Source organism: Aplidium turbinatum, chromosome 14 (assembly GCF_918807975.1).
Source record: "Aplidium turbinatum chromosome 14, kaAplTurb1.1, whole genome shotgun sequence".
Classification (NCBI taxonomy): Eukaryota; Metazoa; Chordata; class Ascidiacea; order Aplousobranchia; family Polyclinidae; genus Aplidium; species Aplidium turbinatum.
In genome coordinates this window covers 6,650,559-6,722,647 of record NC_137485.1, presented here as the reverse complement: position 1 = coordinate 6,722,647, position 72,089 = coordinate 6,650,559, and the positions used below count along the sequence as shown (strand labels likewise).

At 37.6% G+C, this 72,089-nt stretch overlaps 3 protein-coding genes and 1 pseudogene across 3 annotated transcripts; 2 read left to right on the top strand and 2 right to left on the bottom strand.

Annotated features, from left to right (window-relative positions):
- Window positions 1–2,053: 2,053 nt before the first annotated feature.
- LOC145783217 (uncharacterized) lies at window positions 2,054–7,807 on the top strand. Its single transcript, XM_082595022.1, has 8 exons — window positions 2,054–2,138; window positions 2,248–2,351; window positions 2,576–2,689; window positions 2,843–2,956; window positions 3,077–3,239; window positions 4,503–4,701; window positions 5,531–5,669; window positions 6,113–7,807. The coding sequence occupies exons 2-8, from the start codon at window positions 2,261–2,263 to the stop codon at window positions 7,729–7,731; spliced, it is 2,439 nt and encodes an 812-aa protein (XP_082451148.1). The 5' UTR covers window positions 2,054–2,138; window positions 2,248–2,260; the 3' UTR covers window positions 7,732–7,807.
- Window positions 7,808–9,202: 1,395 nt separating this feature from the next.
- Window positions 9,203–9,293, top strand: LOC145783736 (U6 spliceosomal RNA; annotated as a pseudogene).
- Window positions 9,294–31,663: 22,370 nt separating this feature from the next.
- On the bottom strand, window positions 31,664–39,172 carry LOC145783216 (uncharacterized). The gene is made up of 7 exons (XM_082595021.1): window positions 38,966–39,172; window positions 37,970–38,098; window positions 37,192–37,290; window positions 36,771–36,909; window positions 35,721–35,919; window positions 34,974–35,115; window positions 31,664–34,422 (listed from the first exon to the last, which is right to left on the bottom strand). The coding sequence occupies exons 1-7, from the start codon at window positions 39,078–39,080 to the stop codon at window positions 32,729–32,731; spliced, it is 2,517 nt and encodes an 838-aa protein (XP_082451147.1). The 5' UTR covers window positions 39,081–39,172; the 3' UTR covers window positions 31,664–32,728.
- Window positions 39,173–45,058: 5,886 nt separating this feature from the next.
- LOC145782851 (collagen alpha-1(XII) chain-like) lies at window positions 45,059–49,389 on the bottom strand. The gene is made up of 7 exons (XM_082594614.1): window positions 49,287–49,389; window positions 48,827–49,015; window positions 48,409–48,612; window positions 47,813–47,924; window positions 47,062–47,216; window positions 46,293–46,459; window positions 45,059–45,230 (listed from the first exon to the last, which is right to left on the bottom strand). Exons 1-7 carry the CDS (start codon window positions 49,387–49,389, stop codon window positions 45,060–45,062), a joined length of 1,101 nt encoding a protein of 366 aa, XP_082450740.1. The 3' UTR covers window position 45,059.
- Window positions 49,390–72,089: the final 22,700 nt, after the last annotated feature.

The following is a 72,089-nucleotide window of genomic DNA, read 5'->3' as shown; positions in this document are numbered from 1 at the left end:
CAAATTGTTGATCAAGCTCACACTTTCTACGAAATGTTTGTGTGTTCCACTAAACCTCATTAAAGACTACTCGTTAACAGAATCTACATCGGTTAAGCATTCACACATGACGTTTTGCCTGTATAAGTGCAATATGCTTGTAGAGTCATGTAACAAGTTTCAGGAAAAAACAGCATGATTGACTGTATTGGCGAGCATCATACTTTCAAGTCTTTTTCAAGAAGTGGTGTTGTTGTATTGTTTTTAAAAATGTGACAATGCATTTTTCAAAATGTTTAAAGTTTGTTTCCAAAATCTCCTTCTATGTAAGTTAACGCAAATATTTTTTACAAGATGCAAAACTTAGCAGTTCTACCCCAATTAATCCACACTCCACGTTCTTAACTTCTCAGAAAATTAACCTTTTACATATAATACTTATTGGATCATACATGGCTACCTAAAGATACGGCCTGATTTGTCACATTTTGCAGAAATTTCCAGATTTTTCTAACTTTGAGCGAATGTATAAATTTTTCTAAAAATTGTGTTTTTACGCTTTATTTACTGTTTTTCCCAGGTGACACAATAGGTTTTAACATCCTCAGATGTTGAAAAACAAAGAAAATTTGATTTCGAAGATTTTAGTCAAACTGTTAATTTTTCAGTAACAGTCTGATTCAACGTTTTTTAATTTACTTTTTCTCATTTGCTACTGCTTCCCCAAGGCAGCAAAAAGCTTTTATATCATTAGGAGACAGCAAAAAGTAAAAAAAATTTCAGAAAACGTCAGTTGAACACCAGCAGTAGCTGTAATCAAAATCTGCAAAATGTGACAAATCAGGCCGCATCTCCAGGTGGCCATGGATCATATTAGCAGTTAAGTTTAGTTTTCCCAAAATGAATTATCAATAAATAGTGTCAAGATTTTTTGGTTACGACAGACTTTTTTACAATAGAAATCAGTACATATTTTTAAAAATATTTCAATTCCAATTCCATGAGTTTTCTGGTACCACCAAGTATCACCGTACATGTAGGTTGGCGTAGATCACATGTTTTTCCAAATATAAAATTAATCCATACATAACAATTATATTCTTACAGGATCAGACTTCCATACCTCATGGACTTTCCCTATTTTCCTATAACGGAATTTTACACGTATAAGTGTATGAATGTAAACCTTGCCCGTATGCTCGTTTCTGCTTTTGTTTTATATAAAAAATTAATCGCTTTATAGGAAATAAAATATTTATACATACATATAGTCACAGGGCATCGATATTTTTAATGTTACGACAGAAGTGCTCAGCAAAAGAGCACACATAGATAAAGTGAGGTAAATTGCTAAAATTGTTATCACAAAGACTTATATCACCAAAAAATACTTTCAGGTAGTATTTATTCAAATAGAAATGGTTTGAGCAATAATCGGTCATTGCCTGGGATCATTATTAACCAAAACATCACATTAATTAAAATACCAAAATATTTCAAAATTCATTCGTTACAAATATAGCTCTTGTATCACAGCTGTAGTACGAATAAAAAAAATTAAATAAAAAAACGATTGCAAGAAGTATCAAGGCTATCTAGAAGTACTAACATAAAACATTGGTAATAAAGTAGATTGTGATGTCACTTAACCTCTGTTCCGTTTCTCGGTGTTATTGACAATGAAAAGTTACGTAAGAAGCCTTCATTTAGGATACATCCGAACGACTAAACATAACAAGTAAATACGTACGGTAGAAAGTTTCAAATCGATGTTTTTCACATTCAACTGCTAAGAAAATCGAGGGTGGGCTACAGGGGTTACTATATAATTTATTACAAATTTAATGAAACGTTCTGCACAATGCATTTCTTAAGTAAAATTTGCAGCTTATCAAAAGAATAAATAAATCCCTACGATGTCGCTGCAGCTCATCAGCGCGAGCAGTTTATGACGTCATGACTTTTTGGATAATTCCCGCTTTGACATTTTTTCGAAAAAAAAGGCAACTTAGTTGGCAGCGACGACGCGATTTCGGGTATAAAACCAGAAGAAACTCAACACTCTTCATTATTTGTCAAGTGCAAAGAAACAGTCGCTTGAACTGTTAAACGATTACAAGACTTGTCTTCTTTGAAAGGTCTGGGATTATCAACAAAAGGTAATCACTTAAATAAAAGTCCAAGTTATTTTGTTAAACGCAATTTTTTTTTTCAAATTAAAACACAATTTGACAAAATCCGTTTTAATAATGAATTTAAACTTTTCAGATATTGCATCATCATGAAGTCACTAATTGCGATTCTGTGTCTGTTTGTGGCATTCGTCAGAGCGCAAGAGTGCATGGAACCAACCGGCGGAACCATAGATCAATGTAAGTGAACTAGAAAAGGCTGCTTGAACAAATCAATTTCCATATCTTTTTTTCAAAATATGAAAACTAACATAAAGTAAAAATTGATTACTGAAAAAAGTTACTTGCGAAAGGGAAATATTACCTTTTCAAGATAACCGTATCTTCATTTTCTATTATTGCTATTTTGTACTGAATTTTTCATAAGTTCTGACGTTTTTATAAACATTTTTTTGTAATTTTAGCCATCCAAACACCATGCAGACACTTCTGTACTGGAGAGCTCATCGCCTTTGAGAACTGCACTGAAGTACCCTATTGCTTCCGCAGAGGAAATGAATGCATACTCAAGAAATTGCGTAAGATGCATGTTTATAAACTTTCAAACTCAAACAAACAAGAATGTAATACTTGAATGATTGAAACAAAACAAATTGATTTTAAAATGAAATTAACTTTTTAAACTTTTAACTTTGTTTTATTTTTTAATGTTGTTTTATGATTCTTTGCAGCTAAAAAAGAAGATAACGCAGAGAACCAGATTTCTTTGCTTCTAAAGTACACAGACGCAGTTCCAACAGAGCTTGAAACTTCAAAAGTCAAGGAAAGATTTTTCCGGCCTGGCGGTAAGATGTCATTGAATATATCCATCATGAAGACGTAATGACCTATACATAAATGTTGAAAAGTACGACTGGGTTATTGGCATTTCAGAAACATTTATTTAATATCCCTAAATGTTGCAGGTCCATCTCAACAATTCCCTCCACTAGGAGCCCCAGTTATTCCAACTGGTCCATATGTACCTCCACAAATTCCTTATTGCCCACAGTTTCCACAAATCTGTCCGGTACATTACCAATCCCAATACAGTTTAGAGGCTCCAGTAAATATTCCATATTGCCAAAGGTAAGTTGCGTTTTTAAGCTGACGTTTTAACATTTGCTCTTGTGAAACATTGTAATGAAAGTATTAATAAGAGTTTTAACTCTTTTGTGCCCAGCATCATTTTAAAATGATGCTCGTTAATGCGTAGCACAAAGCTTTGTTTTGTAGCAAAACATTTGTAAATTTATTAATTCCCTTTAAAATACCTGTCACCCGCAGGGAAATATCATGTTTGCGGTGGGGATCTAGAAAATATTTTGTAGGAGACACCAAAAGTTCAACAACGCAAAAATTAGAAGTGAAATGATGAACATTGTAAACATTGAGATTGAAAAAAAGTGAAAAGATTAGCAGGTGTCTGGGGGGGGTTTCTCCAAACAAATTTTGGCAACTTTCACCTTGTTTTTGTCTATTTTTGCGCATGCCGTTCTCCAATATTCTGTCTTTTCGACTAAATATTGCACATTGTATTTGACTAAATTCGTTTAAATAAAAATTAGATTTCTGTAAAAGTTAGAGCAATAAGGTTTGGTTTAAAATTGAAGTTAAGCTTCTGATCATGGCTACAGACGTTCTGCCTACTCTTGTTTAATATCATACAGCCTTTCAAAGAAATTTCGAATGTCCGTCCGTGGTGTCCACATACAATTGTGTAGCTTACCTGCCACATAGCAGATAGCACACGCAAAGCACATTGCATTTTATCCTTTCAGTAACATTGGAATAAGTTAATTTAATTGTTGACTACTTGGGTGAGCAATGTGTTTTACTTCGAAATATTGCATAATTTCATCAGTTGTTGAGGCGCAAAAATCCGCATCCCTTACATCTACTGCACTGCACACACAATTTCTATGTCGCTAGTTGAGCAAATGAAACGTGATTGAGCGAGCGAAACGAGCGAGAAAATACGGCAAAGCGGAGAAAATCTTCATGTTTTTTCTCTGTTTTAAGGAAGGGGGGTGTAATTAAGTGCTTTTTTAAAAATCAAATTGCAAAAAACGGTGATCGCGAAGAAAGTTAAAAAGTAGTTCACTTTCTTACATTTTTTATACTCAAAGATTTAAAGATCTATTAAGGTCACCGACTATCGATCACAATCACCAAAAATTTTGTTATATAAAGTTTCCGCAATAATTATTTGTCAACAAACAGTAAATTAAGACCTAAAATTGCACGACTTTCTGTTTAGAGATATTAAATTTTACAGAGCACAAAGTGTGCTTCAGACCATATTAAATCAATCACTTTTTTTGTTTAATACAACAAACATTTTTTGTTAAGAATCGCATGCTCTCGTTCCGACCCCTTCCTTGATTCCAACCCCGATGGATGCCTCGCCCAACCAGGTTGTTTCTTTGACTACGAACTTCACCAATACCGAAACATCTTGGGACAAGCTATCCTTCCTGGTGTACCAGTATGTCACTTGGCTGTAAGGAATCGTGTTTTTCAAAGAGAAGCCCAAGAATACTCTCAAAATGTAAGCTTTCTTTATTTTCTTGTATCTTCATTATTAGAATGCAAACTTGGCTTCTCTTAAAGGATAAAAATTTCTAAGGGTTCAGATTTTTCACCTCGTGCAGTAGATAAATGAAAACATGGGAAGAAAAAGATTCTATAGATCAATAAATGGTACACATCTTATTCTATTGAAATCAATTGGCTTGGTAGTTTACATTTTTTTGACAAGAAGTTCAATGAATAGACTATACTGTATATGCTATAACACATATCTTGCTATTTTAAAAATGTGTGCATATTACTGCACGAAAGACAACCAAAATTTATATACATTGTTGCCAGAGACGTTGAGAAGATAATTTAGGCCCGGTACTAATGAGATGCTGGTGGGATGGCGCAACGGATAAGGCGTTGGCTTTCCAATTATGCAAACCTGGTTCGACTCCCGGCTCGCCTCTACCCAGGGTGTAATAAATTGGGTGGGCATAGTTGCTGAAGTAAAGGCGGCCGAGAGAAAGGAACTGGCCACCCTACTCTCCTTATTGCCGAAGGCTTAGTATATTGATAACCTTATCTTCTCATTCCCTAAATCTCAGTACCTGAGTATGGGACCTTTACTTTACTTACTAATGAGATTATCTGGCCCCATTTCAAGACAATTATAAAAAAGCGCACTAAATCCAAAAGACACGCGGTAGTTTCCGTAAAGCCCCGGCTTCTTGGAAAGGTATGGAGATGGAGCCTCAAAAATCATGCCTGTCCCGGATTCAAAAGTACTCCTGGGATTCTCCTCTCAATGCTACTTGTTGTCGCTACCGATTCAAAATTATAAATACAGTTTTTTACAGTATGGCTCATGGAATCCCATCTTCACTGAATGCCTCATCAACGAAAACCGAGATGAAATTTATGGAGGATCTGTCGGTTGTCAAAAGATCGATCTCCTAGAATATTTTGGACATCGTGCCAAGCATACCGGCTGGCAAGGTATTGTCTTCACTGAAAAGCCGAATTTTTTTTTGAAATGCAGTAACATGATTACTGTGCGTTCTCACAGAACATAATGATGGAATAATTTCAAAGACAAGGGTTCTGTTTATTTTGGCTCATACAAAACGTGATTTTCGTATTAAAAACGATGTTTTAAGTTTACAAAAAGGTGTTTAATCAAGGGCTAACAACAAATTCAACAGGCCAATATTGGTAGCGTAAGGTTATCTGAGTTGCATCTATGCAACAACTAGACTTAGAATTAAAATTTCATTATTTCCAGCTTTAGTTTTTAGCATTGCATAAACATTCGTGAATTGTAAATGTGGTTGAAAGATTATGACAAATTACAGGATAGTTGACTGACAGACGAAACTATTTATCACCACAGCCATACAAATCGAGATATTGTCACTTACCAATTTCTAAATTCTTTGCAGGCATGAGTCCCAAGGACTGCTATTTGATTGATGGATGCTGGAAGCAATCCCCTGGATCCAATGGTTACTGCGTATATCCACTTCAAACTCACGAAGTCACTGTTAGATCTGGCAACGAAGATCAAAGAAGAAGATATGGCAATGAAGATCTTTATGGTCTTCCATCCTGTATGCCTTTCGATTCTTCTGCAAGTGGAGACCAGTTTCTTTCGCTTTATCACGAATGTTTGTCGGCTGGTTGTGCAGTCAATGTAGATTCCAACACATTGTGGTATCACTTATACGTCGCAGGTTCAGCATTGACTCAATTTGATAGACTTAGATATTTGCAGATGATTTATTCCGGACAAGCCCGAGCTGACAACTATCTGACCATCATCCAAGTCATTCTTAATCGAAATATATACTACTCAGGTCCTAACTCAAACCCTTTTTCAAACTTTCCTCCAACCGGTGCAGGTTACAACAATCATCCTCTAGTCGCTTTATCATTGAACGTGAATCCAACAACAAGAGCAACAACAACAGCAACAACAACAACAGCAAGCCCCACTCCACGTTATCACCAAGGAGGTTCACCTTCTGGTGGATTCCCGCAAGGTGGTTACCCACAAGGAGGATTTCCTCAAGGCGGTTTCCCACAAGGTGGATTTCCTCAAGGCGGTTTCCCACAAGGTGGATTTCCTCAAGGCGGTTTCCCACAAGGCGGTTTCCCACAAGGTGGATACCCTCAAGGTGGATTTCCTCAAGGCGGTTTCCCACAAGGTGGATTTCCTCAAGGCGGTTTCCCACAAGGCGGTTTCCCACAAGGTGGATACCCACAAGGTGGTATTCCAACACCGCCTACAAACCATGGCTTTCCATTTCAACAATCTCCATGTCCATATGATCAACAACGACTTCGGTATAGTGGACTTCCTCCTCTGAGAGGAAGCTTTGCTGGATGTTGCGACAAACCTCTTTGCTATATACCCAGACATCAACTCTACTCTCAGTACTCTGGTGTGTCTTCTTATCTTACTCAATGGTCCAAATGGGGTGAATGCAGTGTGAGATGCGGTGGAGGAGAATCAAACCGAACACGTACCTGTGTGGGCAAGGTCTGTGAAGAAAACCAATTGCTTCTTCAAACTCGTCGATGCAATCAACATCGTTGTCCAGAATGGTCAAGATGGTCTCGTTTCGGGCCTTGCAGTCAAAGTTGTGGAGGCGGTATGCGAACCAGAACACGCACATGCCGCGGAAAGGGATGTCAAGGAGAAGCAACTCAATCCCGTCCATGCAGAGCTGGAGATTGTCCAAGATTTGAAGATGGTCAATGGAGCGATTGTGATACTCAATGTGGCAATGGTATCCGACGACGCCAGAGATTCTGCGTTGATGGTGGAGAATATGGTTGCCCGGATGACACTCAATACGACGAAGGACCATGTTCTGTACTTAATGGAGTCTGGGAAAAATCTTGCAATCTAAATTCATGTTACTTTGAACAAGTTTGCACTTATAACGGATCTCCAGCAGATTGCTGCGTACAAGAATACTTCAATCGGAGAGAGCGTTGCTACGAAGACCGCTGTGCGTGCCATCGCAGCATCTATGGTTGTGGTTTTGGTCGTTAATCTAAAACTTGAACTGTCAAAAAAAAAAAAAATCAAGTCATTTGTTGAAATTGTGTTTGATATCAATATTAATCAATAGCCTATGCTGTGATTTTATCCAAGTAACCAAGAAGATGATTGTTTATTTCTTTCTGGTCCGTTTTGACGAATGCAGCCTCTCGCTATTCTTTGCGTGTTGATTAAAGAGCTTCTAATGAGCCGTTTTAAATGTACTTTTACAAATGCATTGATATTATTCGTTAAAATAAACATTGTTGTTATCTATTTAAAACTTGTCTAATTTGTTACAACATTATTTTGTCAGAAGTTGATTATTCACACTTGCAACAGCAACATCTTACCGATAGGTAGAAAATTTCATAAGTTATAGACATCGTTGTTAACTTGTCATCATTTTTTCTTGGTTTTGAAGAGATGAGGTGCTCCACTTTATTACATTTTTGGTACAGACAGTATAATTTAATGCAAAATGTAAGAAAAAGAGACTGTTTTAGCTATTAGCTTTAGCGATGTGCTTGTAGACTACTATAGAAGTAGGCTACATGCCTTAGCCCAGGGGTCACCAACCTTTTTGGCGTGCGGGCCACTTTAGCACTAAGGAGAGCTGTGGTGGGCCGCACTAATAAAATGTTAGGTAGGTTGACTCTTAAGCTAGAAAAGAACGCATTTCGTACCCAGTATCCAGCGTTACATGTTGTTCATATTTAATATGTTAGAATACCGCAAGAACAAAATTAATCGAACAACGCTACTGGCAGGCCAAGCTCCTTTTACAACACTTTTGACTTTTTAACAATGCCTAATAAACGAGGCCACTTTTTTTTGCGCACTTATAGAGAGACCAGCCGCGGTTTCATCAGGCTGCATAGCCGAGTGGTGAGAACCCTGGAACGGCAATCGAAAAGGCGCCGGTTCGACACCGCTCAAGAGCATGCGGCTGTGTCTATGGCAGGACACTTAAAGGCATGCCTGAAGGTGGACACGAAGATTGGCTTCCTTGCCTTCCCATCCACTTAATGTAAATCTTCAACTACCACTTGTAAACCTGGATACGACAAACAAAAAAATCAGAATATTCATCGCCAAGCAAGAGTGGTGTTGTCACTTCAATTCACAAAAGATATTTTGCAATTAACAATTTCAGTAAACAAGGAAATGCTTGACACATCGCAATACAGGCAACAATAGTGACCTGCAAACATATCAGCAAAAAATAGGCTCCAATAACAGGGAAAAAAACCAGGAACCATGAAACAAACGCTTGTGGAAATCACTGAAAAATCGTAATTCTATCGTAATTCATAAACAGTCTTCCCTCTAAAAAAGCAATGAGTTGGTTTTTCATCCTTTTTGTGAGAGTCTACAAAACCGTCTTTCTTTGATTATTAGACAACTGTCACTTGCGGTGCTTATCAGCATGGCAAGAATTGTTGATTAACAACATTTTGCAGGACTTGCTTCGACAGAACACATAGGCTACTAAAATTGGAACGATACAGAGAAAGTTAGCATGGCCCCTGCGCAAGGATGACACGCAAAATCGTGAAACGTTCCGTATTTCTTTAAAAAAAATAATTTTGCAGTAGGCCTACTAAACTAAATATTTTCATAATACAATCAGAAAAAGTCTTTAAATTTATATATAATATTTTGCCAATTTATTATAAAGTTGGCAGACCGACCTATTTTGCCAACAAAAACTTGCATAAAGAGAACACTGCTCGTGAAACACAATAACGGTGAAACGCACACTAGTGTTTACATGACACTTGCAAACTTAAAATAAGCAACCCTATGCTCACAGACAAATTCGAAATTCGAAAACAGACGTTTTAATCAACCACTGGATCAGTGTGGCTGGACATCGCATTGGAATAACTTTAAGCAACCCCCATACCTAGAACTATAATCTGATTGGTCGGTCGGTGGAATCGCATGCAAAGCGAAAATATGCTTCCCGAAAAGTATTTTTTGCCTTCGTGCTCTTTAACTCCTCAAGAAAAGTATTTTTGGTTATATTTGTATGCTGATACCTTCCGCGGGCCGCAGCGATACAGCGTGGCGGGCCGCCAGTTGGTGACCCCTGCCTTAGCCTTTCGGCAGGGATATTAGCAACGAACATATTTTGGTCGTAAAAAGTCTATCCCTAACCCTAACCAAAGCCTTTCGACAGGAATGTTAGTAACGAACATATTTTGGTCGAAAAAAGTCTAACCCTATAACCCTAACCCAAGCCTTTCGGCAGGGATGTTAGTAACGAACATATTTTGGTCGAAAAAAGTCTTTAACAAATAAATTTAACTCGTAAGACATTTAAGGCAACTGATTTGGAGCCGAAGCAACATACAGTACTTCGACATTACGAAACAAAACAAAGTGTTAGGAATAAAAGTTGCAACGCCTGGTTAAAGTAATCAAAAATCAACGAGCCCAAAATGTAGGTACCAAACTCATGTTCGGCAAACAGACGTTTCGAAAACTATATTGTCTTCATCTTCGGTGCTAATCACGTTTATGGCACTGAAGATGAACAGTTTTCGAAACGTTTGCTAGTGAACATGAGTTTGCATCTATATTTTGGGCTCTTTATTTTTTAATTAAAACGAAATGTTTTCTAAATGTTTTAAAAATATTTCAGAATCTTAATTCATTTTTTAAATTAAAGTGCTCAAACGTGCAAACAAACTCTCAGTTGAAACAATATCATTATAACTAGGCAGGTGCGCACAAACAATATATCAATTGCCCAAACAAGGTTTAGAAGCTCAATCTCTCTTTTGAGAAAGATATTATGAATGACTTCACTATAATTAGATTTAGAGTACAAAAATGCTAACTTAAGGGCGAATTGAGAAAAGATTATAATGTGTGCAATATATTTCTCTAGGGAAAAGGTTCTCCACCAGTGGGCTATATAAACATTTTGAGATGGACCACAAACCTTTTTAAAAACTGCTAGGTGTATTGAAAAATTTTGTTTCATTTGTGTCACTATATAGGCTGCTGTAGTTAATTTTATACTTAATTGTTTGTTTAGGACAGTGGTTCCCAACCTTTTTGTTGTCACGGACCCCTTTAGACAAATTATTAATTCTGCGGACCCCTACCTAAATTTTGTCTGAAACTCAATTAACATAGCCTACCATTGACTATTGTATTAATTATGCTACTCAACTACTGTACTGTGTTATATTGCATTGCCGCTATGACTCCTGTGGCAAATATCAGGTTAAACAGTTGCTCAAATAAGAAAATGAATGAATTGTTCAAGAAATGTCAGCAGTATTTGAATATTAAGGTGACCCAAAGTGCCATGCCGAAACTTTTTCAATCTAAGCAAATTTAATGAGAGGGCTGTTGTTGCCTTTTCTGAACTAAACGACTGAACTGTGCTTGAGTTTTTGACAAGGCAACACGCATGTCATCTTCAACGTCCAGGCGATTTCGATGTTTAGTTTTTATTGTAACAAGAGCTGAGAATCCTGCCTCGCAAAGGTAAGTGGTTATGAATGGTAACAAAACAATAATTCAATTCAATTCAATTTATTTTTCTTTGTCAGAATGCAAAAGAAATGATATTGTGAAAAAGAAATACAGTAACAAAACCAACAAAAGGAAAAGGTGGCAAAACCATAATGGTTTAAGACGAGCATGAAAGGATCTAACATTGCGGTATATGCATCGATAAATATAGTTAAGCACGGCCACCAAACCTGATACTTTAAAACAAGTAGATGAATTAGTTGAGAATCACTCGCCTCCTCGTTCCTGAAACAACTGGAGCGCCAGTTCTTAAAGCAATGAGAACACGACTGAACCCAACAACATCACAAAAACAAACTAATACACACACACATATTGTAATTACGTAACGGACTATCAAAACAAGGACTATTTACAGATTTTATACAAGAATAAAGTGTTCGCTTGCTTTGCCAAGAATGGGTAGGTTTGCAGTTGTGAGCACCAAAATTCTTCCACAGTTTTTGAATGAAATTCAATGCGTAATAACTCTTTTGATCTCAAATCAATTAGGTCATCTTTTGTGAGATCGTCATCGCTAATGTTGTTCAAGTCAAAAAGAAAAGGATTTCAAATCCATGTTTCAACTTCGTTCGGCAGGTGTTCTAATTAAAATAACGTTGAAATGAGATTTGCAGGGTTTCCAAGTGTGCGCAAAATTTTTCTCTCATAGAGATTAAAAGAGTACATTCTCTTTGAGTTTCATCCATCAAGATAAGATCTTCTAACATTGGAAAGTTGGCGTAATTATCTGCTTCCAATCTGCGTTTCCAAACCGGCAGCTTGGCTAAAAACGCTTTCAGTTTTTCAGCTGCACCAATTATTGTCACACCTGGTCCTTGAATGCCACGATTAACATTGTTAATATGACCGAAAATATCGGCTAAGTAGGCCATGCCGTATAGAAAACTTTTACTCTCAAACAATTTTGAGAGGGGACTTCCTTTTGCTTTCAAAAGAGTTGATACCTCATTTTTTAGCTGCTGCAGTCGTTTTAAAACTTCTCCTCTAGAATCTAGATAACCAACGTACTTCAGAATGATACAAAAGTACTTCATAATCTGGCTCTACTTCTTGACAGAGCGCTTTAAAAGTACGGTGGTTTACAGCTCTGCTTTTGATGAAATTAAGAAGTTTCACGCAATTTGTCAGAATTTCTTTGAGACTTGATGGTAAAGTTTTTGCTGCTAAGGCGTAGGCTACCTGTGCAAGAAGCAATGGGTAACAACCATGCGAGGGGCTTCGTTTTTTACTGAAGCAGCAAATCCGGATTTGTTCCCGAGCATAGCTGGTGCTCTATCCGTGCATATAGAACAATTTTTTTTTCTCCATAATTCATCAAGGTATTAACGGACCCCCAAATGCTTTCTCACGGACCCCCATGGGGTCCGCGAACTCCAGGTTGGGAACCACTGGTTTAGGAGTTTGTATTGTAGTAACAATGACCAGTGGCGGATTTAAGGCAAAATTTTAGGGGGCGCCAAAGAAATATGAAACAACCTCGCCGCAAATGGCTTGGGAAAATTGTTTGCGTTTTTAGCAATAAAATTGCCTATCTAAGTCAGGTAGGCTACCAGTCATTCCCACATCACAAATCAACACCACAAGAATCAGTTGTAAAGTTGAGGCAATGCCATAATACCGCTCGTGGCAACAATTAAAAGCAATAACGAACGTGAAATGATAATTTAGGTATTTGCCACTAAAACTTTAGGCTGTACAACAGTGATTGCTCCAAGCGAATGAAAAGGGGTAGGCTAAGTGCCAAAATCCATTTCAATAAATCACCAACCTAGAGTGCCTGAAGCTCACTGGTGCATAGCCCAAAAAAATGCAATATAAAAAAACATTCAAACGGTGAGGCCTAGGTGTACTTAGTACAAGTGAGTGGTACTCAGTTGAGATATTGCGAACAAAAAAAATAATTCAAATATGAACAAAGCGCTTGCAGCAATAAGAGTCTACTATTTCTATTTTGTAGAATAAGCGAAATCGGGCCTATGCCCGATCAGCAAAACAAAATATTGTGAACTGACAATGATGCAACTGAGCAAAAGAACAATACGATTTAACTACTCATGCTGATAATGTTGCAAAAACGTCTCAATACGTAATTGTAATTTGTAACAACGTATAAAAATGACATTAGATTTCCTCAAACAAGTAATTCGATCACAAACATGTTTTAAATAAAATACGTAATAAATTTAGCAGAGATGTGTTCAAGACCAGATCCAGCTTTACTGTCCAAAAGGTTGATGTATGGCATTCCATCATATCTCTCTGCCTAAACTGCCATAAAATCTGGATTGCTACCATGCATTATATTATTTAAACTTGAGTTAAAAAAAGTTTCTTTATTAGTTATTAGTATTTTATATAATGTCCATTGTCTCTTGTACCGTTATCAGCGGTTAGTAGGTCTACTTGCAGAGACTAAACATCACGCATTGTTTTACGTTAGTAAAATGGAAATTTACAAGTTAAAGTATAGCATAAAAAGAAAATTTGCATGCAGACATAAAAGAATAAATTGGATTTTTATGGGGCGCCGCGGCGCCCCGGCGCCATAGGTAAATCCACCCCTGACAATGACTGATACTGTTGTCGTTTGCTATACAGTATAGTGGTAATTTTCATTGTAATTATTACGATAGCAGTTTTGGCGGCTTGATGCTTTCAATGTCTGTTATTGCATCATCCGTCATCTACAGACATTGATTTTAAGCTACAACAACAGGGTAATTCTCATAGTGAGCTACTTGGTACCCTAAAAAGGGATCTGTAACTTGAAGGGAGGAATAATCGTTTTAGTGTAGGAGGAATGTAAATAAAATATAATTGTATTTAAATTAATGTATTGGCATGGTATAACTTCAATTTATTTGTGACTGAACACACTTTTAGATCAACGTAGAGCTTTCACAGCACTTTACGATCTAACAGACAACTTTGTGAATGAAATCAAGTCATAACCGAAAGCGGTAGCCTACTTGAACATCTGCAGTTCCATTTTTAGTATTCTTTTTATGAATTATTGTAGAAAGAAATTGACAATATTTGAAGCTTTCAAAAAAGGGATAGGGCATAAATATTGAGAACCACTGTAGCTAAAAGTTGGTCCACAATGTTCACGAGCAAATATTTCACTAATAGTCTGGGAGCCAAACGCCATTTTTTCCCTTAACCTTGCATTGCGGTATTAAGTTTTTTTTACTGTTGATTTTGGTAGCCAAGGGTCTCTATTTTCAGAAACTGCTTGATGACATGTTGTCACCTTTGGGCAATTTGAGAAATTCAAGATGGCGTCCAAGATGGCCGCCATTACCTATAAATGACCATAACTCCCTATCCATTCACCTTAGGAAGGTGATTTTTGTCTCTATACCTAGGTTGTAGGGGTCAAGCTATCCATTAGAACTAAGTATTACGTTAATATCGTATTACACAATGGTAATTTCCAAGATGGCGTCCAAGATGGCCGCCATTACCTATAAATGACCATAACTCCCTATCCATTCACCTTAGAAAGGTGATTTTTGTCTCTAAACTTAGGTTGTAGGGGTCAAGCTATCCATAGAACGAAGTATTATCTTAATATCGTATTACATACATAATGGTAATTTCCAAGATGGCGTCCAAGATGGCCGCCATTACCTATAAATGACCATAACTCCCTATCCATTCACCTTAGAAAGGTGATTTTTGTCTCTATACCTAGGTTGTAGGGGTCAAGCTATCCATTAGAACTAAGTATTATCTTAATATCGTATTACATACATAATGGTAATTTCCAAGATGGCGTCCAAGATGGCCGCCATTACCTATAAATGACCTTAACTTCCTATCCATTCACCTTAGGAAAGTGATTTTTATCTATACCTAGGTTGTAGGGGTCAAGCTATCCATTAGAACTAAGTATTATCTTAATATCGTAATACATACATAATGGTAATTTCCAAGATGGCCGTAAAAGGTAAAGGGGGGTCCCATACTTGATTCAAGTGCCGGGTATGAGAAGATAAGGTTCTCATTGTACTAAGCCTTCGGCACTGAGGAGAGTAGGGTGGCCAGTTCCTTTCTGTCGGCCGCCTTTACTTCAGCAACTACGCCCACCCAATTTATTACACCCTGGGTAGAGGTGAGCGGTGTTTTTCAACAACCAGCTGAAGCCGGGAGTCGAACCAGGTTTGCATAATTGGAAAGCCAACAACGTTGCGCCATCCCACCGCAATTTGTGTGAAATTCATGGCCGTAGTAACACTAAATTATCTTACATACTATTCTATGATGTCAGGTTATAGCAACCCGATTATAGCAGGCGCAAAATATTGTGCATTTCATGTTAGCAGAGTTGCAACTACAAGCACGTGAACTGCATGGAGTAGTACTGTGGCATCCATATTTTATTAGACGTCGTATACCATCTCTGGGGCTAGTTCGACTTCATCAGGTAGGGTGACTGGTTGAAGGGACTTGTTTTGGTCATCCTTTACCCAACCATATTTCGTTTGAATTATCGAAGTGTTATGAATGCAGTAGCCTTCCCAATTTTGAAATAGGAGGCGACGATGTCACAGCCAGAAAGTGCATGTGCCGTGAGTAGTCATTTGACTACCTGACAATGCTTCTGTACAGTTTTTTTCCTATATCAAGCACCGCGCTTCCTTTGATTGGGGACTCCATCAATACAACATTCTTGAGATTTGCCATGTGATGATAATGTAGCAACAGTACAAAGATGTCAGTGTCATCGGCAACGACAGTGATTTTGCTTTCTGCATTTTGCGAGGCCCCACTCAAGACCTGTTGAACAATGACGTTATCTGCTTCTTCGTGTGAAGTTAACAGATCTGCCCGTGAGATGACAATTCTACCTTCACTGATTTTGATTGGCACCGGATCTGCTCCTGTTACCACTAACTTATGATGTTGTGTGTTGTCCTCACGAAACTTCTTATCCTGGACAAAATCATCAACTATCAGTTGCTTCTTGTTTTTGGAAGAGGTTAGTAGAACCTTCTGCGCTGCCAGCAACTCTATCAGACACCTCAACTTGGAGAATTTTCTTTAAGGTAGATTTAGATTTCACAACCCTCATATCTCCAGTATCATCAAACATGGATGTTGAAACTGACGCAAGTTCATGACCAAGCACAACCTTGTCCCGCCCAATAACCTGCAGGCAAATCACCCTTGCGTAAATCTGGTTTGGGACAATTAAACGACGTGTGAGACTATCACTCTCGAATTCTTTGTAGCCTATGCTTCATGCAACTCAACTGAATTCAGGAAGCCGGACGAGTCTTTGATCATTACAACAAGTGATTCAAAGGCACAATCAATGTTAGTTTGGCTATCAGACTTGGTTGCAGCTGAAGCCACATTTTTTCTGACAAGAAGCTATTTCGGAAATCCACATGATACCTTGCATCAGCTGCGTGAAGGTCACTTACAGTGATATCTACCCTTTGTCGCACAACTTCTGATAGCTCATCTTGACGCCGTTCACAGGCTTCACGTATAGTTTGCTTGAGTGACTTCTTGCCACCTGCGCTGCCTATTTCCCGACATGAATATGCTGGTCGCCAACGTTTAGGGTGTTTCGGATATTTTTCAAGCACACAAGTTTCACCACAAAACAAACAATGTACTTTGAAGATAAACCCTGGCAGTGATGACCGTCTCCTGGTCTTAGGCGGAATGTAAAACGAGTAACTTTCTGGATTCTTCCTTTTATGCCTTTGAACCTGGAGGCTTGAAGTGTATGTTGAAGCACAGTTTCTGTGACATTTAACTGTGCATTCAGGATTTTCACTAACTTTTTCTTCAAGAAGTTCATGATACCTGTCCCCATAGATTTTGCTATGCTTGATAAAGTTTTGAATACTGACAGGACCAGTGTCTTTCAACGGTTCAGCCTTATTCTCACATCCAAATTTGGACACGAAAAAGCACTGTTCTCCATTCATGTTTCACTATTGGTGATCGTCATACTATATTATAGGCTATGGGCAGCAGGGCTAGATTAAGGCTGATGGGGGCCCGAGGCACAGCTAAGTTTAGGGGCCCCTATTGGCAATCGCTTTCAATGCAGAGCAGGAGTGCTCAACTGTTACGGCAAAATCGTTACACAATTTGAAATTGTTACTCAAAAATAACCACTGTGGACACACTGGCACAATAACTTTCACTACCTACACATACGGTACTAATGTAAAAAAATGGGGGCCCCTAAAACCAGGGGGCCTGAGGCCTGTGCCTCATGTGCATCATGGTTAATCGGGCCCTGACGGGCAGCACCTAAAAAGACAATAGTGAATTATTAGTGCCCGTCTACTACAATATGATAGTTACATGGGATTTAGGCTACAGGGAGTTATGCTATGCTCATTTATAGGTAATGGCGGCCATCTTGGACGCCATCTTGGAAATTACCATTATGTATGTAATACGATATTAAAATAATTCTTAGTTCTAATGGATAGCTTGACCCCTACAACCTAGGTATAGAGACAAAAATCACCTTCCTAAGGTGAATGGATAGGGAATTATGGTCATTTATAGGTAATGGCGGCCATCTTGGACGCCATCTTGGAAATTACCATTATGTAATACGATATGAAGATAATACTTCGTTCTATGGATAGCTTGACCCCTAGCCCTACAACTTAAGTATAGAGACAAAAATCACCTTCCTAAGGTGAATGGATAGGGAGTTATGGCCATTTTTAGGTAATGGCGGCCATCTTGGACGCCATCTTGGAAATTACCATTATGTAATACGATATTAAGATAATAATTAGTTTTAATGGATAGCTTGACCCCTACAACCTAGGTATAGAGACAAAAATCACCTTCCTAAGGTGAATGGATAGGGAGTTATGGTCATTTATAGGTAATGGCGGCCATCTTGGACGCCATCTTGAATTTCTCAAATTGCCCAAAGGTGACAACATGTCATCAAGCAGTTTCTGAAAATAGAGACCCTTGGCTACCAAAATCAACAGTAAAAAAAACTTAATACAACAATGCAGGGTCAACCATCCCCGCTCCCGGACTATAATGCTCGGCTAAATAAATGATCTGTTTTGAAGTTTGTTTTGCTGTTTTTTGTTTTTAAACATATTTTGTAGTTTTTTCCTTGCATCAAAAGTTCATGTGTCACAGAACTTTAAATAGGCCACGAAAGAAAAAAGATTGAAAACCATTGTTCTAGGGCCTCTAGGCTCATGTAGCCTATGCATGAGCAATTTTTACAGTTTTCTGCAGTATTTGAACTTTCCAGAACTGAACTTGAATGTAGCTCTGAATTATTTGAGAAAACTGGTTGTTGATTACAATTGGCATTGCTGTCAGAGTGTATTAGCGAAATGCGACGGCTTTGATGAAATGTCAAATATCTTAGTGCAATTCTTGGAGAATAATTTTTACTGACTAGATAGTAGAGTCATTTTCAGAGGATCCGTGACCGTGTTGAGGATACCAAAGTTTCTCAGTGGATTTAACAAGGGCAACTGATACTAAAAAAAATAAGCTCCCATATACCTCGCGAAAATGGCGGGAAAGTTGTTATTTTTGACGTTTTTCAAAATGGCCGCCACCGCCATCTTGGAAAACTGATAAAGTTCTATTTCTTGACGTGGATGGCCAAAAATGACAATTTAGATGTCAATTCCCACTAATTTTGGTTTCAGAAACACAATGGAATGGCATAATTCATGATTCAGAGTCCTCTTGACATCAAAATCCAAGATGGCAGACGTATGCGGTCCCCTACTGTTTTAAGATTCACTATCACTGCAGGACAAATATGATGCACAGCTGTCAGAATCACTTCCGCTGTCATCATCGCTGCTCCCTATATATAGATGACTTGGAGTTGTTGGAAGTTTCAGGGATGGTGGAAGTGCAGGTTGGGTATAGCGTACTGGGAGGCATATGTCATTTACAAGGTGCCATCCATGGCCAATTGGTAATGGATGATTTTGAAGCTAGAAGTTCTTCTGCAGATATGTGAGGTAATTGGTGCGCTCTAAGTGTGGTGGTAGACTGTCAGAATCAGGTACCACTCTGATGATCGTCTTTTTCTTGAGTACTGACCACTTTGCTGCTCTCACCTCTGTTCCAGCCAATTGTTCACCAAATCAAACGTCATATAAAAACCGTTATGGTCTACTTAACCTAGCTGGCATCTTACGTCATGGATATTGCTAGAAAATGTCCAAATATTGCACCATCGGTCGTAAGACCTGATGAAATATTGCATCATTGCCTTTCAACACCGGTTTGAATTGCGTGACAATGTTTTTCATTATTGCGTCACAGTACTGTGTACGTGCATTTGAGATATTGCTATCTATTCTGGTCATTCGTGAAATGGTTGCTTGAGAGTTAGTCGCACATTTAACTGTTGGCTTAGTGCTTGCTAGCTGGACAAAAATTCCGTCTTTTATCTAAGTAATCTGTTCTGTAGTGACAAGTTTTAGTGGTGTACGGCGTTGCACCCCGATTTTCGATAGCCGCGGGCTAATTTTACAAAAATACAATTTTGAATAGACGTTTCGAAGGAGTGTTTCTTTTTCGGTCATTATTATGGTTTACCGCTGTGACCAACCTCTCACAGTGTCTTGTGTTTGCTGTCACGATAGATGTACCGGATAACAAATTTCTGCAAGTCAGTGATGATTTCTTGTGTGACCGGGAGGATTGTGCCACAACTCTTAAGGAGGTTGTGAGCTTCTGATGATTGTTCTACACTGTCAACAATAGTTTTCTTGTCTACTTCATAAAAGCCGGAGTTATGATCGCATCCGGTAAGAACATGAAGTGGGATCAAAGACTCCGCCATTGCCTCATCACACAAACATCGAGCATTTATCACTTGAGAGTTGCGTTTCAAGCACAAGAGTCCTGATATTTGCCGAGCCACATAGGCTGCCTGAACATAGTTATCGGTATCCTCAGTGTCTATGACAACCGCTTCTGAATACTCCTCGGATCGCAGTTACCATAGAGTGTGAACAGAGCTGTGTCTGCTTCGGCATGGGCGCATGTGAGATTCTGCAATACTTCATATGTGGTGAGATTCCTTGCTGGTTTGCCAACAACACAATACTGTATATGAGCTGAGTAGTGAGTAGTGATTGTAAATGCCCTTTGTTTGAAGGCAGCCTCGATGAATGCTTGAAGGCGAACTTTATTCTCTGGCTTACTAAGAAGAGCATGAAAGTCTCTACTAAAATGAAATTTGTCCTCTGACTTCATAAACACATTGCGAATGGACTGATTTTATTGACGGTGTTGTCGTTCATTATCTTTGATGGAGAAGTCTTGCTCGTACGAGTCATTCACCAAGATAATAGACGTTCTGCATTCCTATGTCGGTTCAGGACAAAGTTTACACGTTTCTCACCATACTCTCCCCACGTTAACTTGGTTCCATCTTCTTTTTCTCTGTCTTCAGTAGTAGGGGTTGTTAGACTCCATATTAGTCCAATGTCTACTATTGATGTGTAAATATCAGGGTAAGGCATGCATGTCCTTGTCAGTTTTTCCTGTAGCTTACTCTTCCGCGTTTTGCGCATAGTACCATTTGCATTAAATATTGAAAGGCACTCATCTGTTACTCGATGCTGCAATAAGTCTTCGATGTTTAAGTCATCACTTGCCTCAACAAGTTTGATGACAGAGGAAAATGCCTTACTCTGCATTTCTTCAGTTGCCTCAGGTTTTCACGTCCTGTCTTCTCGATTTCTTGAGTTGCAAAATTATCTCTTTTACTACATGGTATTCGAGCAGTAAGGGAATTTGTTTTGGAATAGACTCGGTCTGATCTTCTGATCAAAAGGATCAAAAGGCTGGTACGGTCTGATCTTCTGGCTTTGGTCTTGTTCCGTCTGCCTTAGCTCGCGCCAATGCATGGATAACACCTCTTATTCTTTGAGGAGCTGTGTCCAGATGTTGTTCATCCGCTACCCTTGATCTGATGGGTGGTTCACCTGTCATCACGCTTGACTGTTTTGTATGGTTCAACTCTTTGCATCTGGCTCCCAAGTTCTTTGAGACTAGCAGAGAGGTAGGAAGGCAAGGTGGTATTTACAACTGGTCTATCTTCAATCAGCGTGGGTAGATTTAACTCAGGCAGGTCTGGCTGGACAAACATGACATTTGTACGATGTGATTGGCCACTTCCAGTCAAAGTGTCACTTTTGAAGTCATCGTTGTCGACTATACATATTGCGGGTGTTCCTTCAGAAAGTTCAAATGGACACTCAGTTGAATGCTTCAGGTGAGTAACTGACCAGAAATCTCTAAGCATAAGTACATCATTGTAACTGATTCCCAGGCCATCCTTGTGTAATATATTTACCATTTCTCTGCTCTTTGCCATACCATGTAGCAGTACAGATAGGTTTGTCTCAAATGCAGTACGTCTTCCAGTGATGTAGTTGGTCAAAATAGATGCAATTGATCTGACTGGGGAGTGGGGGCGTGTCATCGACTTCAGACTTGGTGGAGTGCTTTAACCAAGTGATGAGCTTCAAGAGGAGATCATTTAGGTCTTCATTTTCTAACTCATGTACTGTATGTATGGAGGAGGCCAAGGAATAGTTTTTGTTTTGATGATCTGATGTCTGAGTCTCCCAGCTACATTTTTCACCAGGTTATCGTCGCTTACACCTAGAGAGGATATTGCAGCCTCAAGATATGAACCTGCAGCTCTCGTATCATATACCAGTTCACTCACATTCTTCTGATCTCGTTCATGAAATGCAATGTCATTTCTGAATTCCTTGATCAGAATTTCCTTCAAGAAACTGGACTTTGCTGTGGAATAGTAGGCTATCCATAATTTGAAGTAATGCGTTTGTAATCCATTAGTAGACCTTGCAGTGTACGAATTTCATGATTTTCAAAGATAACTTGACGGACATGATGAAAGAAGATTGCTTGGGCCTCTCGAAGATTAACCTGTTGCAGATGCTCTGTATTTTCATCAGACAAAGACTTCTTCAGAGGATTGCTGACATAATTGCGCCAACATCCACGATGATAACGAATTTCCAATCCAAACGCCGTTCGACTGTCTGGGATAGATGCGAGTATAGGGTATTCAATCTTTCTCTTATAAGCTCATCTAACAGACAAACTGTATGCAATTCGAACTGGTTCCACGCGTCTTCTGTTGACAGAAGCAAAAGTTTGGATTTGCCAGGATTACTGTTTTTTGTGGTCCCATCATACACCACACACAGAGATTCTTATCATGAACCACCCCAGTACTAGAACGAAGCTTTTTAGGCACATTTTCTGGCAGTTGTTGACTTGAAGTTGATGCTTGAGCTTCTTCTTTGTTCAGTTTTCCGTTTACGATTCTGTGCTTGCTGAATATAGCGATTACTGCTGACCTGGATGTAACATTTACTATGCATGTATATAGGCCTTTAGGCCCCTTGTCCCATTCCATTGCTGCATAGGCATGCTGAAATTTATCAAGTTCCTTACACCTAAAAGTCTTGCATTTCAGATTCTCCCACTTTGTGTCAGATGCATTGTCCATATGATCATCAGCTATACACGGTTGTTGACATAATGTGCATTTTAATTCAGGCCCTGCGTTAGGCACATCACTTATTCTCTACTATCCATGCTTAATGAATTTTAAGCAATAGACCTGCAAAAAGTAAACAGAAATCTCAATCAGTCAGCATTCTTGGTTTACATTTTAGTTTCAGAGAATCCGTGACCGTGTTTACGATACGGTACCAAAGTTTTTCAGTGAATTTAAAAGCATCATATTTGTCCTGCAGTGATAGTGAATCTTAATATAGTAGGGGACCGCATACGTCTTCCATCTTGGAGTTTGATGTCAAGAGGACTCTGAATCATGAATTATGCCATCCCATTGTGTTTCTGACACCAAAATTAGTGGGAATTGACATCTAAATTGTCATTTTTGGCCATCCACGTCAAGAAATAGAACTTTATCAGTTTTCCAAGATGGCGGTGGCGGCCATTTTGAAAAACGTCAAAAATAACAACTTTCCCGCCATTTTCGCGAGGTATATGGGAGCTTATTTTTTTTAGTATCAGTTGCCCTTGTTAAATCCACTGAGAAACTTTGGTATCCTCAACACGGTCACGGATCCTCTGAAAATGACTCTACTAAGATAATATCTAAAGTTCATCAACAAGTCATTAAAGGCATTAAGGATCAAACAATTATTGTAGTGCCACGTTCAAAAATATGATTTTCCAAACTTCTCCAAATCAAAAAAGCTTGCTCGCCCTTGTGTTAAAAGTTCGGTATACACAAGGTCTTAAACCAAAGAGAAGTTATTCCAACAAAAGGTTTATTAATACTGACAGCCTTTCGCGCTCAATCCCGTATCAAAGGATGCGGATCTTTCTTTTTATTTGTGAGGAAGTATTCTCATAAAAATGTCATGTCTTGCCTCAAATCCTTCTTGAAAAGTTGCCAATTTTTAGTGGAGTATATAGGTAGATCGGGTCATCCCCTTTTGTAATGTAGTAAGGACAAGAAAAGTTTCTTGCCACAGTTAAACCACAAAACAAGATAAGTTTGCTGTGAATACGCGGATGAAACTGCGGAAAAAAGGGTTGAACCAAAATCAACTAACATGGAGCTTTCTCCTATAAAAAAAACCTTCTTCCGATTATGCAGTAGATGTGTCAGCAAATTACTGGCAACACTCCTACTCTTTGAGAATTGGTGTCTGTCGGTGTGGGATGTTGATACTGGAGATACGACAAAGACGAGCACTTGTTGCGATTTTAGACAGTGTAAAATATTGCGATATTTATTTGAGTAGTGGGATTTAAAGACTACTGCGTTCAACAATAGAGGGAGAGCATAGCAATCTATATAAACAGGCCTTGCCAACGTATGAACCTGTAACAATGACTGAAGGTCGATACAATTTTGATTTTGAGCTAAGCTGAGTATACTTTTTTCTCTTTGAAATTAAGAAACCAAATTGCTAAAGTGTGATCACTGATCACGGAATCTCAAATCGCTTCAAAACTCCTGGTTTAAATCTACAAATATGTCAAACCTTTTCCTTTTATCAGTGTTAGGCTGCTAGATGCTCTAAGGATTTTTAGCGGAAGTGCCAAAATCTAGTTCAATATTTGAATAGTAACAGTGGTACAAAGGCAGTCTAAAATCACATATGATATACAATACACAAAGACTATGTTGTTGTTTAACTAATACAGTACTCAGATTATCACGTCTACTAACGATTCTAAGTGCTACCATGTGTAGCAAATCCGCCCCCATACGCATTTGAAGCTTACGCGTTGACATGGCCTGTGTATGTAATAGGTCACCATGAGCCACAAAGCCAGAGTTTGCGTGTTACTTTGAGCTACGGCCTTGTGGAATAAGATGAAAACAAGTAGCAGCATGCGCATTACTTGTGAATTGTCATTTTCTTCTAGATAGAAGGTCATCGTAATGGAGGATGAATCAAGGAGGAAAGCCAAGACCAATCCCTGTTACGTTTATCCCTTCCAGTGATGCGAGTAATACTCCTGTTATTAGAAGGCTTTATAATAATCATTTGGACTATGTGTGTGTGCTCGGTAGACGAAGTAGCTAGCACAAGCTCTTGCAGTACCCTTCAAAAGAATGGGTTGCTTTTAGGTAGAAGAATATCGAGCCGGCTTTCTTAGACGAGAAATTTTTATGTAAAATTTTGCTAATGAAAATTGTTACAGGCCGACTTAGACTAAACAAATTCTCTCTTTGAACACTTAATTCTAACAGTCTCATATAGCCTACAGTATTTGCAAACATTCATTGCTGGCAGTACAATTCAGAAACACTTGGGCATTAAACGTGTTCTGCCATTAATAATCCGTAGCGCTCTTTGTTGCACATATTCAAGATTTTTGGGAGGCACATCACTAGAATAAAATATATTTCTGAGTAAAATGAATATTTGTGAAAAAATTAAAACAAAAAAATGCTTTTAAATAATACTTTATAGCCTAATGTTGCAAATATGCAACAAGTCGTACAGCTAAGTATTCTGTGTTGGTTATACTACACCTTTCAAAAAATATTTTGAATTTTTTTTTCTGCGCTACAAAGTTACATAAACACAAACGATAAGTAAAAACACAATAAATAAGTAACACAAACGACAGTAATTCTTGATAACATTTGATCAAAAAGCTGTTTGACAATAGAACAATACCATAAACCCCAGCCAGCATCGTAACTCACAATGAAGGTGGGGCTGATTAGTAAACTTCAATTCAAATTAACATGGAAACTCTTTCTTGTTGCACAGCGCAGCATTTCCTTGCAATCAGCATGCAGGGCAGTTTTCATCACACTAGTCAGCATTATGCCACCGACATCCATACAGATATCCATCGACCTATAATGTTTTCAGGAATACACATCCAATGTGTGCATTATTATCACTACACATTCCCAAATGGTGAAAGTCCTGGAACGACGTTCAAAAGGGCACCGGTTCGACACCGCTCAAGAGCATGCGGTTGTGTCTTTGGTAAGACACTTGAAGGCATGCCTGAAGGTAGACACGGAGATTGGCTTCCTTGCCTTCCCGTCCACTTAATTTAAATCTTCAATCACCGGACGTAAGCTTGGATACGACAAACAAAACAAAAACTACACATTATTTTGTGTAGCCTACACTAATGCGGTGAGATGGCGCAACGGATAAGGCGTTAGCTTTCCAATTATACAAACCTGGTTCGATTCCCAGCTTCAACTGGTTGCTGAAAACACCGCTCACCTCTACCCAGGGTGTAATAAATTGGGTGGACAGGAGAAAAGGCCAATTGCAGAGAGAAAAGGCCTCCAAAAGGAACTGGCCACCCTACTCTCCTTAGTGCTGAAGGCTTAGTACAATGAGAACCTTATCTTCAGATAATTTTAGCTCAATCGCATGATGGCGCAAAAGAGTAAAGTTATAAAGTAGGCTAGAGGGAGGGTTAATTTGGCAAAACTTATGTACAATAGAATCAGCCTAAGTTGGCACTGCCTAACTTGATGTTTCGCCTAGCTCGACACTTTTTTCATGGTCCCGCAGAACGCTTATGGTTTTGCACACAACCAATCTGACTAACTCGACAACGGATAGTTCAACGTTTCATGTAACTCGACACCACTTTCATAGTCCAGACAAAAGAAATTTCAAGTCAACGATTTTGGTCAAAGTGATGCTGCACTTCCAAAAGTACTATTTGCTATTATGTTATTATGCTACTTAAATGAGTTTCTGGCTTTTTTTAAAAGTTGGTTTTCACACGCATTATATACTTTTCCCTTTCAAGTTATGAAATTGCAGATTTTAATTTGCTTATTTGTGAAAACCAGTTTATCTTTATGTAGCAATGACCGCTGTAAATTTCAATTTTCGAATAACTTTGGAAAATCCTTAGCTGAAACGTTAAGTTTTGCAAGAAAAGGACAATCTTATAAAGAGGCGTAAAAGTGAAAAAATAAATAACAACAAAAGTATGCGAGAGCATGATCAGGCAAAGACGTCAATTGGCTTGACAAAAAATAGGATAAAATAACTCGATTGCTGAGTGGTTAGTGTGTCCGCCTCTAAATCGGTAACCATGGGTTCGATACCTTGTCGGGTCATACAGAAGACTTTTAAACATAGTACTGAATACAGGTATTAATGTAGTCAGCTGCGCCTCTTTATGGCTGTGTTAACGCTGTCTTTTTTTAAAGGACCAAGACTTAACTGCGATGGATACAGCGCTATATAAAAACTCCCATTACTATTATGGGCAGGCCCAAGGGTGGCCTGAGAGCATACGACAACCAGGGCCGTTGATATGAAAGTTTGGGCCTGGTGTCAGTGAGATTCTCGGGCCCCAAATCAAGATACTTCTCAAATAAAAGTACTCTATTCAAAGAATACGCGCTAATTTTTTCAAGTTTTTAGGTTAGGTTAGGTTTTGGGCCCCTTGGAAAGGTTACGTGGCTCTGAAATTATCCCAAACCCGGGTCCAAAAGTCCCCCCTGGATCCCCCCTGTCAACGCTACTGACGAAAACTGAGAGGTGGTTTACTTCCCTCAATGAAAGAAACTGTCGTCAAATGTAGTTTCAAGTCATGCCTAGTTACAAGCAAACATATCATACCCAGTAGGGTTAACAGGGGGTCTAGGGGATACTTTAGAACCCGGCCAGAAATTATTTTAGGGGCCTTTCACCTTTGCAAGGGACCTGAAAACTTGACAATTAATGAAGAAGTTATTGCATATTTTTTGCGTTGAGCGTTTTTCATAAAATTGCATTGATTTTGGATCTTAGGATTTCATTGGTACCGGGACCAAATTATCGTTTTAACGGTCCTGATCATTCCAGTTAGCTTTTGTACGTTGATGAGTTCCGAATCTGTTTTAGGTTGATTGTAAGTTGTTTTTTCAACTATTTGTTGAACAACTTTTTTGTTAAATACAAAACAAAAGATAAATGCTTTGTACAGTGTATCAAAGAGTGGTCTGCATGATTTTTTTTTTTTTTTTTACTTTTTAACATTGTATGAGTCAATTGCTGCGTTGCGACTGAACTACAGCCTGACGCATTTCCTCTTGGCTTTTGCATGACAACCAAGGAGTACAGCTGTGACCAGTGTGTTCTTCGTATAGAAAAATGCTTCAAATATTGATAGTACTTTGGTTTATATCGTTGTACAGAAGAACAGTAGGACAAATGGATGACGTAATACAGAGCCCATGAAGGAATAATAGTAGCAATACACCATCACATATTCGTCATTACAGGAGCGATGTGAGATTAAACAACTAAAACTAAAAAATAGGCCAAGAAATATGGTCTTCGAGTCAAGTATCCACTTTTTAGTAAGCAGACATTGTTGCCGATATAAGAAGAAATTGCGCTGCGATTTAATATATTAACAATGTTACAAACATATTAGACAACACGTCATAAATAGAAAATTAAACAGATAGATTCTATGAACACAAATTGTATCGCAAGAATTCCTAAACATTTCAATTTTTCATAACCTTGCTAGATTGATATATTTTTTAATTAATAAAATGACAACCGTCTTGTTAAAAAAAGTAATGGATTCCACAATGTTTCGTTGAGTCTTGTTGATCTGTAATATGGGACATAGTAGCTTTTATTATCGGAAGAGTAACTACTTGATCTATTACGAACGTGTTTAGCCGTCCTTAGCCAGTTTTCAGGTATGGTATTATTATTAAATTTCAACATAAGTTTTGCGCCATCTGTTTGAAACACCTAGACTACTCTTTTATATAATGGAGTAATGGTATCTGACCGCTCGCTCTCCGCTACAATTCTGATCACCTTGTTTTGCAAGGGGACCTATTTTATCAATCAGAAATTATTTACTTGTTAATCTCCAGTTAAAGACTAGTGAAATAGGTTATTACTGGATGCTTGCGTCCAACCCAACGGACTACCAAGTTCAGTACCTACCGATTCCTGCAACTCATTAGGTATTGCCGAACGGGAAATTCAGGTTTACTGAGCTAAGTAAATTGACCATTTACTCTACGTTTTCAGGCAAAATATATCTGAAGTAACCTAAGCACTTGTCAAATTCGATAACTGATTTAATTAGTGTAAGCTGAGTAGGAACTTAAAAAGTATATTAATATTATGTTAGTGTTTATTTCAATTCAAAAATGCTCCTTCAGAAAATTTCTGTGTTCGTCACTGCGTGCGTACATCCATAAAGTCAATACACAGCTTTTCCTATACACTTTCAGTTCTTTTATTACAACTATTCGTTTATCATCATCATCATTAAGTTCCTTCTTCTCTTTCATCCATAGTTAAAATGCGGAAAGTTTTTGATTGAAAAACAGAGCAAGAGCTGTAAAAAAAGTTAAAAGTGTGATACTAGATCATTATTTTAGTATTTTAGATTATTTTACTTTGATACTAGATCATTTTATTTACGCTAGATCATTATTTTATGGACAAGACTGTGGAACATATTGTTCTCGTGAAAATTATATTTTGTGAGTTTTATCAATGTATCACTACAAGGAAAAAGTTCTACCGGAGCAAGTATCATAGCCTAGTGCATTGATTTTTATACCTGTCATTATAAATTATAGAGACTATGTCATTATAAACTATAATACATCGAATTTTAAGCATGTCATGTCAAAGGATTTTTCTAAGCCTCAAGTTCCAGTATTAATTTTTCCCACCCCTTTAGAAATACATCCATATCTCAACTTCTTAGCATTGCGCTCTGAAGTTTGCCCACTCCCTCCAAAATGGAACTTTGATAGCAGTGGCGTAGCCAAGGGGGGGGTTTTGGGGGTTACAACCCCCCCTTTGGCACGCGTATGACGTCACGATATTGAGAATGATGCTTTCAGTCTAAAAAAAATTGCCTAATTTTATACAAAACTGCATTAAAAGAGTAAGTTTTGCCAATACCAAACATTCAAACATCTCAGCCAGGAATTAGCAACAAGAAAACATAGAGACTTATTGCTTTATTTCCGAAAAATGCCGAAGAAAACATGATTTTGTCCTTTTGCTATGCCACCGGACAGCACCATTTTACAGGAATATTCATACCCACATTTTTGTTGAAAATGCTCTCAGAATGCACCAAATTCAGAGTAATTTTTCAAAATTTTCTGGGGGAGGCCCCCCAGACCCCCCGCCGCTGGGTTTCGTCTTACGCGAAAACCTCCCCCCCCCCCTTTCAAAATTCCTGGCTACGCTACTGTTTGATAGTGTCATGGCCGGGAATTATTTTTAAATCTACAACTGCAGCCGTGCTCTTGAGAATGTCTGGGCCCAGATTATATCAAATGCATGCATGCCCCAGCACATTAAGTTGGATTATATAACCGTTGAGGTTCTGTAGAGAAAGTATCGACACAGAAAAGCGCATGTCACAATTGTTTGTCTGAAACTTCTTCTTTTGAGTGTTTTAATATCATTTCAGTTCTTATTTCGTTTACCTTATATGCCAAATCCGTCACAAAGTAGCTTTTATAAAGAAGTAAAGCGCTATTATAACATAGGAAAGGGAAGAGAAACATTGTTTTGAAGTCAGAGATCATCTCGAAGAGTAACAAATCAAATTTTAGATCTTTCAGTTGCTTCAGGCATCCTAGTTTTCGAATCTTCGTTAATTCATTGATTAAGTATATTAGTGAGTAAAATTGCTCTTCAAAGCGAAAGTTCTCTGAGTAAGTGCAGAACTTGTCAAATTCATGATGAGCGAATGTTAAATCGGAAATAGAAAAATAGGACATCAAATATTCTGCGTGACATGACAAATTGCAACTATGATATGTCAAATCTCGTTTTTACTTTTTTTAAATGTTCAAGTGACCAAAAGCCGTTGATTTGACATTAACTGACGTCGTCTGGATCAATGTGAGATCTATTTGTTTGCCACGGGGAATATTCTTGTTCGACAAACGTCAGATGACGCTTATTTGTAGCTACCCGATGCAAAATCACTTGCCGGGGGCATTTCTTTGAACTAAGCGTCACACAAGAAACTTTTGTTTTTGCTGCTATACGCTAATTCTCAACCAAGATCACAAACCAACAAATACTTACAATACTGACACACATGTAGGGTCCACAAGATCATGGTAAGCAGAATCCATCGTTTTTGCATTGATTCAATGTCTGCAGACTTAAAATAAGCCCCAAAAGGGCACGTTTCACTAGTTGTGAAAATATGCCACCTAAAATGCGTAGACTGTGCTAGAACGCAGGATTTAATAGAATCTCATGACTGTAGACATGTGTTGAATGAAGTGTTTAATAACGTTTGAATCAACCACGTGTTTTGTCAACTCCCTGCAGAGACTTAAATAAGCGAAGATCTGAATTGGAGAAGTACTAAGTCCAAATACGACTTTTGAGATAAAGCAAGTTAAAGTTTTTGTGCCATTGTTTAATCTTTTATTTCAATGCAAACATTGCAAAATTAAGCTTTTTTTAATTATATTTTGCGCGGGACAGACATTGACTATCATACAACATATTTTTAGTGGTAACTCAATTTCCAAAAAATATAAATTACGTAAGTTAGTTCTGCAACTCAGGTCTTCAATTGGAATCATAAGGTTTGAAACGTCTTTGTACTGCAACTGGTAATTCTGCTTTCGAATCCTTGTTGCACGAGCAACCTCATGACAGGCTCATCATTAAAACTACCGCCCCCTGTTGGCGACATATAGAGGATGTGTTCACGCTAACGCTGTGAGATAATGTATATCAAACGACTTTTAGGTCTCTGTATATTCTATTCACTCTATCAGCTTCGAGTTCAAGAAAGTTTTTACCTTTGCTTGTGGTAGATCTCTTTCGATTCTTGACCGGGTCACATAAAAGACTTCATAAGTGGTGCTGAATGAGCTTTTAATGCAAAAACCAGTGAATGATAATGGCCGGGTTAATATAATAAACGCACAAAGCAGTCATGACCATAACAGTGACGTTTTTCTGTGCCAGGGTTCCCAAACTGTGTGCCGCTGCATACTGGCACGGCACACGAAAGTTAGCCTATATGCTATACCGAAAAAAAGCACATATTGTAGCCTAGTTATCAGCTTTGCAGGGGTCAATATTAGAGGCCTGTATTTGTTATCATTCCTTTTCGTAGCAGCATTCATGCCTTGGTCTTATTATAGACTCGCATAGAATATACGAGGTGCACAAAAACAGCAAACAAATCAAAAATTTAATTATTGCCAAACCATTGTTAAATATTAAAATAGCAAACATTGAAGTTTACTTATTTTTACTTTTGCAGTGCAAGGTATTTGTGAGCAATTTTGTATTACCTTAAAGCTCTGTGAAATGCCAATGCAGTATGTGATCTACGTGCATGTGTATGTTGTATACTAATTAATCAACGGTTCTGCAATGTAAGTAGAGTTTAGCATAAGCGTTAACCCCAGCCCGCTCTATTTATAGGGTACAATACCTACACTCTGTAGATCATTTTTGTGTGTAGATCACATACCACACTGGTACTGAGAAGTTTAAAAAAAATAAAGAAGTAGTTGTAGTGAGTTGAATAAAATGATAGAATCTGCAAATACAACTGCAACTAAGCAATAACGCAATAAAAAGTATCAACTTGACAAACATGCCCATGAAAATTTCAAGCATAAATATATAATCGCTGGTAATCTTGAAACTTCCATACAATAGAAGATTTGGAAGTTGTTCATAAATGCATGGTTGGATTTGTATAAAATATGGCACTTGCTACAACCAAAATCTAAATTGAAAGGAAGATTGAATTTTGGTGAATTTTAGAAGTTTTTAAAAAACTACTTTGTTTCACAAAATTTTAATCTCAGCAGAATTACAACTGCCAGTTGTGTTCACGAAAAAACGTGAAATGAATAAAACGTTTACGACACGAAGTCTATGCAGTAGGTTATGCCTTACTGATTTTACCGACCAGCATTTACGCGACAACGTCTTCGATTACGTGGACAAAAACAACGTCCTTCTGTGCACTTTTTTGTTTTTAATTTCATCGCGTTTTTACGACAATGTCCTTCACTTCCATCTGGTGCTCGACATCTTGGTGTAAGTGTGATGAGACAAGTAGTTTGATCACAGGCCGATTGCCTGTATATTACAGCTCCACAAAATCTTTCGCAGTCTCTTTCCTCAATCGAATTTGAGTTTGCTGGACACCCGTACGTTCCAGGTCTGATACAGTTCACTCTGCGTTGCTGTTTTCCTATTCCACAAGTTGAGCTACATTCTGACCATTTTGTGCGTCCGAAACGGGGACACCTTCCAGTCCTACAAGGCACGGTTTCAGACAGAGGTGCATTGCATTCGCCAGAGACTAAACAAGTTCGTGTTCGTCTTTTACTGCCACCCCCACATGTTGCATCACAATTACTATATTGTGACCAAGAAGAGTATATTGTTCGGCCACTTGGCAATGACGACGGAGAAGGGTTTGGAACATTGGAAGGGTTAGGAAAAGGAGGGGTTGGAAATGGAGGGGTTGGAAATGGAGGGGTTGGAAAGGGTGGGGTTGGAAAGGATGGGGTTGGAAAGGGAGGGGTTGGAAATGGAGGTCGCGTCAGATTACAAGGTTCAGGATTGCATGGCTGCGTTTCTTCTTTTACGTCACCACAGTTATCACCAACGCAAAACTGCCGCCTAATTTGTTGCCCATTTCCACAAGTACTGCTGCATGGGCCCCAAGATGTCCACAGCGTCTGGTAAGAAGCAATCTCCGAGCGAGCGTTCCTCACTGCACCTCGTGGAATGTAACATATAGGTGTTTTGCAGCAATCTTGGAAACTTCCTGCCAAAGGGGGAAATCCTGGCCATTCAATAAACTGATAAGGACAGGGTGGCTCTAATAATGGTAAACGGGGGTCAACTTGTGGGGGTTGACCGCCCACCAAGGCTTCTTGTAAATTTTTCCAAGTACTCTTTCCGGCAATACGAGGATTAATTAAAGAACCAAAGTTATCCAGATTTAACTTATTTGCAACATTTGCAGCTCTTGCTTTTGGATCAAAACCTCTGGCAGTGAGACTTGATCCGGGAGGGCGAAAGTTTCCAAATTGTCCAAAAGATCCATAAGTGGTAAACGAACTCCCAAGAACTGACGTACTATTAAAATTTACGGCTAACGTGAAAGGTAAAACTGAAACTCCTCCTCCGTGAAGAGTAGCACCATGCAAAAGATTTTGAGGAAGGATTTCGCTCAATATGTTGCTTGGCGAGTTTTTGTTGTCACCAATCAATTGGTCCGCTACCTGCTTCCAGTTGTGAGGCTGGACCTGCCCTAACAATGCCATAGTCCAATACTGTGGCTGCAAATGACGAGGAAGATAACTTGACGCAACACCATATATCTGTCTCATCAACGTCTCGCTGTCAACGTCCATCGCGCAACCTGCCGACAAACAGCTATGGTAAGCGTCCAAAAAATCCCCATTTGTCAAGTTCTTTTTGAAAGGCAAACACACAGGCCTTCCGAAAGAAAAAAACACATTTGGTGGAGTGAATCTTTGGTTAGCTTTGGTTTTAATGTTGTCCAAAGAAAGAGGATAGATGCAGACTTCGTTTAGCCAGCATCCATTGATAAGAATGCAGTGTTCTCTGGAAATTCCTGAAATAATGAACAATCATATCAAAACATTGTTAATAACAGGTTGTTACATATCTTAATATCCCTTTCGCATTTTTATGACGTCACAGTGCGACACTGTCTTGGTGACAAAGTATTGACACACTTGGCTATCAGTCATTCCAACTTACAGTAGTTCAATTTAGTATCTCGGGTGTGATAAAATACCTTAGCGCTGTTGCAAAATATAAAATGGCCGATAAAATGAACTAGCTTTTCCTCCCAATAAAGAGGGGGGGAGGAGACTGGTCCTTTGTCCAACAAACATTATATTTATTTTAAACATTATTTCCATCACCAACAAACGAGAATATTTAATCTGCATCAGTTGAATTTTATTTTTGGCTATCAAAGCGAAGAAAAATAATCCTTGTTGGCATAAGTTTAAAAGAAGAAACAACCAAATCCAAACAATATAACATTCTGAAATCTAATCTAAGTATAGAGCATGCAATAGCCTATCGATTACAATAGAAAAATTAAGAACTGCATTTCAAAACAATGCATTGAAAACATGATAAATGAATTGTTACCAGTCCAGCCAGCTCTTTTTGGTTGGTAACCTAGTTGTCCAAGCACTCTTGTCATCGAGCAGCCTGAAGACTCTCCAAAAATCTTTTCTTGATGATGGTTTATAAAGCAATTTGTGAGCAATGGATTCCATTGGAGACCACTCTGAAAAAATAAGCATTGTTGCTCATTGCAATCGATATCATTGATAGGACAAGAAATAATAAGCTTCATTCAAAAAAAAGCATTTATCTTCTTTTCAAAAATCATGTGCTAAATGTGAGCTTGGAGACGAAAGAGCGTACAAGTTTTCGTATCAGCTCAGTATCCGGACTGCAACGTAGTGGGCTAATTTCAACTTCAAGAGAGAATTAGAAACTCTTCAAAATATGACAAATTAGAAGCAGGGACATTAAGTTATTTAAAGTAAAGAAGGTGTAAAATAATTTATAGGGAAAACTTTCTGCCCTTTTTAGTTGGTTCTGCGTTGGCGGCCGACCTGCTGCGCCTGCTATACATGTAATTGCTTGTCCAAGGTTATTCAATCAATAAACTTTTAAAGTACAGTAACCTACTTTCTCTTTACTTTTCCTAGCAAAAAATTTGCTTACAATAGATAGCCTAATATCAATAGATGTAATTTCTGCAACGAATAAAAGGCAAGTTTTACCAATTGTTAAGCTGCAGTACTTTGCGATTTCTTAAACAGAATGATGTGCAATAACATAGCAAACCTTGTTATAAAGTAGGTTATTAAGTTATGGCTTTACCTGTTGGATGTAATCCGAAGCTAAAGACTGAAACACTCTATTACGTATAACAAGATGACAAACGGGAACGCCAATGAGGATGGCTCGACTCAAAACACTTCTGTAAATGAATAACTGATGGTCGAAAGCACATCCGGGATTCCGGAGACACATGGTCGGGTCAAGGTCCAGGAAAGGATCATTCGAGCGACAGGATATCCTGAAAAAATGACGCTTTGTTAGTTTGACCGATTAATTATCTGTGGATACAACTGCAATGGGGAAGATTTGTGAACAATCGTCGCGTATAAACTAGGAAAAAATGTTAAAATTAGTCTTTCTAGCCTTAACTTGTATTAAAATATGACCAGTAGGCAGTATTAACAACATTATTTATGAACTTCTAAACCTTTTTCTATGTGGTCTTCAGCACGCCTTAGCGTTTGCGTTCAGTGGCCTCATTCTGGGCTTCTACTGTTCTATATGACATGTAATCCTATGCCTTTCTCTGAATTGTCAGAAATAAAAATTTGCAAAACTTTTCAAGGTACAAAATCTTGATTCTGCTATCTTCAAATTGCAAATTATGGTGTAAATTCGAGAATTTATATTAAGAAATTGTCCGCCCCGTTAGCTCAGTGGTTAGTACGTCCGGTTCAAGATCACGCGGCGCTGGTTCGACTCTCGGGGTGTGCGCTTAAGCAACGCATTTCAGGACCGCTCTCCATTCAGCGGCACATAGTGAATGGAATAATTCCCGGGTAAGAACACTTCAACAATCGGAAAATTTCACTCTGTCAATCTCGGTACCGGCCCTGCGTCAAGAGCCTCTACAAGTATGCGAAACTACCAGGAATAACCTATCAAGGCTTTGTCAGTCCGAGGATAAAGATTAAAAAGCCAAACCCAAACCAAATAAATTGCATTAAAAGCAAATTTACAAAATCAATGCAATACATGTACAATTATTGTACATCCTGTAATGCAAACACGGTATAACGTAAAACTATCAGCAACCGAAGTCTGGTACTGGACCCAATTTATCCTCTTAATTGTCCTGCTGGAGCTTACCTTTGGCAATAAGGTATATCGAGAGGTGGTTGCAAATCGGCAGGCGATCTATACGACACCGAACAAGATTCTGGAAATTTTGAGCAAAGGGTCACACCAGGAAACAGGGTTTGGATTTCATCGATGCCAAGTGAAGTTTCTGCCAAGATAAAGGAAATGATATCAAGCAATTTTATATAAGGAGAAATTATTTAATGTTGTTGTCGCTGGACAACATATTATCAATTGTGGAAACTAATTTCTTTTTTGTAGAATAACGTTATGAAGAGACGTCCACAGCGGCAAGAAAACGATTATTAAAAATTGAAAAACTTTGTTATCAAGATCTTGGTTTGAACTTGCAACTTGAGAGTTCAGCACATAAGATTTGCTTCTGAGTGTGAAGAAATTGAGCTTCAACACACTTCAAGTCAAAGCTTACCTTGCACTAGAGTTCTTGCGCTATAAGATCGACCAGTGAAGTTTTCGTAAAATTTTCTGCCTATATCGTCAATATCCATTTCACTGTTTACGGGTTTATCTGTAATCCAAAAGTTTAAACAAAATGTCTTGTAATTGTTTATAACTGCATCTGTTTTGGCAAGTCGGATGTAAAATACAATAAGTAAGATAAATTATATCAAAGTTGAATTTTATAATTAGTCATGACCATTTTTAATCACACTGCTTTTGATGGGTAGCAGATGTTACAAGATGGTAATGACTTAGATTTATGGTCATAAGAACCACCATAATCTTCGTCATTGCAGTATTCTCGACGTAGAAATAAAGTACTTGCAACAGAATGCGATGGGCCAACGTGTTGGTGGGCCACAAACAACAGCAAAGGCTTAGCAAGCATAAGACGTACACGCACAGTTGCTAAAATTGCAAGGTACCTACATGTAGGTGAATAGAGTGGTTGGAAAACTGAACCAATTTTTTCTGCTAGTACATAAACTGCAAAGTGGCTTAGTGGTAGAACATGAGACAGCGCTTTGTTAAGATATTCGACAAGTTAAAAATAAACCTGAAAATTTTTCTTGTTGCCCTTGACTTCCAGTCCATGTAATATATTTTAAATCTTCAAGTACCGGGGGCAAGATTGCATACACTACATAAAGTGATTTTAGCATCCCAGTCTTACGAGAACTTTATAAGATAGCAGAATGTGCTGTTTCATCAAATAATTAATATTAATTAAATGACAGTGAGCTTACTTATTCGTTTTAAAACACACTTTCCATCTCGAAAACAACAATGCTTAGCCTTTGCGCAATCTTGTCGTCCAACTACAGGTTCTCCTGTGCATAAAATTGCACACAGAAGCTCATTGCTTCTTTCTTCATCTGAAAACAGATAATCAAGTGTTAAATAAAATGTAGACTGATGATGTAGCTCGTGCGTCCCAAAATTTTTCTCATTTGCTTTTATTCTTTTGATAGGCCAGAATTTAGAGCACAATTTGGAAAATAGCCTACTATATTTCTTTGTCCACTTATCCATGGGTACCGTTGTTGAATAACACATGAAATCCCAATAGACAGAATTAGTAGCGTTGACAGGGGAGTTCAGGGGTTACTTTTGATCCGGCCGTGGGGTGATTTAGGGGACCACAACTTTTCTAAGGGGCCCTGTATCCAACATACAAAAACATTGGACGAAGAATTTTCGTGTTTGTTTTACTTTACTATTTGAATACGAAATCGTATTCTTGGTGTGAATGGTAAAATGAAATAAAATGGATATCCTCCAGCTCTATATGAAACATCTTATCCTTATTTACTTACAGCAACTTTCCTAGTAAAGGTGTTCTCATGGATGTTTGTTCGGGATAAATAAAACAAGGAATTTGTAAAGTGCGACGAAACTAATACCTCTTTTGGTAATTTTGAGTTAAAACAAACTTTGTTTCAAAATAATTTTACTTCAGATAGACCCTGCTCTCCAAACCGGGAAATTTTTATTATGTTTGTGGTAAAGTTACTGCTCATGGTAATGGAAACGGTTCACGGTAACGTTATTGATATTTAACGTTACACGATCTTGCAACCATTCAGCTTTTTTGCTCTGTCCTATTTGGACGTAATTTTTTCAGATTGTTTTGTCATATAAGAAAATGCTAAACAACAGTTTATTATTTCTATAGTCTATAGGCCGATGTTATTGTTTTTTTACCAGTTCACTACACTGAAACACTTACATTCTACACTTACCTGAGCAAACGCCATGACTTGCCAACTTTCTTTGGTTTTCTTGACATTGATCAGCTTGCGCTTGGCAACAAAGGAGCACAGAAAACAGAAACACTAAACTGTAGCAAATCTTCATTCTGGGAATAAATTGTTTTCAAAACTCTGTTACAGTGTATTATGCATGTGCCTGCTAAAGCGAGCAATGTTGACTCAAAACTTAAGATAAGCTATTACAAGCTATTTCCTGTATAAAGCAGATAAAGCACTTCCGGTTTCTAAGATGTCTGAAAACTGGGTTATTAACTCAAATGATAAAGCGGTAAATAGATCCCCAGACAGCAAAATCCGTGATTTTTACATTGATGGATTTTGCAGTCTGAATCTGTGCACATGAGTTCAATACTCTGTAGGATTTTAAAGATAGGTTTCATTTGACTGGTATTTAATCAGCTATTGAGGTGATAGGCTACTACTGTACTAATTTGTATTCATCAAATGCTGGCATTTACACAGCAATATAATCTTTTAACATGTTTTAATAATGAATAGATTTTGTTACAATAACAACAGCTTCAGTTTATTCAAGTACAATATAATGAGAACATTATTTTCTAAAATGCGCTCAGTTGGTTTCAAAGCATAACTAACTGAAAAATAACCTTTTTTTTAAATGAAACGGCGCAAAAGTCACTCTGCCATCATACAATTCTGGGAAATCTTTGACATGATTCGTTATTTAACAAAATCCTTTTTAGAGTAGCTAAACCATCGCCTGTATTCGCAAGCTTTATGTTCCACACTGACATCACGGAAAACAAAAACTCGAATATTTCAAAACAAAACCATTCATCGTCTTTTTATTTTATGTTAACGTCATAAACTTTCCAAAGCGATTTAAATAAAGAGCAAACTGTAACAGAGCTGTGGTGTTTCTGAGCCTCGGGCATTTTTTCCCCAGCTTTCGAACCAAACAACGCTCAATTTGCTCAGTTAAATAGACAAGTCAGCCAGTTCAGTGGCCAAGCGTTTAGCGTCTGCACCTGCGGTAGATTTTGGTTTGTTTCCAGGCCGCGTCATATCACGTCACAGACTTTACTGATGTACAACGGTGGAGTACGGTGACCATGTTTTTTGATGTTGACTTTTTTTCAGCAGGCTTTTAATTTTAACATATGCTAGGTTTGCTGTTTCCTCAATGGCTGTTCAATGTTCATATCATATCAAAATAAACTAATGTGCTATGATACAAAGAGTCACTGTGAAAATCAAGCATGTATTTGAAACTTTTAAAAAAAGTAAACACCCAAAAAATGGTGACCGTACGGCCGTACGCCACTGTATACAACCGCTGCATGTTGCACTCTTTCTTACATAAGCAGTAAGACAAATACGGGTAAGAGGTAATTACATCATAAACACGCTACAAAATTGGCAAAATGCACTTGCTAAACAAATATAACTGCAAGAAAGCTGTTGACAACATTATCCGCTACAGAGCGATGGCAATAAATAAACCATTCAAAGATTGTTGCTTATAGAGCAGGCCATGACTTTATGACGCATGTGCTTGCAAACGCTTTGGGGATTTTTGGTTGGAGAAATGTACGTGATAGAGTTGCTTGCGCAAGCCCAGCTCATAGAATCTGTCATTCCAACGTTGGTTCAACGTCTGCCGACGAAATATGTTGTTAAAGTTTTTCCTTAACTGATACGTAGAAAAGAATTTAAGCATTGTGTTTCTTTCCATTTGCAAGACACCGTAGTTAATTTTTTATTCCTTTGTGTGTGTAATTTTTTTTAGCAAACTTGCTAGTAATATTGGTCAAGCTCGATGTTTGTGACAAAAGAGGAAAATAAAAGAGAGGCCCTCGCTTACTCTTTGTCACACTATCGTCTCTAACTGGTGTTAAACAGAAAACTTGGCACGTCACAAAGATAACTAAATTTTATCAGCCGCCACAACAAGTGTATCAATTCTTTCAGTGCTTAAAACTTAACAAGCAACCAAGCTAGAAACATTGTTTTTCTAAAGGTGACCAAACTTTATTTTATTTATGAAAACTATCTCACTATCGTAGGCCATTTCCATTTGTAAACTGTTGGTAGATCGGGATTTTAAAATTGACTGCTCTTGGTTTAGGAAATTTTGACGATATTGACCCAAGCAATGGTGACGAAACCATTTGTTAAGCCGAGTGCAAAAGTTGCCTTTTTTCAGTCTGCAGATGTTGAATCGATGAAACAAGAGTGGATTTAAACTTCTGATTCTATTTGCAGCAATTGTATTTATCCACGAATTGTTTGCGTTTTTTAAATTGTAGGCTACTGTACTTGTTTTACACTGTTTCGATTTCCAATGCCTTGACTGCTTCAGGCAAAAGTTGCTATAAGCGGAGGTACTGCCAAGAACTACGAAAAAATCTATTCTATTTTTTAAACAATAAATACTATTAATACTACAAAAAGTGCTCAATGCCAAGCAAAAAAGCCAAGCAGAGCAAATTGCATCAAATATAGCTACTACTTTCTAGAACCTCTACAGCCTTTTTCATCCTAAAAGGGAAATCATCAGAAGGTCCTTGTTCAAATAGAATTTATTTATTTTTAATTTTTATTTAATTATAAACTCAAATATACTTTATTTGAATCAGGACCTTCTGATGATACCCCTTTTAGGGTGAAACAGGCTGTAGAGGTTTTAGAAAGTATTAACTATATTTGATAGTCTATTTTTTATGTTTATAACCTAACAACTTCTATATATAAAACACTTCAAGATTGTCTGTACTTATTCTGTCTAAACGTACTTGTCTTGTACTATTTTTGTTGTACTAAATCTGTCGTTTTTACATTGATTTAATGTTTGCAGACGTTGAATCAATGTAAAAACGACAGATTTTGATGACTGGGACCAGGCAGGATGTATGAAGTAGCATCACCAGTTAGCCTAAATCTACTCTGACCTGACTTTCCAAGTGCCAAGCACCTGCTCTAAACGTTAAAAAAATCTGTCTCGTACGATTGATTGTTAGATGGTTGTGCAAATGCCTGGATTTGATGAATGCAAAATAACAGGAGCATCACGAGAAAGAAGAATTAAATTCCTTCTCATAGTAGATCCCAGACAATAAAAACTGTCATTTTTAAATGTATTTTAAACATAAAGCTTTAACGTTCCTTTACTTAAAATTTAAATCTGTTTTAAGTCTACAAAATTTGGGGCCATTTTAGTTTGAAGTTATCGGGCTATAAAAACACATTATTATCATTATCCTTGTGAAAACCAAGCAAAATGTTGATGCTAACCATACTGTTCTTGCACACCACCTAGGGGATTACTGTATTTTATATTTTTTTCTAAGATTTTTTTCTTGAGATGCGCAACTTGGTTCCATGTTCCCAGCCAGCAAATCAGACCTTTATTACTTTGATTCATCTTCCGTTTGAATCAATTTAAAAAAAACTAAGTTTCTGGCTGGGTACCCTTTTGCAGGTTGCAGGCGAAGAAACGAACTGCTTCCTCTATTATTCTTGAATGCTCCATCTGCAGTGAATGTTCTAGTTTTACGTTATTTAACGTAATTTTCTCGTGTTCAAGGAACTTTGATTAGCAACGGGCACGAGTTATAATATCAGACGTTACATGAGAAAATTACGTTAAGTAACGTAATACTAAAGCAACGTCTGTGCATTCGTACATTCTGTTCTATAAATCCGTCAACGCTTCCGTGTAGAATGACTCGTGTCCTCTATCAAATGTTGATTGTTCTTACTCGCAAGTACAAGTGCTACAATACTCTACTTAAATCTGTGAAGAGCAAAGTTAAGGTAATTAGATTTGGAAGACACAATGTTGTCTATAAGGTACAAGTCAGGATATAAGGTAGTAGTCAAGTGGCATCACTGGTCGATTCTACCCTGATCTGAGTTGCCAAGTGCTAAGCACCTGCTCTAAACTTTAAAAAAATCTGTTTCATACAAAAGAAGAATTATTAAGTTCCTCCTCATAATGGATGGCAGACAGCAAAATCCGTCATTTTTACAAGACGTTGAATCAATCAACCAACGTCTTTAGACGTAGAATCAATGTAAAAATGACGGGTTTGCTGTCTGGGACGGAATCAATATGTGCAATTCCGCTGACTGTATTGGTACTTAGCTATTTCAACAGTCATAAAAATTTTCGAATTTGAAAATGCTAAACGTGAGCTTACACCTATAAAGCAGTTGTAGAATTCAATTGTTTTACTTCACTCCCGGATGTAAACGAAAACAACAAACAACAAACGCAAGGCACGCAAACGCATGGCATGCAAACGAAAGTTGCCAGCAGCTGATTTTCTAATCACTTTCATATCATGTGCTATCAGCTTGCTGCACTTTGCTTTCTGCTAGAATTTTAATGCCAATTGATTTATTTGTTTATGTAACTCAAAAAACCAAACAATAAATAAATAATGTAATTCTTCACAAGGTTCAATCTACACTATGATACACTAAAGTTAGAAGAAAAAATATTCTCAAGAATAAATCTGATTTGTTACTGGCTTCACGATAAATAATTAAATCAAAGTCATAATAATTTTAAAAATCCACTTCTAGGTATCGCAATCCAAGGAATTTTCGGAGTACTAGAATACATTTAGTGGTTCTTTGACTTGCTATAACAGACGCTTTTGACTTTGAGTTATAATTATTGCAACCATATTGCTACGTCTTGGGTATTACATATGCATTGCATGCATTGGTTAACTTGATCTGATACTTACCATAGCTATACCAAACTCTTAAAAGAAAATATAAATACAAACAAGCATAATATGTTTACCATAGCAAATGTGTATAGGGTTGAAATATATAACATGTATAATGTATAAAGCACCAGCATTTTGTCAGTGATATACAATAATATTTGCTGATCAACACAAAATCATGCAATGCGTCCCAACACAATGAATTAGATTATAATATTATGAAATCTTGAAAATAAATAGATTAGCTTATATACGAGCTTATATACATCTTATAAAATTTATACCCTGTAAATAAATTTGCTTATAACGTAAACTTTTTAATATATTCTTAGCCTGGAAGAATCGCGACAGAAGGTTGAAAATCGTCAATTATGAGATTTTTTATTGACGCTATTTTGCGTCCAACTGGTGTGAAATAAATTATTATAACATATATTCTTGGTTATTCTCAAAAGTCGTTCCGAGTTAAGGTTGTGCTACAGTAACAACACACGACAATAAGCTTATTTTAACATTATTTAATGTAACGACTATATTTGTATGACAAAACGTAAAATAGCCTATAATCTAATACGTTTTTGAACCACTAAAAACGTAATGTTTACATAAATTGTGACCTAAGAAAGCGAAAAAGAGGTGAGATCACGAAAGAACGGTTTAACTTTCTGAGTGTGTGTTTCAGCAACACATATCGAGGACTGCCCTCCATTCAGTGGCACTTGCCATGTGGATAAAATAATTCACTTAAAACAACACTATAACACACCAACACGATTTGGAAGCCAATGAGCAGTAGCGTTGGCAGGGAGGTCTAAGGGGTACTTTTGGCCATGGCCCGGGATAAATTGAGTAGCCGGGAACCTTTCTAAGAGGTCCGGAAACTTGAAGAAATCACCTCGTGTTTCTTGGATATAGTGCGCTTTCTTTAAAGTGTCTTGATTTGGGACCGAAAATCTGATTAGTACCGGGCCCAAAATACCCTCTCAACGGCCCTGCAAATAACCCGTGTTGATGCGCAATCTTCCGCAAGCGATATAGCGACTGGTGATGAACAACACTGCAACGAACGGAAATTTCACTCTATCAATCTCTGTGGCCGGGCCTGCGTCAGTGGTTCAGAGACTTTGCAAATATGCAGCACTGCCAAGAATAAGCTTTTAAAGCTAATTTTTCGGTTCGAGAATATAACTTCAATCAATCAAATCGATGAATGACTTTTTGAAAGATGCGTTTGCATAAATTCAAGCCAATAATGCAGATTGCAACGCCAAGCAATTTTCTTTGAAGCTTCAAAATCAACAAGTGATTACAGTGGCTTTCACAAACAGTAAACACCAATGGCATGTTTAGCTTTTCCCCGTTTAAACTTCTTGAACTCTACAGACAGTGTTGTCTAAGGCATTGTCTAAAGCTTCATCCACCCCTGATAGACCTTCTTCTGCGAAGAAGAATTGTCGTATAGTTTGAGGAATTGCACGGAGCTCGTTTTGATCCATCTGCCCTTGTGCTGGCTGCACTCCAACGACGTAAACCTAACACAAAAGCAACAGCGTTTTCATCCAAACGACCATGATACCAACTAAAAAAATGTACAGTGCAATAGATTGAGTTTTGCTTTTAGCAGCATGATCGTTAATTATTTCACAAGTGTAGATTAAACGTTTTTTTTTTCAGCCTAATTCAGCGAGTTTGCTGAGTTTGACGCCACTCGTCAGTTGCGCAGGACGCTAGTCAATTAGAAACTTTGAGGATAACCGCTATCACCACTGCGAACCCGCAATATCAGGCTGGAAAAGAACGTTCTAACTATACTTGTAAAATAAAGAATTGTAATTCAGAAAGCCACAGACATGCACTCATCTTCATTTCAATTGTGGTTTTTATTGAAATAATTCAAACTCGTTTTTAACTTTAATAATTAAAAAATTAGGCCAATGAATGATAGACAAGAAAATCACTCTTCTAATAGTTTCCTTTCATGTTTTTCAATGTCGCACTAAGACACAAGTTCGATGCTCACGGTAAGAGTTGGACTGACAACTTACGAACATCGATTGGTTGTCGCAATCAATCTCAAATTATAATGTTATTGGTACATATTCTTCATCGTATTATTTTCTTCAAACTCACATATTCATGTAAACGCGTTTTTGGGTGATACTTCTAACCAAGGGACTATGAGTGTGACGCTGTCAGTAATGCCGCGTCGCTGGAACATGTTCTCATTACACAAATTTTTATAACAAAAGCTCATAACGGAATTGATATATTAAAGAAGTTTTACTCATTCAAGCCTTTGCAAGGTATGCTTCGAAACTGAAACAAAACCGGAATTTTGTAAATAGAAATAGTATCCGTCTCTTTGTGGTTCGGAAAACGTTTTGGAACTTTAGTTCTGATTCCGTAGAGTGATTATTACAGATTACAAACAGAGAGTAATCCCAACAAAAATGGCTGAAAAAATTAACGCTTTTGAAAAGTGACGCTTCCGTAGAATGCAACGCATTTGAAGAGATTACAAAGAAGGATTAAAAAGAAAGATTACAGAGCTGTCAAAGAAGTTTTTTTGTATTTTTTTGAAATGATAAACTTACTATGGTGTGTGGCATGTTAATGAGCTGCCTAGCTGGAGTGATGACGTCATCTTGGGATTTGGCGCCAGTGAAGAGAACTACGATATTGTTCACGTCAGGACGGTCTCCGTTTTCTTCCCTTAAAATGATGTCTTTAACGTAACGAATAGCTTTCCCTGTTGACAATCCTGAAGAAGGAATGAAATTAGCGATGGAGAATTTTTTTTAATTTGAAATTTTTCATTGAATTGCTTTTTGTTTATAAACTAGTTCTTCTCAAGCTTTGTTTTGCTTACAATCAACAAGCGGAAACTTATAGCCAGCTTGAACGATTGCAAGTGCATCTGATATGCAAACTAACTATGTAAATGCCAATGCAAACTAGTTATGTAAAATTTCTAAGACTAAGATTTAGCCGAGGTTTTATGTAGTCCAAAGACAAGAGCTATGTTGAACTGTTTCAATATCCATCCCAATTTCTCAATAGATGATACTGACTCTGCGAAGGAAGAAAGAAAACGAGTCGAACGCAACAACAGTTCAACAGACATATATAGAGTGTGGCATCAGTGACACCTTGTGCATGGAATAATTCCCAACCAACAACAAGCGGCCATTTTACGCTGTCCGCTTGAGCAGATACTTTCAACATGACAAAATTCTGCCATAGCCCCTGAAACCTCGCACTAATCAACCATATTCATACATGTATCACTGCATATCACATTCACTTAACTGCTTAACAGAGAATAACCTAATGTTTTAAGTTACAATGGTACCAAAAACTGACCATAGCCCAATTCGCTTGGTAAATTATCGAACGCGTCCATAAACCCTTCCTTGTCGCTGATGTACTGTCCAAGCAAAATCGCTGATTCCTTTTGCACTACGGCGTTATATTGGACAACGCTAAGTCGAGTCGCATCTCCTCTCATAATGAACGAACTAAAAATTATACAACTTTTATCAATTTTTCTTTCGTGAAAAATAAAGCGACAAGAAACATAATTATACAATGATGTTAAACAATGAAAACTATTAATACTACAAAAAGTGCTCAATGCCAAGCAAAAAGCCATGCAGAGCGAATTAAATCAAATATAGTTTGCTTCTTTGTGGCGTCACAGGTGTTGGAATCAATCTGCTTGATTTTCAGTTTGAACGTTTTAATTGAGGTTTTTGTGATAATGGATGGAGGTAGGCCTATGTAATTCTGATGTTTTTTTTGCAGATTAAATCAGGGTTATAATATTTAATATATTTTCAGGTATTACCGATTTATTGCTTTTGCATGTTTTTCAGGACCTTCTGATGATCCTCCTTTTAGGTGAAATAGGCTGTCAAGGGTTTAGAGAGTAATAACTATATTTGATTTAATTCGCTATATAATGATGTTAATTTTTTCTAGATTTCTTTTTCCAGGATTAAGCTCTCAAAGAAGCTTTTTCAGTCCTAAGATAAAGACCCCCACAATCAGTAAGTTTACCACTTGAGTGAAGTTTACAAAACTGAATTTCGAATCCACAAGAAATCAAACTTACCTTAGAAATTTGGTACAAACTTCTTTTGCATCCTCCCAGTTACGTGAACCGAAAGAGATTGAGGTATCAAGAACCACTACAACATCTGCACTCTTGGAATCATCACATGGCCCTGTGTTATTTGCAAAGAGTTTTTACTCAAATGAGCAAACGAAAAACAGGTTTGCAGCTTGACTTAATCACTGCTCCACCTCTGTATATGGATGTATAGCATTGCCTATGACTTTTTTCTCTTTTCCAGCAGTATTATCGTTTATCACACGACTCTACTTCAATGTGATGCTATGGCGAAGACATAATAAATAAATGCATGCAGAAACGATGCAGATACTAGTAGGTTTTCGATGGTCAAGGCTTAACGTTTCACCCACTGATGATCACTGGTGTTTTGAGTTTTAATTAAGACATACAGTCTCTCTCCCACTCCTGGTCTACATCTCGAAACAGCAGGGTCGACTAGTTGTCTGCAGTGACTCCGAAATTTCTCCTTATTGTCGGCATTCTCAATTTTGCAGCGAAGCAACGAAAAGCCGAAAGAGGGTTTTTAGTAGATAGTGAAGAAAAAATGTACGCAAGTTATATCAATTGATGCCTACCTTCAGTTTTGACGCACTTTGGTGGCGTCAAATTCCATTGTCCAAACTTGCTTTTATGTTTTGGCACGCACGTCACCGACTCGTGGCCGACTAAATCATACCCCTCGTCACACTCAAAACCACACTCGCTGTATTGCCTGCTGTCGTTTGAACAGCTCTTATCCCCGTTTGCAGGAGCAGCTAGAGTTTTCAGGCAGGATCCAGCTGAACAATCATACATTTGAAGTGAAGCAATACATGTTTCAAAAAACATTATCTTTGTGTATTCTTATGAAATACTTAATATTAAAAAAGATTTCAGAAACAAATGGGCTTGCATAAATTATGTTATATTGCCCATTACGATGATCAATTATAATCTAATTGTGATGTAATATAGAATATATTATAAGCTTTATGATGCACAACATTAACTTACTTTCAAAGCAGCGAGGAGGAGGAACATTCCAATCGTAGTCTCCATGTTTACGTATGCAACTTCTCTTCTGATATCCCAACAACGAAAATCCTGGCTTTTTGCACGCGTAATGGCAATTGCTTCCAAACAGATTGTCATTTGTACAAGCAAAAAATCCATCTTTTAATTTGCTTGGGAGTTTCGGACACGCTATTGAAAAAAGAGACAGATAGAAACGATCAGATTTAATATAAGTCACCGCAACAAAAAAAAACTAGCGTCGTTTGAAACTTTTATACAAACTTTACTATTTTACTATTTTCACTTCTCAAACACTTATATTACTCTAATTTCTAAATTATCTTGGTCCAGTTAGCTTACATCTGAACAGCAACTACTGTATTTATGAAGTATAAACACCAAAAAAAAGAAGAAGAAAAAAGAGTAATTCGACCCAATGAAACAAAACTGAAATAATTACCATTCATGGACGATTCCTTGATATTTTCTTGGACACATTTAGGTGGCGATGTGCTCCACTGTGGGGGCGCTTTTTGCTGCTTCTTTATGCATTTGGAAGACATACTTCCTACCAGTTTAAAACCAGATTTACATTCAAAATAGCAGAGACTGTCCAACAATCGCCCATTTTCACAACTCATGTCACCGTTTTCAGGAACTTCAATCGCCCCACATGAGATACCTGTAGAAATACTTTTATTTAAAATTCATTGTGGATAGTTTTAAAAAACCTGTAAGGTTAAAAACCGTATATAGCTACTTTTCAAAGCTAGTTTTAATAATAATGTCTGCAATTGTGACTTCACAAACATTGGCGTAATTAGTATCTTGATGCAGTGAGTTTGCAACAGGAGATTCAATAAGCGAATTCCTGAAAATACTTAAAAATTATATAACTTTTTATAGCATTTCCGTGATTTCCACTTAAAACATAGCAATATGGCAATTCAAAAGCTTTTGCTGAAGCTTATTGAAGGAACTTTCTTCTACTGTAATTGCAACTTATAAAAGCGGTTGCAATACTCTCATCTTGTGATGATTTTTTAATGCTAATTATAAAATATTATGGCTTTACATCGTGTTCTATTTTAAAACAGCTAAGCAATGGTATCTGTTTTTTTAGGGGGTGGGGGTGAGGGCGAGGGGTAAAACAAAACAAACATTTCCTAAATTGAGCAACTTTATTGGAATTGCCCAAATATACATCGAACCACCTATCGACTGAGCGTAAGAACACATTATATTCTAACTGCAAACAAGGCCACTGTGAAACTAGCTATCGTGCTCTGGTCAATAGATACACATTAAAAATCAGTGGCGTAGCCAAGGGGGGGGTTTTGGGGGTTGCAATCCCCCCTTTGGCACGCGTGTGACGTCACAATATTGAGAATGATGCTTTCAGTCTAAAAAAAATTGCTTAATTTTAAACAAAATTGCATTAAAAGAGCAAGTTTTGCCAATACCAAACATCTCAGCCAGGAATTAGCAACAAGAAAACATAGAGACTTAGCTTGATTTCCGAAAAATGCCGAAGAAAACATGATCTTATTCTTTTGCTATGCCACCAGACACCACCATTTTACAGGAATATTTGTAACTACATTTTTGTTGAAAATGCTCTCAGAATGCACCAAATTCAAAGTAATTTTTCAAAATTTTCTGGGTGAGGTCCCCCAGACCCCCGCCGTTGGGTCGTCAAAACCCCCCCCTTTTAAAATTCCTGGCTACGCTACTGTTAAAAATATTAAATTATATTTTATGCCATTTGTAAGCTTTATAACTTTAGAGCTTTTTATTGAGCAACGTTTGCCCAACTAATGTAGATTTGTCGAAATTTGCAGCTTTTTGTCAACAGGAAAAACAATTGCCCACTGGCTCGTACGGCTATGGACACCTGGTTTTTCTTCGCATCTTGGCTCAGGATGACTCCATCTCCCCCCCTTGTTTGTTTTTACACAAGTAGTTTGTCTAGCTCCGACCAATTCAAATTTTGGCTCGCAGGTAAAAGAACAAATGTTTCCAATTGTATTTCCCGTACAGCCTTTGAACCCGTGTTTCAGAGGAGTCTTGTTGGTGACACAAGTTGTTGGCTTGGCTGAAAACAAAAATGGATTTCTTTTACATGGTTTATAGAAGCATTACATTTGATTTACGTAAAGCCCCAAAGATTGAAGCCTAGGCAACCAAGTATATTTATATAGAATTGCACAGACTCAGCTGTGAGATAGAGGAATTGACAGTTGAACAACATGTACTGTACTGTAATAACGTGGTAAGTTTTGCTCGCCGACAGTTTCTTACAAAAAACGGCCCTGAAGGGATTTGAAACTTTAGTTGGCATGCTTAGTGCTTACCAAGTAATTCAACAATATGTGGCAGTTTTACATTTTTACTAACTGATTGTTTAGTTCAGTTGTTTTTATTTCTGACCATCACAGCGAAAACAATAGGCTACACGTCAACATAGCAAAGGTCGAGAAAAAGGTAGAAGCGACAAAAAGCGAACGTTAGGCTATATCTTTTTATCAAGGCTGGATGAAAGCTCTAATATTGTAAACAATTGCAGTTTAATTTTCATGTTTAAGGTATGTAATGAATGCGGTGTTGTTGCTTGGTTTTCTAAGTTTTATCAAAGTTGCACTTCATCAAAAGACTAACAATTCACAGAAAAGTTATCACGTAAACTATAAATCATGAGCACGGAACTTAATTTATCAGTAGTCATCAGTACGAAACTTAATTCATCAGTAGTCATCAGTACAAAACTTAATTCATCAGTAGTCATCAGTACGGAACTTAATTCATTAGTGGTCATCAGTAGGCTACAAAACCAGGGATATCTAAAGAAGGGGGTGCGAAGGCTCACAACAATTGCCGTATTCTAATGACACTACCAGGGCGGTACTTTGTAGCACGTGAAACACGCGGCTCTTTTCAAAATTGCAAAAAGTTTTGTAGTGCAGCTGGTAGGCTACAGTTAGCTACAGAAGACATTTACTAAATGTTATATAGAGCATATTTAAAAAATAGGCTACTTGTTTAGAAAGACAGTTGAAAAGTTACCAGTAAACTGTTTTTCATAACAAAACGTTTGCAGTATAGGCTAGATGTAAAGCAAGTATGCCTATACGGGTAGTGGAATTAACAAGTAACCATGGGCATGCAGTGAGTAGGTATTCAAGCCTGATACTAATAGCGCAATGCAGGTTATCATAGCAAGATTTATTAAACTACTATCGGTGTCAGTTGTCAATTTACCGTAAAAAGACATTATTTACGATGAACAGAAGCCCTTCTACTGTCAGACGTATTAAAAGCCTTCGTATCCCCTTCTTTAGATATCCCTGTACAAAACTTAATTCATCAGTGGTCATTAGTAGGCTACGAAACTTAATTCACCAGTAGTCATCAGTACGAAACTTACTTCATCAGTAGGCTAGTCATCAGTACAAAACTTAATTCATCAGTAGTCATCAGTACAAAACTTAATTCATCAGTAGTCATCAGTACAAAACTTACGGATACATGTTGGTACTGGTTTGCTCCACTTTGAGCCAATGCAAGCTGTTTTGAAGAATCCTTTTAGTTTGTATCCAGCATTGCAATAAAACCTACAAGAAAAGTTTCCAATGGTTCATTTTTCTAAACCAGCTAAGCTTATAAGCTACTATGGACTAATTTTAGTGTATTCATGCACATGAATTTTTTCAATTAGTTATAACTTTCTAGATGATAGGAGTTTTTCAGACTCTGGCAAAAAGTGGAAATTGGCGCTGTAGACCTTTGCGTACTTTAACGATGTTTCACTAAGTTCGTTCTGCTTCATTTACGACGTTTTACATGAGTTACGATTGATTTTCTATGATGAACTCGGTGGCTAGGTCATCGCCTTGCAATAAAAGTATTTTTACTGAGCAAATATGCTTAAAAAAAATGATATATACAAAATGCCATTCTACATTAATAACAGATCTCAAATTAGCTATAATGCCATTACTATGCATTCCAGCATTCCTTAGTTGGAATTCCAAAAGTTTTACTTGGTTAAGTATCCCGTTTTCCTCAATGCATTTAAGTTATTGCCAGAGCCACTAGATCTGTTTAAACATGTTACCTGCACTTGCTTCCTTTATTCCGCCGATTGTTGCACCTTATTCTTCCGTTAAAGGGCCTTGTGAGCGCACGGCACGTTCGTACCCACCGACATATTGGAAATGGCATATTCCACTGTCCGTTGACTACAATACGTAGTTTGACTTTTAATTTGATCACTTTTAAATAAATTTAATGAAACACCTCACACGATGCTGTAGATGCAGTATGTTGTCAAATATTTCACATTCAAACGTTTATGAGTCATTTACGTTAACGTTGCAGAAACGAAGAAACGGCAAGAATATCGAACAATGGTTTAACTCTTGGCATACTTCACTCAGTTAAAGTAATGATGAACATTAGCAGAATTTTTAATTTTGATGACGTAATTCCTACACCAACTTACTACATTTCGTTCGTTTAACACCCTTCAGTTGAAATCTTCGTTTGCAAGAAAACTTGCAGACGCTGTTTTGTTTGGTACTTTCAGTACACCTCATGATTCCATGATAAGGAGTTCTGCGTATCGGACAATCTTGGCCTGAAAAAAGTTGATTAGCATTTGTAATTTCTGGATTTTGGTTTTGTATAATTAATTGATCTCAAATACCACAGTAAATTAAGCACTACGTAGTTAAAACTAACGAAAACGTCTATATTTGCTTTACCGGTATTTAAAACATTTTGCATTGAAAAAAGTAGCGATGCTGATACTGTAGAAATGCTAAACTTCTTTAAAACGTAAACAATCCCTTGCGTACTATTGATTCATAAAACGTAATAGAAGCACATTCAACTTAACGTGAGATGAAACCGCCAATTAAAAACTTCACCTTCAATGGCAGCAAAGCAAACGACCATCAGCACGAGAAGTCGCCAGAATAAGCTCATTTTGTCAATGTTCTTCCGTTTGTGTGCACTTCAATTTTGTAGACTTGATTTTGCTTTTTCTTTTCTCTATCTTCTCGTTGTTAAGTAATCCAAGCTTTGGCAAGTGCAACCAAGGCAAGTTCTTTATATACAATACTAGAATGGGTTGAACGTTTTTGAAAAATTAAGAAAAAACGGTTTTCGTTTGTCAAAGTGAAGCTACAAAAATAACTATTCATGGGCTTTCTAAAAAGGACCGCGAACAGATTTTCATTCAAAGCCAGCCAGCGTAAAATGTTATTTTTAGCCGCATCGAATTTGCAATTGCAACAGCGCTCGATTGAAATATTTGTAAGATTTTATAGACGTAGAAACAAATTGGAAACGAAAGCAGGAACCAACCTCAAATGAAAACATTGCGTTTCATAAACTCTTCAGCTTTGCTTTTCAAGCATCACTTCTTATAAAAAACGAGATTCAATCGTTGTAGAAAATTTTAGTGCTTTGGCAATTGCTTTTGTATGTTGCACTATCGTCTATTACGCATAAACACAAAGGTACACCATAAGATCACAGGATCTTCTCAAGAAAAAAATGCAGGGTAACGACACACTGAATACTACAGAAAACAAAATGTTTCTTTGACTGGTACAAATTTCACAAATTTGCAAAAAGTTACTTTGATGCACGTTTGTGCACAGTTTTGTTCCGAAATGCAACACATGTGTGTGTGTTCTAGTTGTTGTCACATGCTTGTAGTTTACACCTCATTTGATCTGTTTCCACCCGTGTTATTTACTCGTAATCATTTTTGTATCACTTGTTCAGTTTGTGCTTTTCAGTTCGAAGTGTCGTTACAGTTATAGCGCAAAGTCAGATTTATCATGATTCTCATTGTATGTATATTGCAGATTTAAAGTAATTCCTGATGAGGACATAAGTACGTGGCGAAAACGCTTGAGTTTATTTTAATCATCTTAGGCCTCTTTATGTAATAAAGCATGTTAAATCCTTTGAAATTACTTTGTTATTTCTGTCTATTAATATAATTTAATTTGACTATTTGAGTAGCAAACAAGATATACTAATAGCCAAATTTAGCAAATATTAACTTAGAAACGTTAAAATTATTATAATGAGCATATTTGTTTTCTTCATCAGACAGACAATATGACGTCACTCTATCATTGTCAATATATAAAACTTTGCAGCAAAGCGGTTATTGCCTCTTATTTTGACGTAGATTCGTACCAGCCAGCAAACTAACCTTTTTTGTACTGGTGTAACGTCAGCGAACGTTGAACTAAAGTGAAAAGTGACTGATTTGTTGACTGGGAGAGCCGTTGCCGTCATTACAAAGAACAAGAGAAGACAAGAATGACAAACACCGCACACACATCTCTCGAGAAGGAAATGCAGCTCATGTGATTTGTGAAAGTAAAAACTATTGAAACAAAACGTCCGTATTATATTAGCAAAAAAAATTGCTTAAAAACAATCTTGAGACTACTCCCTGAATGCAATAAGCTAAAGTATGAGGAGATCAAACTAATCAAATTAGTAAAAATTTGTAGATTAAAAGCTTATAGCAGAAAAGAGTAGAATATTATTTTATCTTCTCCACTAGCAAAACATAGCAAACTCATCATGCTAATAGTATAAACGTAACTGCAACGTTAAGCAATGTAATATCAATAAAAACCCAATGCGTTTGAATAAAATCGTTACGGATTAAACTACTTCATCGCTCATTTGAGGAGAAACAGTTTTAAAACAAAAATTTAGCGGACTTAATTCCGTTGGGAATTCGTACAAACTACGGATAAAACAATATTCATAGATATTGCTAGGTTTAAAATGCGCAAAGGTTATTTTTAAATGCAGTTTTTAGAGAATTAGAGCTACCTTGTCACATTGCTTCACCGCAAGTATCGGAATTTGCTTTAGCGATGAGTTTTTGTTGGTTCAAAGTGACCTGTGTCTGACATAAGTAAGAATTTAACCTTGGAGGAAAATAAAACTTGAAATTTAAGCATGAAAACAAACGTCTTGAAGAATTTATATGAACTTTTACAATCTTGTTTTGACACGAATAGTTTAACCAGACACCAGTTGTGCTTTGTATAACTCGCAAGCTGCGAATAACTGAAAAACTGCTTTCAAAAGTTTTAGTCGTAAAAATAAAACCTCTTTATATCAAATATTGAGGTTCTCACAAGTAGGCCTATTGAGTAAAAAATGAAGAAAAGGATTAAAACCAATCTAAAATTGATTTGATTTTAATCAGCTCGACATTACTTCAACCATAACATAAACAAAACTCTTCAGTACCTTTTGTTTTAACTTTGTGCTTTTCATATACAAAGACAATGTTTTGAAATTGATCGAGCTTGCTAGCTTTTCCGTTGAGATGGGGTTTTATACTTACGATGGCCGTGCACACATAAAAGAGGAAGAGGTTGTTTTTGTTTATCTTTATTACAAACATTTAGTCGCGTTTGCGCTGTAGATATATTGTATTCATTTATGCTTTGATGTGTATGGTAATCTTTCAGTCGCAAGCCAAAGCAAGAATCGTCAGTAAAATTGAAAGCTTTTTAAGCACATGCAACACTAACATTTTGGCCCATTATATAAACCGTCTTATGGGCCATGCCCATAGTAGGTCATTTATGGTGTGAGTACCAGATTGCAGTCGTTTTCTTCAAAGAAGTACATCTGCAACTTCAATGCAGTATTTGGGTCTAAGTTTATGTTTGTCTGTTAAAAGTATATACTGCATATTGTTCACTATTTTAAATAAGTAAAATCTATAGTGTAAAATATAAGTATATAAATGCGTTGTGCCAATTGTGTTCCTGCTGGCGTTCAAATCGATACGGATAACTACAGAAACCACTTTAAACGTTCAAATATCTACTAATTGTTCATAATAAGCTTTCTAGAGAAGCAATGCATAACTTCGCTTTCATATTAAAAAAAAAAACATCTCAAGAAACAATCAATATCGTCATTGGCCAGATTAATATCTTAGTTAAACAATTTGAAATAAATAAATATGAATTTGAAAAGTATGTGATTGATTTATATTTATATCTTGTTATATAATAATCTCGCTCTACTGCCAATAGCGTAACTGCGTGTTTGTCCTAAAACTAGTAAGACAAAGTATAAATATGCACAGTGGTCTCATTTGTAAATACAAGTAGCCTACTACAAATACAAAAAAGCTAGCTCTTTTTATGAAGTTACCAAAGGAAGGGGTGTGGCTTTTCCCTTTAGCTCCACCAGCTACACCCCTGTCTTTTGTACAAAGAGAGCACTGGTAATAATGAACCAACAGTTTATATGATCTCAGCTTTGAAACCAATTTTTTGGCGAAATAATGCAAGGCATTTAAAGCTATTTCAAAGCAATTTGTTTTTTATAAATCCCGTTACATAAATAGAAAACTACCAAATATCAAAAATTATTTTAAAACAGTGCGATTTTTAGAAACCTTTTTATCAAGTGCTTCTTTATTTTCATGTTATGACCCATTTTAATGCATCCTTCAATTCATAAAAGTACACAATTATTGAAGGAGTGATATGTTTGCCACTTCTTAATCACCAACTCGTGACTTCGTTCTTTTCTGTTGCTAATACCATTACGGTTTGTCACAAACGTGTGTCAGACAGAACAAAATACAAAGTACATTAGGCTAAGTACCAGCCCGGCAATAAACGCTAAAATTTAGCTAAACTTCGTGTGGTTTGAAAAGTACAATAAAGTGACAATTGTTTAAGTAATAAAGCTTTATTGGCCCGTCATCACGCTAGTTATCTGATGCTTGAAAAGGGCTAACATGTTGTATTTGCTGTATGTGTTTAAATAGTGATGATATCGTTAAAAACATTATCACTTTACAATTGCAGGTGTTCTTAGGGATATCTATTACTGAGCCAGCAAATTAATCATTTCTTACATTGAAGCAACGTCTCAAAACGTTGCTTCAATGTAAAAAGTTTCAAAGCGACTTATTTGATTCTTTTTCGTCGTGTGCCACACAGCCGTAGCCCAGAGCATCACGCAATCTCTTGCTCTATAGTTAAACTCGGCCAAACCCCGTGCAGAGCATCTTGCTGTTAAGGCAGGACGTTAGACTATGATCATTGATCAGTGGTTCTCAACCTTTTACTGAATGCGTACCACCTAGCAACTTTTACTAGCGCTGCGTATCACCCAGTAGCGTAGCCAGGAATTTTGAAAGGGGGTTGGGAGGTTTCGACGGCCAGCGGGCGAAGCGACACTCAGCGGCGGGGATCTGTGGGGCCTCCTCCAGTAAATTTTGAAAAATGACTTTGAATTTGGTGCCTTCTGAGAGCATTTACAACAAAAATGTGGTATAGCAAAGTACCACTTGGAAAGCTCACGCGTACCACTAGTGGTACGCGTACCACAGGTTGAGACCCACTGGACTAGATGTTGCATCGTTTCCTCCTGTACGCATTTGCTAAATATGCATGTGTCACATTTTCGATCTTCTTGGTCTACTTAACCCCATAACATGTACACTAAAATATTTTCTTGCGTTATTCTGATTTACTTTGGACTAGGTTACTATAACATGTTAAAAATTGAAACCAGTTTTATTTCCAACGTTTTGTCAGTTGCCACAACTGACCTTATCAAATGGGCTAAAAAGAGAAAAAATACCTATTTTGGCAGCAAAATGACATAACATAGAAACAGATTGAACCAAATGAAGAAGTTTGTGAGGCAGAAAGTTCAAAATTGCACCAAATTGCACAACATACTGTAGTTAAACACAAACAAGTACAATCCCAACTATTTGCGATAACTTTGATGTGACCAGGAGTCAAATCCGGGTGTAGCAAACGTAGCGATGAAGACGCTGCCTACACCACCAATAAGCTTAAAATCGGAAAAATTCAAATTCAGACATTTCGCAACCTAATTGTAATACTTTTAAGCATGCTGTCATGATCTTAAACTGATAAGTGATTTTCAATGCATTGCCAAATGCTTTACATCATGTTTTATTTTGCATCTTTATTGATTTTTTGTCAAAAAAAGCAATTAAACTTCTAATTGCCCTTACTAATTTCAACCATTATTGTTAAAGGCGCATTATGTAATCCATTAAACGTCATAAATACAACGCGAAAGTCAGCTACGAAATATTTCAGCAACACGAAGCTTCAGTTATTAATTTTTTTTTTTACTGTGCGTTATTTTCGCACAAAAAACAACAATTTCTTCAACCTGGCAGCATTTTCATTTTCGCTCTCAATCGCTTTCAAATTCATTCTCATGAATTCACGTTGGATTATAAATTACATCGTTAACGTCAAAGTCGTAGCGGTAACAGGAAACAGAAAATGAGCTCATTTACAATTTGCGGGTTTCGAACATTCATCTGCGAAGATTTCTATCTGCATAAAGTATAAATAACTTCTTGACAATTGCTTTTCTGACACTTTGCCATTTCGCTAATTTTATTCACTTAGCTGTGTTTACGAACGTCAATTAATTTTAGCTATCAAGCTTATAAGGTTCAAGAAAATACCAGAAAAACATTTTAAATCAATTTTAAGTCAATGCCACATTAAACTGCAAGTAAACAACGCATTGCGTAGAGGTGTAGGTAGCAAAGAAGAATGATGATGGAGCACTACGCTAGAAAATACTTTTAAGTTTTTTTTGCTTTCCACGAAATCATTCCGTTTTGTTCAATCCCTATGAGCTATGACCACTGTATTTGGCTTCAACCCACACAATAAGATTACAACACTCTGCTATGTTAAGCATGGGAATGCATTTACAAACTCAGCAAGATTAAGTGTTGGCTATTACCATTAGAATCTTATCTGTTTTCAGTATTTCTTCGAAATATTTATGTTAGAGTAACAACATAGAAAAATGTATGAGAGTATGTGTAGTTTACAAACTTTTTTCATTGAAAGCAAAGTTTGCTGTCACAGTGACTACTAGGGTGGGGTGAACCAAAAATTTTGCTTTGTCTCGTTGATATTTCTTGTGGAACAACATAAAACGACCAGAAACCGAATTTGAGGAAATTTTGACCTTGGGAACCTACCCACTTTTTGGGTTGAAAATTCTGCCTTTTTCGAAAAATATGCAAAACATATGCTTATGAAAATAGAACTTTAAAGACACTTTTTTTGGCTATGTTTAATGTACTATTTTACATTGCACTAATAATGACTTGGACTAGCTTCTAATACAAGTTTTGTTTAGGTTTTGAGATTCGATTGCTTTAATTTTTTTTGCAAAAACATGCAATTTTTTTCAAAAATCGAATACCATTGCATTTTAAAATCAGTTTTGGGAATATAAAATGACAGTCATGCAAAATCAATTGGATTCAACAGTCACTAATTCAATTGTAACACAAATATACTAGCACTTGATTTTAGTGTTAACAGTATCTACAAATGTGCTTGGCTGTAGTGCGCCTTTGTATCTGCAGCAGGAATCAGATTCCTGGAAGCTATACCAGCACGGATGAATCCATGTCTTCTATCAAACCCACACACTTTGTACGATGCATCAGTCACCATTTTCACAATTCTTTCTACTGATTGGGAGTGGTTTGGATAGCTTTTCACTTCTATTTTGCTTTCACGATATGAGATGATGTAATCAGATGTAATTGTGGTTGTGAAGATAGGTTCATAACATAAATATACGGTGATGTCGAATAATGGTTGGCCTCATAATTTATCGTTGGAACAACAAACTTCCGAACGGATCTATCACCAATATTTGCCCCATTGCGAATTTTCAATATTGCCATGACTGCATTTTCTCGAACTTTTCTGGTGTCATCCGCAAGCATTGCCATTATCACATTTTCAGAGTGTGCTGCGGTCGTAGAAGTAACTACACTCCGTGTTAGGGATGCAGAGTGCGAGCGCCTCTACCAATCTTTTGTTAGCTCTTCAGATGGTCAAACAACACCCTCAGCCGCCAAGGCTCTTCTGGAATGACTCGATGCAAAAAAAAAGAACGCTGGACAGAGACCATCCAATCTCTCGCACTCAAGCCGTACAGCGTAGAGCACACTCAATAACCTTACGGACGATCAAGACAATCACCCCGACAATGTCCCATTCCTGCTAATAAGATCGCATCGCAGGTAATAAAAAATGGGATATATAAGCCGTGTAACCATATCTCCGATCGGTTTGTTACCAAAGAAGTGACAAAGCTTTGGGAGATCAACACAGCAAACCAGGAGAGCATTTCTAGCTCCTTCTCACGGAGCAAATTCAATGCTGCCCTCAAGCACCTAAAACCTGGTAAGGCCTCTGGTCCAGGTAGGATATGTCCAGAGCTTATCATGCACGCTGGTTATGTTCTAAAGTCCTGGTTATGCGATTTCCTGTCGTCCTGCCTGTGCCGCCTCAAGATTCCTAAAGTATGGAGAAGATCTCTGGTCGTTGCAATCCCTAGTCGCAATCCCAACCCTAAGCCATTAAGCCAAACAAACCACTAGACGATGCAAATCGCCCCATTTCCTTGCTCTGCATCCCTTTCAAGATCCTTGAGAGACTGATCTACGCCCGTGTCGAACCAATAATTGACCCACTGTTTCCCAAAGAACAAGTTGGTTTCCGACACCGGAGGTCAACTGTAGACCAAGTCACACTACTAACTTAAGATATTGAGAAGAGCTTCTCGGCAAAAAAGAAAGCGGGGGCTGTTTTATCCACCTAACAGCAGCCTATGACACTGTTTGGCACCGTGGCCTAGTCTACAAGCTACTCCGCCTACTCCCTGACAGGCACATGGTCAAAATGATCATGGAACTCATCCACAACAGGAGTTTTACCCTTGCCACCGGAAGCGGAAAACCAAGTAGACTGCGGCGACTCAAAAACGGTGTCCCACAGGGATCAGTCTTGGCTCCCCTCCTTTTCAACGTCTATACGCACGACCTACCATCAACAACATCTGACAAATATGCATATGCTGATGACTTGGCCATTTTGTACTCTGCGAAAGACTGGCAATCATTACAAACGACGTTGAGCCAAGACATGACGACCATATCTGGATACCTTCATCAATAGAAACTGAAGCTCAGCGAAAGTAAAACTGTGACGGCAGTCTTCCATGTCAACAACAGGGAGGCAAAACGTGACCTGAAAGTGACCGTTAACGGCAAAATTCTGCCGCCCTGCCCAGAACCAACATACCTTGGGGTTACACTTGACAGGTCACTCACATACCGTCACCATTTACAGTCACTACGCAAAAAGCTGACATCTCGCGTCGCCCTGCTGAGACGTCTGGCAGGCACAACTTGGGGTGCAGGTGCTGACACCTTACGCACTGCAACCCTGGCTCTGGTTCACTCCACTGCTGAATACTGCGCCCTGCCTGGTGCCGCAGTGCCCACACCCGCCTCATCGACAGCCCAATCAACGACGCATTGCGAACTGTGACTGAAGACTGAATGCCTGCGCCCAACTCCAACAGAGTACTTACCAATCCTTGCAGGCATCCAACCTGCTGAGCTCCGCCGAAAGGGAGCCATAATACACCTGGCTCGCCGGGCGGGAGATCCTAACCACTTGCTCCATGCAAAACTCAACATCCCACCTCAGGAATCTCCCCGGCAACTAAAGTCAAGACACCCCTTTGTGCCAGCTGCTGTTGAATTACTACATCTATTCAGCGATCATGCCATCAGCGCAGCACACTTCATGGAAGATACTTGGAAAGCAGCGTGGTGCGCCACCGACATCAAACTACATGGTTTTATACCCCACCCGGTGGCGCGCCCCCCTAGTATGGACCTGCCTCGGCCGACTTGAGTCAAGCTCAAAAGAATCCGAACCGGAGTCGGTCGCTTCCACTCCAACATGCACAAGTGGGGTCTGGCTCCCTCATCGGCCAGCGAATGCGGAGCGGAGGAACAAACTGCTGACCATGTCGCTCTCGAATGTCCCATCTACAAGGCACCAAATGGAACGCATGGTATAGCAACGCTGGACGAAGCTACACTCACCTGGCTTTCCACCACCTGTCCTGAAATTTGATCTAGTTTCAAACGAAAGAAGACCGTCTGTATCAAATTGTCAGACAATCACAAAAGGGTAAACGGCTATTCGACGCGGCACTTTTTCGACAAGGCCCTATTCGACGAGGAAACTATTGAATGCGGGAATTATTGGCCTATACAAAACTAGATAGTGTAACTTTTGACTTTGGTAAATTTTTAGAAAAAATCCAAGATTTTTACACTTTTTATGATTCATTTCCCTACTTTAATTTGCATCTATTGGCCCCATATTGGGAAAAACACATAAGTAAACTAATAGTTTTAGGTATAAAAGAAATATTACAATATTATATCAACTTTAAATAATGCGAAAAAAACTTTGAAATTTTAGGGATATTTTGAAATATTATGAAATTTCAACTCAAAAAGTGGGTAGGTTCCTGTTGTCAAAAATCGCTGAAATTTTTTGTGTGATGTTTTCTCAAACCTGCACAAGAAATATCTGCGAGAGAATGCTCAAATCCAAAATTAGTACTTTTTCACCCCACCCTAGTGACTACACTAATGATTAAATACAAAGAAATTAGGTTGAATAGCATTCATCAAACCATGACGAAGCCAACAATATACCCAATATTGCGATGATCATTGAGTTTGTATTGTGCCGTTATAATAAAAAGAGAAATGTACTTTTGACTCTTTGATATAACACCTTGTATTTGTTATTTTGCAACTCATCTGTGGACTGTGGTATAGCGTGATTACATCTCATCCACCTAGTTTACTGCGATTTTCAACTTATTTTTGACCTCTCATGATCCACTCACACTTATATAAGAATGTAGCAGGTTTTACCACATTGTTATGAGCTTTGAAATGCTGACGCTCGCTGTGTAACTCTGTAAACAGTTTCTCACCAAAAGTGCCATCACCCCAACCTGATTGCTTCCGTAAGCGTTCAAATGTATACAGGATGTTAAGGTGAGAGCGTTTTGAATTGTCAACAACAAATTTTTGATTTGTTATGATTTTACTGTTGGAGATTTACGCAGAGGAGTTGAGCGGAAATCACGAAAACTGAGTAGCCTACGCAACGGGTTTTGCCGTAAGTTAGATGGAGCAAAAACAAACAATTAATTTGCCAGCAGCCGTTTTTGTGAACACAAATTTTACTGCCTACCTTGGAAGGCTTTCACTTATTGCTGTGTGAAAAACCCTAACCCAGTGCTGTATTCGTAAAAAAAATCGCAGGGTATACTGTCAGATTTGCCAAAATGATAAATAATAAACAACTTGCAAAATATTAATCTTTAGTCTACCATAACATGAATTATCAACATCAAAATTGCTTATTTTTCTATAAATACATTCCAAATAATCTGCCGAGAGGAATCTACATCTTTATCCTCTTTTATTACAAATTTAAAAACTTTTTCTCTTTGGGAAACCAGAGGGTTTATTAGTTGCTCGAAAAAGCAGAGAGTATACTGCGTATACCGCCGTATACCCTCGAATACAGCACTGGCCTAACCCTAGCCTTCTTTTCGTTGACGGACGCAGAACCTGTTGACAGCGATACCGTAAAAACGATATTTCCAGATCATTAAACGAAAAGGGAGTTGTAATGTAATAATCATTAAAACCTAATGCAATTTTGATGATTTAAATTTAAAGCATTGCGCAACACTCTGAGCATATATATTTTATAGTAAAGATGTAGCCTTGGCTATTTTATCAGTAGTTGTCAAACTCTTCCGAAGAACGCATTCAAATATAGTTTTTAGTTTTACGATGCAATAACAATGAGATTGTAAGACAAGGAAATTAATACCGGTATAGTGGTTGTTAAAACAACAGCAAAGCAAAGTGCGTGTCCATGAATGAAATGTGTCAGCTTACACACATTTTATAGCTGCGATGTTTGCTTGCCTGAAGATACAATAAGAAAAGGGGTGGGCTATGTGTATTTTAGTGGTTGAATTGTTTTGAAGTGTTGACATTTAACACAAATGTGTTTTTTTACGTTAGGTACAAGATTACACTGAATTAAAATCACAAAACGTTTAAACTTGAAGCATTGCCAAATTGAATTACGCTATCAAATTATTGTCCGACGCCCTTAGAAATTTTGAAATACTCATCAAGGTACTGCAATGCACGGTTTAGTAGCCACTTTGAGCCTACTCAACCACCAAAATTCTAGAATAATTGCATTTGTCTTCTTATTTATTTCTCTCAATTATGACTGAAAGCACCGTAATAATTATCTTATCACCGTTGTCATGTACAGCGCACAGAAGCATAGTTTGCACTATGGATTTGACGCTATATAAATGTTGTCATTATTATTATTATTACTATTTATGAATTTTCTTGTCATCGATTCCTACAAAGCACTTGATGCAGTATCTAATCGAGCTTAGGAATGTTTTGTTTATAAACTTATGGAAAGTCAGTTGACATTTTTTGGAAAGCAATTTGTAAATTCAGCACAATTTTTCAATTTAATTGGATGGTTGTGAATGATATATTGTGACGTAGCAAAGAGCCCGTGTGTGCAGTCATGCATTAAATAGATGTTTGTTCTAGATTTCACCGTAATAGCATTTCTGTATCCTCCTGATTAGTAAAATTTATTTGAGTTTTCAACTGTTTACCGTTATTTCCTCAAGCCTGGTCAAATTATAGTATTCGATAGTTGCGGTTTTGCTAAAACAATGAAGAAAAGAAAGAAAAAAAGTAAAGAACTTGGAGGTCATGAACATTCTATCTAATTAATGCCGTATGTAATTTTTCGTTCGTTTTGGTCGACTAGTGCTGAAATCTATTTATATTGTAGGCTAATTTTGTTTCAAATAATTTTTGTTTCGGTCCAGTTGTGCTGAAGAGTTCTAATGAACGAAAACATGTTCCACAACATAAATTAAATTATATTTATTGAAATACTATTGTGACTGTTAGCCTGGTCAAATGTTTTAAGGTTCAGACTTTTAGGAAAAAAAGCTATTGATTTGTTTTAACTGCTGTAATAAATAACTTTTCTACCGTCACTAGAATGTGGCTGTTAGATTGTGAAAAGTGAAAACATTGCGCAGCAGCATGGCTAAAGTCTACATGATTTTGCTGCATTTGCAACCTTGTAATTTGTGCGCTTGCTCATTTTGTATTCGTTTTACAGTTGATAGTAATAAGCTTCTATATCAGGAAGTATCAGGAATATCAGGAAGTTTTCTTAGAAAGGCACTAGATCTAAAGGTGGATGGGAAGAGGAAACGCGGTCGTCCAAGAAGAACGTGGAAACAACAAGTGAAGGATGAATTAAAAAAAGTCGGACTGAAGGAGGAAGATGCAAGGGACAGGGTGAAATGGAGAAAAGGGATTAAAACAATTGCTGCGCGGAAACAATCGGCCACCCCCACTAGTGGGGAACAAACCGACGATGGATTATGATGATGATGATGATCAGCATTTCTTAAACTGGGGTAAATTTACCCCTGCGGGTAAATTCCCTCGTTTTGAGGGGTAAATGAGCTATCAATCAAAATATCCACATCAGTTGACGGGACAGAAAATTTGTGCCAGCTGTAGGTATTGGTATTGTAGATATCATTTCACCGCTTGACGGAGATAACTGGAGATAATCTCAATCAAAACTTGAAGGATGACATCATCAGTTATCTTCAAAACTTGCAGGAGGAGTTTGAATGATATTTTCCCGAGATAAATACTGGCAGCGTTTTGATGAAAGTAGTGAGAAATCTTTTTGTATATAAAGTGAAAGATGTTCCTGAAGCAATCCAAGAAGATTTATAGAATTAACAAACGATTCTTTTGCAAAAGATGCGTTTCACTCTTGCAACCTAGAAAAGTTTTGGGTTAAAATATAACATTGCTATCGAAGGATAGGAAATAGGTATTCAAGCTCTGAATGTTTGTTTGTTTGTTTGTTTATCTTTATCCTGCATTGCGGGAAAGCGGACTTGAGCGCTATGCATCGGTGTACGCCTTCCGACGTACACCTGACCCCCACGCTGCAGCCGACGACAATGTCTGTTTCCGGTTGTCTACTCTGCTTATGACTTTAATTTGGAACTACCCATTACTCGAAATCGATCACTGGGTAGAGGCAATTGTCGTAAAGTTTCTTGCCCAGAGAAACAACAGCAGGTGCGGGTGGCTGGAGTCGAACACGCAGGCTCTCGACTGTGAGCCCAACGCGCTAACCACTCGGCCACTGCTGCCGACGTTGTTCTGGTCACGTTTTCTTCAACTTACCTATGCGAACGCGACTTCTCTGCATTGCTTACTATCAAATCTAAAGCACAAAACCAACTTCATGTTAAATCCGATATATGTTGTGCATTAGGCTATATCCTACTTTACCAGACAATGAACGACTCGTTGCCAAAAAGCAAGGGCAGCCGTCACATTGAGAATAACTGATGGAGCTTGTTACTTTCGTTATTTAATAAATGAGTATATATACCGTATTATACCATTTTATCTATTGGGGGTAAATCTGATATTCATCTTTGTTAAAAGGGTAAAACATACAAAAAAGATTAAGAACCACTGTTCTATATGATACTATCCATATTTTATTTTAAAGTATTGTAAGTACATAAAAATTAATGGAAAAATTATAAAACTTACGTTGCGAATAAGTCAAGAAAGTTCAATGAGCAAAAGAAGAAAGCGTTTATATCATTACATTGGTAAGCAAATATTCATATTACACTACATTACACAGTCTAGTCTAGTAGAAATGAATTAAATGAATTTTTCTGCCGTTATGTTTTTAATACGTTACAAAATTCCTACTAGCCTTTATTAAGCAGAGGCGGAAACATGCTCTTCAAATTTGGGTAGCCTTGTAAAAGGTTACAAATTGATTACTTTAGTTCTGCAACAGTTTTTGTGCTTTTGCATTGAGGACATTACTAAATTATAATGGTACGTTCGTCTGACTTTACACCGCAAATTGAAAAAAGCACGTTGCGTATTGCAGTGCTGATAAAAAAAAAACGCATTTCATTTTCACATGCTTTTTCTTGAAGGGACGGCAAAATCTGAATCCGCCCCGGGCGCCACTGGTCAGTTGCTCTCGTTATTTTGGCATATAAAAAACGTCAATAGGCAAAGAGAATATGAAAGTGATATTTAATTTGTTTCTGAAGTTCAACTTCATTTGAATGGCTTGTGTAAATAAAGTTTGCACCTCGTTAATGACAGCTAGCCTACATTGTTTTGTCACATAGCCTACCATCGGCCAAGGGAGGCATTCGGATGGACGAAATTGAAAGAATAGGCAAAGTCCTCCACGTGCGACTGGCAGCAATACAAACTACAGTGACACGTGAGTGACGATGTATGTGGATGTAGCCACGGGAGCTGGCCATTCTCTCAAGTAGACGACCAAAAGGGGAACAGAATTAAACTTACGACCAGGGCTATTGAGAAAATAGCTTGGGCCCTGTACCAATGACATCCTCGGGCCCTAAATCAAGACACTACTAAGAAAAACGCATTATGTCCAAAGAATACGCGGTGGTTTCTTCAAGTTTTTGGCCCCTTGGAAAATTTACGAGCCCCTAAAATCGTCCCTGGCCCAGACTCAAAAGTGCCTTCTAAACTAGACCCCAAGTCAACGCTTTGGCTTGTGACAAGTTGTTAATCTAAAATATATAACTACAGTTGACGACAGCTTCTGCAACAACAATGCAGCTGCAATAGCCTACGTAGATATGCCTAATAGTTTAATTTGGGAAAAAAACATAACGTTTGGGAAAAAACGTTAACAGTTTACGTAGATAGGCTATGCCTAATTTTAATATTGGAAACAACATAACGTTTGGAAAAAACATACCGTAGTACAAATAAGAAACTGCGATTAGTCAATTTTCCATGACGGCTTCTCTTTTTAACATAATCTAAGAAATATGAAATATTTCAATCTGTCAAAACGTGATTGGAATAACCTACAGCCCTACAACGTAGCGATGACTCTTTACTATTTTTTAATACAGAAAATAAATACAATGCGACACATAAACAAGTAGTCTAGCCAGGTCTATACTAAAAAAAAACGTTTGATAGAAAACCGAAAAATAAAACATAATCAGCACTCAGCCGTTATATTATATTTAGAAACTAGTCAGACCCTTCGTAGTTTAAGTAGTTCCTTATGGTAGTTTCGCTTTTTCAGCTCGTGGTTTTTAAACCAGTTTTTTGAAAAGTAGCTTAGCCTACTTGACTCGAGATTATTTGATATCAAGTCACCGAGGTTGCTAAAAGTAAGGCGGCCTCGAGAAATTACGTCACTCGCGTTAGTGCCAAAGGTTTGTCATATACGATTGGTATCAATTTCACCTTTTTACCTTCGACAGACAAAATAATTTTTTCGAGAACGGTTCAAGCTTGAATGTGAGCAAAAACGGCAGTGTGCGAAGTGATGAAATGATTGAATGTGGGCTACATTTTATGTGACGCTTATGATATAGGATAATAACTAAAATATAATAAATTCTTTGTTTATATGTGTACTGGTACCAACCAACTAATCTTGGCAAAAGTTCACTCGTTTGAAACCGCAAGATCAAACAACGACAGTTCGACTCTTGTGCCTTGTGGCAGCTATGATTCCCAGCGCCATGGACAATCACACTTTTTGCTCCCACTTATGACGTCACAGATCGTAGAATGTGGGTCCCATTTTACATTTGACTGAAGTTAGTGGCCTGTATAGTCTGTACAATGTTACGTAGAACGTAAAATCTATTTTCCACCCTTTAGTGCGTCAGTCAAAGAATCAGACGCCAACCCATTCCCATTGAAAACGGCTGTGCGCCTGAAAAACGCGCTTGAAAAACAAGTTCTGCATTTAGGGACACCTACTGGGTGAATGATTTACAGACAACGTTTTTACAATAGCCGAAACTTCACTTTGTTAAGCTCGACGACGGCCTGCGTCAGTGGTTTAAAGTCTGTACAAGAAAGTGTCAGGATCAATTTTTCAAAGAGGCTTTCAGATTGAAGATTCCCATAAGCAAGTGAAAGTGTGTCGACCTCTTTCAAAATGCAGCACGGCCTGAAATAAAGCTCTGTCACATGAATTAGTGCTGCATTGTTGATAAGTCCAGCCTCATGTTGATGAGTTCAGCTCCATGCGTGAAACACGTGTCTATCGTTGTCAAATCTTGCTACAACTGATTGCTGAGAAACATTTAAAGATTAACGTTTATGTTTAGATTCAATTTAATTTGACCTTCAACAACTATCTTGACAATGCCATTAAGCTTGCATTATGCTTTGCTGCAAACAATTCACTTGAGATAGATGACCGTTTCATGGTGGCTTTGATCTTTATATTTCATTTCCGTGTGGGACTGAAGTGGGTAACCCACATTTTTGGAATCGACATTTAGCTAAGCTCCGATAAACACTTTTAATATTTATCTTTTATTCAAATTTGTCGGTAAATGTTACAAAAACTATTTATTTGAGTTAAAGAGGATTTGTCAAAAAAGTAAATGCCTAAAATTGATATCTGCTAATATTAGCTATAGGCTAATGAATGTCGTGATCGTGTGACAGAAATGAACGTTTTTAATCAGTAACTCAACTTCGACTTAGCCTAGTCACAAAAAATGAATACTTTGACTTTATTAGTTCGCTTTGGATCATTTGATAAAGTGAAATGCTTTCAAGATTTTGTATTTTTAAAGGGTGCTATTAGCAAGTGAAAGCAGTGGTCGTAAGTAAAGTTTGTTGATTTGCACAGTTGGTTGGTTTTGAATCTTTATCCTCGGACTGACAAAGCCTTGATTGGTGTCCGCCCAGTTAGCTCAGTGGTAACGCGCTCGGCTCAAGAACGCCAAGCGGCGCTGGTTCGACTCTCCGGGTATGCGCTTGAGCAACTCAGTTCAGGACTGCTCTACATTCAGCGGCACATTATGGATAGATATTTCCAGGCAATGTCACATTTCAACAATCGGAAACTTCACTCTGTCAATCTCGGTAACCGGCCCTGCGTCAAAAGCCTCTACATTCTACAAGTATGCGAAACTACCAGAAATAACGGTACCCGGTCATTTGGTCGACAGAACGATTAATTTTAGAGTTAGGGTTAACTAACCCTAACCCAGGGTTACCTAACCCTATAACTCTAATCTAACTCTAACCCAAATGTCCTGTCGACCAAATGACCGGCTACGGAATAACCTATCAAGGCTTTGTCAGACCGAGAATAAAAATTTAAAACCAAACCGATACTTTAGATCTGAGGTTGTGTAGATAATACTTTTTGTGTTCTTAAAATGTAACGAGATCTGTCCAAAGCTTATGATCTGACCACAGAATTGTTCGCCTCGTTAGCTCAGTGGTTACGCGCCCGGCTCAAGATCGACTCTGGAGGTGTGCGCTTGAGCAACGCATTTCAGGACTGCTCTTCATTTAGCGGCACCTAGTGAATGGAAGATTTCCCCGGCAAAAACACTTCAACAATTGGAAAAACTTTACTCGTCTTGGTAACCGGCCCTGGCCCCTGCGTCAAGAGCCTCTACAAGTATGCGAAACTACCAGGAATAACATATGAAGGTTTTGTCAGTCCGAGGGTAAAGATTGCTTTTTTTGATGAAATTTTCAGGATTTAGCTTGAGCAAAGGCTTTGATTTTGAACTGCTGTATTTGGAGCACCGTAACTGCTAGAAAAAAAATCAGAACATGAAAGTTGTTGCATTTTCAACAGTCTTTTACAGTATGTTTACAAATTTTGTGTATTTTCTTTTTAAAATGCCTTAAATGACTAAAATTTCTGACAAACTACAAAAATTCTGTGTTTTTTTGATTTTTTTTCGCTTCCGTTTAGATATCTGAAAAAAATCTTCAAACTGCGATAAACTTCACCGGTAGATGTCAGGCAAGTACTACGCTTGCCGCACAAAGGTTGTCACGGAGATATCGACGCGTTTTGCGAAGAAAGACGTGGATACTGGATATACCTCACTTTGCACAAAAAATGACAGTTTTTTGTAAATAATTGATAATTGCAGAAAAAATTTAAATATAAACTTAGTAATTTCTTTCAACTTTTAGACAATACAAGTCTTCCTCTTTCTAAAACATTAACTACCGTAAACCGGGGCTACATTGAACGCTTTTTGACTTCAAAATGAAGTGCATCAGCGGTTTCTTAACCTATCCGCACTAAATTGCAATATGTTAGGGGGACCAACTAGGTCTCTAAATAGCACAAACAACATT

Excerpts from the sequence above, each read along its gene's own strand:
- LOC145783217 (XM_082595022.1), top strand. The coding sequence starts at position 2,261 with ATGAAGTCACTAATTGCGATTCTGTGTCTGTTTGTGGCATTCGTCAGA. Across the intron at positions 2,690-2,842 it reads ATGCATACTCAAGAAATTGC|CTAAAAAAGAAGATAACGCA; the intron begins GTAAGATGCATG and ends GATTCTTTGCAG. Across the intron at positions 2,957-3,076 it reads AAGATTTTTCCGGCCTGGCG|GTCCATCTCAACAATTCCCT; the intron begins GTAAGATGTCAT and ends TAAATGTTGCAG.
- LOC145783216 (XM_082595021.1), bottom strand. The coding sequence starts at position 39,080 with ATGAAGATTTGCTACAGTTTAGTGTTTCTGTTTTCTGTGCTCCTTTGT. Across the intron at positions 37,291-37,969 it reads GTGTGTTTTAAAACGAATAA|ATAAACCCGTAAACAGTGAA; the intron begins GTAAGCTCACTG and ends TTTGGATTACAG. Across the intron at positions 35,116-35,720 it reads CTTCGGATTACATCCAACAG|AGTGGTCTCCAATGGAATCC; the intron begins GTAAAGCCATAA and ends TTATTTTTTCAG.
- LOC145782851 (XM_082594614.1), bottom strand. The coding sequence starts at position 49,389 with ATGTCTTCCAAATGCATAAAGAAGCAGCAAAAAGCGCCCCCACAGTGG. Across the intron at positions 47,925-48,408 it reads AAAGTGCGTCAAAACTGAAG|GGCCATGTGATGATTCCAAG; the intron begins GTAGGCATCAAT and ends CAAATAACACAG. Across the intron at positions 46,460-47,061 it reads ACCAAGCGAATTGGGCTATG|GATTGTCAACAGGGAAAGCT; the intron begins GTCAGTTTTTGG and ends TTCCTTCTTCAG.